General features: G+C 47.6%; 2 long non-coding RNA genes across 2 annotated transcripts; one reads left to right on the forward strand and one right to left on the reverse strand.

Annotated features, from left to right (window-relative positions):
* Positions 1 to 13,832: 13,832 nt before the first annotated feature.
* On the reverse strand, positions 13,833 to 28,667 carry LOC139361036 (uncharacterized). The gene is made up of 3 exons (XR_011618613.1): positions 28,614 to 28,667; positions 17,908 to 17,949; positions 13,833 to 13,901 (listed from the first exon to the last, which is right to left on the reverse strand). It is a non-coding gene; the product is annotated as an uncharacterized lncRNA (long non-coding RNA).
* Positions 28,668 to 30,674: 2,007 nt separating this feature from the next.
* Positions 30,675 to 42,545, forward strand: LOC139361034 (uncharacterized). Its single transcript, XR_011618611.1, has 3 exons — positions 30,675 to 31,251; positions 32,757 to 33,046; positions 36,727 to 42,545. It is a non-coding gene; the product is annotated as an uncharacterized lncRNA (long non-coding RNA).
* Positions 42,546 to 72,089: the final 29,544 nt, after the last annotated feature.

Genomic DNA, 72,089 nt, shown 5'->3' on the forward strand with positions numbered 1-72,089 from the left:
CCTGGGATGGAGAAGATAATACTAGTGGCAATATCGCAGGGATTTTACACACCCACTGTGCTATTGTTCCAAACAACATGATATGACTCCTAGTATCACAGGGGGAGTACATCCTCCTGTGATATTGTTTCTTATATTCAAGGGGAGAGAATGATATTACTCCCAATATCACAGGGTTTGCACACACCTCCTGCGATATTGTTCCTAATATCCCAAAGAGGAGAGCATAATATTACTCTCAATATCTCAGCAGGTGTACACCTCGTTTCTAATATTTTTCATAATATCCAAGATGGGAGAGGATGATAAGACTCCCAATATGCCAAGAAGTGTATAGCCGCCTGTGATATAGTTCCTAACATCCAGGTGGGGATAGCATGATATTACTGCCCATATCGCACGAGTGGTAAAACCCCTTCGATATTTAGCCTACGATCCTGTGGGGAGGGGATGATATTACTCCCAATATCGAAGAAGGTGTACACCCCCCTGAGACACTGCACCCAATATCCATGTTGGGTGATGATGACAATATACTCAATATCGCAAGGGATGTACACAAACCCTGGGATATTTTTCCTTATATCTAGAGTGGGAGAAGACACTATTACTCCCAATAACACAGGGACTGTGGCTGTATACCCCTCCTGTGATATTATTCTTAATATCCTAGGGAAGAGAGGATGATACTACACCCAATATCGCAGGGGGAGTACACCCACCCAGTGATGTTGTTCTTAATGTACTCCATCTCCCTCCACCAGGGATATCGTTTCTAATATCCAGGGGAAGAGAGGATAATATTATGCCCAATATTGCAGTGGAGTGTACACACCTTCCATGATGTTGTTCCTAGTATCCAAAGGTAGAGACGATGATGTTACTGGCCATATCGCAGGGGGTGTACACCTTTATGTGATATCGTTTTTGACATTCAGTGGGGGAGAGGGTAACATGAATCCCAATATCGTTGAAGGTGTACAGACCCCTGTGATGTAGTTTCTAATGTACAGGGGTAAGACCAGAATATTGCTCTCAATATCACAGGGGGTGTAACCACCCTGCCCCCTGTATGTTGTTCCTAATATGCAGCAGTGTGGAGGCTGATAGTACTCCCAATATCCCAGAAGGTGCGCCCACACCTGAGATAGAGTTCCTAATATCCAGCGGGAAAGAGGCTGATTTTACTTTCGATATCGCAGTGGGTGTACACCGCCCCCAACCTCGGGGTATAGTTCCTAATATCCAGGCGGGAAGAATATGAAATGGGTGATAATATCGAAGGGGGTGGACACCTCTTCTGTGATATGGTTCCTGATATCCAGGGGGTGAATGGATGATATTACTCCCAATAAAGTAGGAACCGTACAGCCGCCCTGGGATTTTGTCCTTAATAACCACAGGGGAGAGATGATATTACTACCAACATTGCAAGGGGTGTACACACCTCCTGTGATATTGTTTCTTATATCCAGGAAAGGAGAAGATGGTATTACTAACAATATTGAAGAGATATACAACCCCCATGGGATATTGTTCTAAAGATACAGGTTGAAAGAGGATGAGACTCCATCCAATATAACAAGGGGTGTACACCCCACCTGTGATATGAATCGTAAAACCTAGAAGAAGAGAGAATGACATTGCTTCCAAAAACACACGGGGTGTACACCCACCTGTGATATTGTTTCTGTCATCTAAAGGAAGAGATGATGATACTACTCCCACTACCTGAGAAGGTACACACCCCCCTATGATATTGTTCCTCATAACTTGTGGGGGAGAGCATGATATTACTTCCAGTATGACAGTAGCTTGACACCCAGTCTGTGATATGGTTCTGCACACCAACTCTGTGCCCCTCGTTTCCCATGCATTCTCTCCACACTTTTGGAACCTCGTGGGAGGCTTTGTCTTTGGTTACAGATGAAGAGACGAAGGGTCTGAGAGCTTAAGCAAGTTTGTTACTGGAAAGCGGTTCCGATCCAGACCTCAAGAGAGGTTTCCTGGATCTCACAGAAGAAAGAATTCGGGGCGAGTCCATAAAGTGAAATCAAGTTTATTAGGAAAGAAAAGGAATAAAAGAATGGCTACTCTGGCTGGGCGCAGCGGCTCACTCCTGTAATCCTATAACTTTGGGATGCCGAGGAAGGTGGATCACCTGAGGTGAGAAGTTCGAGACCAGCCTGGTCCAACATGGCAAAACCCTGTCCCCATTAAAATACAAAAAATTAACTGGGCGTGGTGGCAGGTGCCTGTAATCCCAGCTACTAGGAAGACTGAGGCAGGAAAATCGCTTGAACCCAAGAGGTGGAGGTTGTAGTGAGCCAAGATCATGTCACTGCATTCTAGTTCGGCCAACAGAGCAAGACTCCATCTCAAAAAAAAAAAAAAGAAAAGAAAGAATGGCTGCTCCATAGGCAGAGTGGTGCCAAAGGCTGCTGGTTGCCCATTTTCATGGTTATTTCTTGATCATATGCTAAACAAGTTTTGGACTATTCATGAGTGTTCCAGGAAAGGGGTGCGCAATTCACAGAACTGAGAGTTTCTGCCCTCCCTTCTGAGACCACGTAGGGTAACCTCCAGATGTTGCCATGGCATCTGTAAACTGTCGTGGCGCTGGTGGGAGTGTCTTGTAGCAGCAAATGCATTATAATTAGCATATAATAAGCCGTGAGGACAATCAGAGGTCACTCTCGTGGCCATCTTGGGTTTGGTGGGCTTTGGCCGACTTTACTGCAAACTGCTTTATCAGCAAGGTCTTTATGACCTGTATCTTGTGCCGACTTCCTATCTCATCCTGTGACTAAGAATGCCTAGCCTCCTGGGAATGCAGCCTAGTAAGTCTCAGCATCCCTTTACCCAGCCCCCATTCAAGATGGAGTCGCTCTGGTTCACGTGCCTCTGACAAGTTGGCCTGGGTAGAGTGTTCTCTAGTGTGGTTGTTGGAGCTGTTCCTAGAAGTAAGAGGTATTTTCAGTAGGAAACAGGTCTCTGTTAGCCCGGGGACTGGCACTCTGCCCCAGTATGTCGGCCTCATTTTAGTGGAGACAAAACTGGGGCTCAGAGACATCAACTCCCTCATCCCGAACCCCCAGACTGTCAGTGGTGGGCTGGGGTTTGAATGTGGGGCTTGAAGACCCATCATCTCCTCTGGTCCCCCAGTCTCTGCTGCCCAAGAGGAACAGGATCCCAGGATCCAGGCCCCTCATGGCACCAGTCAGGGTGGGTGGAGATGGGGAGGCACAGTTCCAAAGCTCCCCAGACTCTGAGGCAGGTCGGGGACCAAGAGCAACCCGGACCTGGGGGCCCCACCCCGAGAAGAATGGCTGCAGGCCCGGCCCAGTAGGCAGGAGGTCTGTGTCCTCAGTCAACGTGACGGCGCTTCCAGCTGCTCCAGCCAGGCCGTGCTGTCTTCACGTTTCCAATCATGCGGCCTCCTCTCCAATTCCCAAGCCCAACCCACAGAGACGGCGATCTGGGGTCTACATGAGGTTTGTCAGCAGCTCTGAGCTGCTGCTTCCCGCCAGCCCCGCGGCTGGTTCTGGAAAGCTCTCTGCTGCCCCCTGGTGGGGAGGCTCAGTGTAGGGCTCTGGCTGCAAGCATGGGGTCCCAGAACCTCTTGATTCTGTCACTTCTGCTGGGTGGAAAACCAACCCAGGACTGAACCAGCAGATGGGTGCCCGATTCCTTATTATCAGAGCTCCGCCCACTGGCAAGTCTCTCTCCGGACCTCAGTTTCCCCTTCCGTTAAACGAGGGGCTTGGGGGATACCAAGGAGGGGTAACTGCTTAGTGAGGATGGGAGGTTTCTTTTGGGGAGATGAATACATTTCGAAACTAGATGGCGAGAGTGGTTGCACAAGACTGTGAATGCACAAATGCCACCACATTAATTGCGTTGAAATAGTTAATTGCATGCGATGTGAAAGTCACCTCATTTAAAGTGTGTAAAAAAGGGGCCTGGGAGAGTGCAGTGTATGTGAGAATCACGTGGGACACCCATAGTCTCTGAACCTCGGTTTTCTTGCGTAAACTGGCAGAGAGACCGTGTGAGCCGTGTTCCCTGGGGCCAAGAGATTCCAAGAAGGAAAACCTGGGATTCCTGGGACTAGGATGAGGGCAAGGGGCCGGAAGGGGAGGGGCATGTGGGGATGGCTGGGGTCAGCCCAGATAAGGCTTTCAATACTGGGTAGCAGCGTCTACACAGGCGGAGATCCCTGCATCTCACTTCCTGCAGGGCTGACCAGTGGCCAGAGGTGGGACTGGCCAGGCTCGGCCCAACCAAATCTGAGAGCAGAGGACACTGAGTGAGGGATCCCCGTCACCACCCTCACTGGCCTGTGGCTCTCCTGACACCACAAGAGAGGTCCAGGAGCTGACTTTGGGTCCCAATGGGGGACACCATCCAGGCTACAGGCTGGCAGGGTGGTGTGGTGGTCAGTGTACTGGGCTCTGCGTCTCTGCCCCTACCTGCTGTGTGATGGTGGGCCAGACACCTAACCTCTCTGTGCCTCTATTTCTTCAATGGTGAACAGGGACACTAGCAGTCCCCACATCCGATCACAGTGGCCTGAAGGTTAAAGGCAACGGCGGCACGAGACGTACAGTAAGAGCTCTGAGCAGGGAGAGCAGAGAGCTGTCACCAGGGAAGGAGCTGGCCCCTAGACACAGCCCAGGAAGCACACAGAGAAGGATGCCCTGGGGACTTCGGTATGTTATTGCAAAAAAAACATTTATTGCTATTTGAACCCTGCTTTCATGCCTCCATTTCCCAGAAAATGAGCCACGGAGACACCAGGAGAGGCAGGAGACCATCCTCCTTGCACAAAACCCATTCCCTTGGATGCTGTCCTCAGCGAGGGTGGCTGAGGGCCAACCAGGGGGCCCACCCGCAGAGTGGCAGAGGAGGTAGGTTGACCCTGCAGATGTTGAGCTCTGTGGTGAAGGTCCTGGCCTTCTGGTAGAAGAGGATAAACTTCTCACGGTCCAGGAGGAAGTTGTGGGAGATGGTGGCCGGCTGCGTGTAGGTCTTCAGCTGTGCCCTTCTTGTTGCCCAGGTCCATGGCGGCTGCCAGGGCCAGCTGGTAGTACCCGGCTGCATCAAACGGGTCCTGAAGGGGACAGGCCATGCTCAGCAAAAGGGGGACTCGGAGCCCGTCTTCCCAGAGGCCGTTCCTGTCTCCAGGTCATTCCACATGTCCAGCCAATGCTGGCTCACCCCATGAGCCCCAAAGCCTGTGACACTGCTGTGGTGTCAGCTGCAGGAGGTGGGGATGACCCTGACACCCCTGGAAGCCTTCCTGAGTGTCCCTACGCCCCACTCACCCCAAGCCTCCTGCCCCATTCCCACCCTCTCTGTAGGCAGTGGCTGCTTTCCCCATGGGCTGAGGTCAGGGCAGATCCTACCTGCTCTGACAGTTCCATGCAGGACTCGTGGCTCCAAGCCACAGCAGGGGCACAGCGTTGAGTGACCCAGGCTCCCCTCTGGCCCCTGTCCATGCTGACCATTTCCAGGCCCTCCACGGGCCAGGCCAGGTACAAAACCATCTCACAGGTGTCCTCTCTGGCAATGTTCCCTGAAATATTGATGGAGTGTGACTCCCCAGACATCCACTCCTGTTTTCAATGCATCTTTGGCTCAAACTCACCATCCCTGGGTTGGGATGCCGTCTCCCAGACCTCCTCCTTGACCCTCCCATCCCCCACCCGGCACCTCTTCCACATGGGGGTCACCCAAGGGACCTCTCTAAGACCCATGCCTGGCCTGTTCCTCTTTGCCATCTCAAGATGGCTCCCAGGGCCAATGAGAAAGTCCAAGATGCAGCAGTCCATTCCCTCACTGTCCCGCCCCACACACAGAGCAGGGGCGTGAGAAGGTCCCGACTCACCGCCACTGCTCATCCAATGGCCCCCGCCCAGCCGAACACTGGACTCTGTGCTGGGTGTGTGGCTGAGCCTAACGTCCTTGATCCCAGTCTGAGGGACCTGGGAGTGAACACTGACCACACAGGGTGGCCCGGGCTGTGGCAGAGGGAAGCCCAGGAGACCCCAGACTCAGCCAGGGATGGAAGGCAAAGGCTTCCTGAAGGGGTGGGGGCTTCCCAACTAAACAGGAAGGAGCCAGCCAAAGCATATGTCTCTGCGTGTGCTTGTGTGTGTGCCTGTGTGTGTGCACGTGTCTGTGTGTGGGCGCCTGTGTGTGCATGTGCATTTGCATGTGCATTTCCATGTGCCTGTAGTGTGTGAAGCAGCTAATGAGCAGCAGGCTGAGCCAGGACACATCTAATCCACCCTATTCCAGCGCTCACTCTCACGTGTAGACTAAAGGGGACCCCATTTTAGAGGCAATCGGCAAAGATGCCCATTTACCTCTGCTTCTCTGCCAGCCTTCCAGGCCCCATGCAGCCCGGCTTTTTCTCCCACTCCTCTGGGCCCTGGGTCCAGGGTCTCCTATACAAGGAGGAGGGTGTAGCCTTGGAAAGACAGCCGCCCTTGGGGAATTCTGAGGGGGCCTCCCTGTGGGAAGCTGGCCTGCGCTGACAGCATAGTCACGATGAGGCTCAGAGGGCTGTGCATGGGAAGGAGGCGAAGGAAGGTTGTGCATGGGAAGGAGGTGAAGGAGGCATCTGCCCCTCGACCTCAACCGTGGACTTTGGCCTCTCAGGTACTACTTGGCCCTTTCCTTTCTCCTGGACAGGGGGAGTGGGTGGCAGGCTTGACCAAGTGAGATAAAGGCCTCTTCTGGGAGGTCGGTCCCCTTGGGTCCCAGGAGAGACCCTGGGCAGTGAGCAGTGTCCCTCTGGGTCTGACACTTGGCACCTCCCTGTCTGGCTGGGACTTGGGAGGCCACAGGGACCACTTCTGATCACCAGGTGTCGCCAGCACTGGGCAAGGGCCTCCCGGGCAGCCCCAAGCCTGCGGTGGGGGATACGGGGCGGGGTCTTAGGGCTGCCCCAGCTCCTCATGTTGTTCTAAGGCCCCCAAGATTTTGGCCCCTGGACTGGAGTGCCCTGGCCTCTCAGCCCCTAAGGAGCACTGACGAGGTGCCGGTGCGATGCTGAGGAGGGGTGGTGCCTGCTGGGCAGAGGGGTGGAGACACCCCAGGTCTGAGTCTGCCAGTCCCAGCTCTCTACCCCTGCAGGGCTGGGGGCAGAGGGAGCACAGCACCTCCCCTCAAGACAGACCCGACCCAGCAAGGTCTCAGCCTGGCTGGCTGGGCCCCCGCCCCACTACACCTGCCCTAAGCTGGGGTTTCTCTGTCTGTGAATCCAATGGTAAGACACTGGGGTCCCACCCAACCCTTCCTGGGTGGTGTGAAGATTCAAGGTGTCTCGGGACTCCAGGAAGGAGTTACTCAGTGCAGGCTGGCACCCTGGGCAGGCTTCCTAGAGGAGGCGCCAGGATTTGGGTTGGATCTTGCAACGTGGATTCAGTGTGAGGATGATGCCATCCTCTGAAATGTCCTTCTCCTGACCCTGTTTTCTTTGTTAAATGCAACTTGACACTTGACTGTCAAGACTCAGTTTGGTGTCACCTCCTCCAGGAGGGCCCCCCTGACTACAATCCTCCTTCTTTACCCAGAGGCCACCATTGCCCACTCATGTGTCAGCCTCCCTGGCTGAGACTGAGTTCTTGAGGGTGGGGCCTGGCCATCTTGGGAGCTTGGTTGTATCTGCTAACCTTGCCGGCTCCTCCAGCTGGGTGCAGAGCTCCAGGGAGGCCACTGGGCCATTCCTAAGGAAGGCTGGAACCCAGGCCTCTGGGGTGTGGGTGGAGATCCCACTCCAAGGGGTCTGGGAACACCCCGTGCCCTACCCCTGCCACCCACCTTCAGGTCATAGAAGATGGTGTCACCGAGCACCAGATACATGTTCACGTAGTAGACGGTCTCCTCGTCGAACTCCAGCAGCGAGTTGCAGAGCTACAGGGCCTTGAGGTATAAGTGCTCCACCAGCTTGCCATGGCCCAGCCGGTGGTGCAGGGCGGCCAGCCGTGGTAGGCCATGCGCTCGTTCACTGGTCCCCTGGGTGCAGGCCAAAGGTGCAGGTGTGAGGACGTGGCTCCCTGGGGCAGGGAGGGCTCAGGCCCCTCAGGAGCAGGTATGCAGACCCCGGGCTGCATGCCTGGCTTGCCTCCAGGCACCTGTGGTCACCTGGGCAGCTCTGGCCAGTCCCTTCCAGGTTCCCAGACTCACTTTCCCATGTGCAAAGCAGAACTAATAAGGCCTGCCCCTGTCTACTGTGAGGCTTTGGAAAGTTGGACTTGGATGGCCCAGTTCTGTGTCTACACAGAGCCACCTGCCTTTGCTCACTGGTTTTAACCAGGAGAACCCAAAAGCCATGCAGTCCAGGTGCTCCTGGGCTCCCCGGCTCCAGGCAACCCACAGACGTGACATCCGACTCCTCCTGGGTGTGGCACGATCAGAGCCCCCTACCTTGGGGAGTCAGCTGCACACCTACTGTGTAATGGGCCACGGGGCACAAGGCGCTGGGGCATGTGGCCTGCCTAGGGTTCCCTGTCTCTGGAGGGTGACAGACGACCCTGGCACAGCACCAGGGGATGCCCGGCCTTAAGGGGCAGACTGCTGGAAGGGGAACTGGGATTTTATCAGCCAGAGAGCTGTGTGGTTGATGATGGTGGGAAGGGCACAAGAGAAAGGGAATGTGCCACTCAGCCTGGCACAGGGACCAATGAGATGCCTGGCATGTCTGGAAGGCAGAGGGCACACTGGGCGGCCCTTGTGGTCAGCAGCAGGAACAGGCAGAGGAAGCAGAGCTCAGGCAGGCAGGGAGCTCTGCACTGCGTGAGAGACCTTGGGCTGTGCCCCACAGCCGGACGGGGAAGCCCGTTGGGCAGATCTGCCTGCCTGGACAGGAGACCAGGAAAATCCAGCAGCTGTTTCAGCTCCTGGCCTGCAGACCTGGAGGCTGGGCTCTGGCAAAGTGTGGGTCCTGGCAGGGTGGGGGCTCAGGGGACTTACCCAGAGTGATGCTGAGTGCTAGGGCCATGTAGGCAAACTCCAAGCCCTCCTGGGGCTTCTCCAGTGTGGCCAGGAGTGCCACCAGCTTGTTGCACAGCTGAAGCTGCAGCTCCACCTTGCGGTTGCCCGTAGTCACTCCAGGGGCAGGGCCTGGTCCTACCACACAGGCAGGTGGGGTCAGGTTTCCCACAGCACCCACCTTGCCCAGCGCCCTCCTCAGAGCTCAAACATGTACTTGGAGCTTCCCATGCCCCAGCTACCCCTGCACCTCGACACAGCTCTGTGCTCTGGGATAACACACAGTTCAGACACCAAGTTGGGGGCTGAAGAGTCACCTGAGGCCCATCCAGCTACACCTGACAGCCTCAGACCAGCCTCTCCCACCTGGGCACCGGGGGTCTGACTGGGGGGAGCCAGCACTCCTCTCTGCTCTAAAAACACCACATTTTTCTGTGCCCAGGGCTGAGCAACACTGTGAGCTCAGAGGAAGGGAGAAGCTGTCCCACTTCGGGGTACATGCAGACCTGGGTCTCCCACTGATGCTGTGTGTCCTTTGACATGTCCCTGTGCCTCTCTGAGCCTCAGTTTCCTCATCTGGAAGATGGGGACAGGACTTCTCACTCATGGTTGCTTGAGGTCATCAGGTACAAGGGTAGAACCATTGTCACGTCCAGGCCCCGAGCGTTTGTCTCGGGCAGGGGCATGGTCAATATCATTCCCGGTGAGACCACTTGGAAACTCATCATGTGCATGGGTGGCCCTGCCTCCAGGTGGGAGACCTCTACCGTGCCACACCTGTACCTCAGCCTCCAGGTGCCCCACTGAGGCCCACCCACATCAGCCCACAGGCCAGCTCACCCGGTAGAAGGACATGCCTTCCTCCCGCTCCCAGGCCCCATTGAAAAAGATGTCTCCAGCTGCCTCAAACAGCTCCAGCCCCAGGTTGGGGTCGCCTGTGTACAGGTCCACATTCTGTGCCACCTGAAAGGAGACAGAAGTTCCCTCAAGACCCACACCTAGCGAGGTGGCCACGCGCACCTTTGCCAGCCTCCTTCCTCTCACACACTACAGGTACACCTGAGCATTTTTCAGACCCTGTGCATGAGGGCTGCCCCCACCACTGGCATGAGGACAATGAACTGATGCACCTGAGTGCCAGGAGGTGACTGAGCAGCTGCAGCCCAGGAGCCCGATACCTCTGAATCCTACCACCAGGGCTAGCCCTAGCCCACTCCCCCTGCACTCAAACCAGTCTCCGTGGCCCCCAGATTGCTGGGAGCCCAGCCCCTGGCTCCTTTCTGCGTTGCCACATCCCTGCCACATCCGCAGTGTTTGTGGGTGGGCCTGGTCCCCTCTTGGCCATGAGCTCTTGATCCTTCTCCTCAGCTCAAGGAGGTATACAGCAGGTGCTCAATAATGAAAACTTCACCAGACTCGTGGGCTTCACAATTTGTTCCAGATCACACTGTGTTTGGGAAAGCCTCTGAAAACAGTCACTATGATAGATTCATTTTGTAAGGAGATGTGCCACGTGTCGCTTGGAGCAAGTTCTGTGTGTTAACTGAGTGGTCGCATTATTTGAGCATGTGCTGTATACCAGCAGATGCTGTGCACTGTGAGGGGCCACGCCTCTGCCCTCAGGGAAAAGATGCTGGCCACTGGGGGAGGATGTGAGGGAACCAGTTGGAGGGAGGGAAAAGGCACACAACAGGTGCTCAGCAGTGGTTTAGGAATGAGTGGATGGATGAATGAATGGATGAGAAGATGTAGACACATGGATGGATGGATGGGCGTGTGGCTAGATTAATGCTTGGATGCATGGATGGATGGATGGATGGAATGATGTGTGTATGTCTGTATGTATGTATGGGTGGGTAGATAATGTATGGATGGGTGGAGGGTAGATGATGTATGTACATGTGGATGGATAGATGGTGGATAGACGAATGTATAGATAAACAAATGGACAGATAGATGAATGGAGGGATGGATTAATAGGTAGATAGGTGGGTGGATGGATGATGGAAGAATGGATGGATGAACAGGTGGATGGATGGATGATAAATGGATGAAGGATGGATGATAAAAGGATGGATGGATGGATGATGGATGGAAGGATGAACAGATGAATGGATGGATGAATGGATAAATGGATGGATGGAAGGATGAACAGGAGATGAGTGGATGGATGGATATATGGTTGAATGGATGGATGGATGGATGAAGGATGGATGGATGGAAGGATGAACAGGTGAATGGATGGATGATGCAAGGATGGACAGATGGATGGAACAATAGGTGAATGGATGGATAAAAGGATGGATAAATGGTGGATGGAGGGATGGACAGATGGATGGATGATGGATGGAAAGATAAACAGATGAATGGATAAATGGACAGATGGATGAATGGTGGATGGATGGAAGGATAGAAAGATGAACAGGTGAATGGATGGTTGATGGAAGGATGAATGGACGGAAGGATGGACGAACAGGTGAATGGATGGATGATAAAAGGATGGATGGATGGATGGAAGGATGAACAGATGAATGGATGGATGATGGAAAGACGGATGGATGGAAGGATGGATGAATGAATGGATAAATGGATGGATGGAAGGATGAACAGGAGATGAGTGGATGGATGGATGGATGGATGGAAGGATGAACAGGTGAATGGATGGATGATGGAAGGATGGATGGATGAATGGATGAACAGGTGGATGGATGGTCGCTGAATGAACGGATGATAAAGGAATGAATGAATGATGGATGCACGGATGGATGGATGGATGATAGAAGGATGGATGGATGGAAGGATGAGCAGGCGAGTGGATGAATGATGGAAAGATGGATGGATGATGGATGGATGGAAGAATGAACAGGTGAATGGATGATGGAAGGATGGAAGGATGGAAGAATGGATGGAGGGATGGATGAACAGGTGAATGGATGGATGGATGATAAAAGGATGGATGATGAATGAATGGATGGATGGACGGACAGGTGAATGGATGGATCATGGATGGATGGAAGATGGTTGGATGGATAACGGAAAGATGGAAGGATGGACGGATGGACGGACCAAGAGGTGAACAGAAGAATGATGGATGGATGATGGAAAGATGGAAGGATGGATGGATGGATGGATGGACGAACAGGTGAATAGATGGATGGAGAGGTGAATGAATGGATGGTTGCATGGAAAGATGAACAGGTGAATGGATGGATGATGGAAGGATGGATGGATGGATGGAAGGACCCACAGGTGTATGGGAAGATGATGGATAGATGATGGATTGATGGATAGAAGGATGAGCAGGTAAACAGATAGATGATGGAAGGATGAATGGATGGGTGGATGGACAGAGAGTGAACAGCACAGGGGTCCTCCTGCATCCCTTGTCACTCACCTGGATGTACAGGTCCACCAGCTCGCTCTGCCGCAGGATGTAATAGATCTTCCCTGCTTGCAGCCAGGCATGCGCCGCCTCCTCTTTCCTCTGGAGGTCAATGGAAATCTCCAGACTTCGTTTGGTGTAGTCCAGAGCGGATTTGTAGGCCCTGGAATCAGACGCAGGTGTCAGAACAAGGGCTCTCATCCTCCTGGAACCAGTCTGCCTCCTCCCGTGGGTCTGGCGACAGATGAACTGGAATGTGCAGATTGGGAACAGCCCTCTTGTGTGTGCAGTGTTCTGCCCTTCCCAGGCTGCTGGGAGGGCCAGGGTGAACACACACGGCATGGAAAAGATGAAGGACATCCTTCTGAGGGAATCAAGCATCATGCTGCCCTGTGGCAGGAGGAGTGTGCTAGTCCATCTCCCCTGCCTCCCAGACATGGCCTGTGTCTTCTCCAGATGCACCAGGAGCCGTTAGTGTTCAGAGGCTATCTGGGCCGATGATTCTCAAGGTGTGCAGGCATCACAGTCACTCGGAGGCCTGTCCTTATAGCTTGCTGGCCCTGCCCCCAGAGCTTCCGGCTCCACAGGCCTGGGGCAGGCCCTAGAACTCCCACTTGCCACAAACTCCTAGGTGACATGGATGCTGCTCTACTGGTCCAGGGACTACACTTTGCGAAGCATAGCTCTAGCACACTGGCCCATTTTCCTTCTGTGAACCTGAGGCCAAGACTGGAGCCAGTCTCCCAGGTCCCCATGGAATCTGGCTCCTTCCCTGCTCTCTCAGTAAGTCCAACACTCGAGGGGGTGTGACTGCAGCAATGTCACTGGGCCCTATGGGTGGGGTGGCCAGGGCCATGGTTACCCCACCAGGTCAGGATGCTTGGGGGAAGGGGAGTAGGCCACATATGGGACGTGAGACCTTGAAACCCTGCCCCAGGGAAGGAGGTGAAACAACTGGCTTTGTCTTCTGTGGGAGAGAAGCCACAGGTGGCTGCTGTGGTCACATTTAAGGGGACAGATGAAGGCCAGGAGTGAAGATTCAGGGCAGGCAAAGATCAGATGACAAAAGCCACCATAATAGGAAGAACAGCCCAGAGTGCACGTACTGCCTCTGCTGGGGTTGAGATGACCTTTGACCCAACAAGGGAGGCTCAAGCTGGGACTCACGGGCCAGCAGCAGCCCTGGGACGACCCCAGGCCCACCAGCTCAAAGCATCTGATGCCAAAGAACCAAATGATCAAAAGGAGAGGGGCTGATGGCGCCCTGAGCCAGCTTCCCTGTGCCCCCCTCCCTGCCCTGCCCGCCCCCACCTCCACCACTGCAAAGCCAGCCCTTACCACTCCGTGCCCAGGGACAGGTAGAGCTGACTGATGGTCTCCAGGATCTGCCCCTCCAGCGCCTTGTCGGCCACTTTGTGGGTCATGGAGAGCTGGAGCTTGTGGTAGAGGACACACTGGGCCTTCCTGGGCATGATGACGCTGTAGAAGTAGCACAGCCACTGGACGGCCCGCAGCTGGCCTGGGCAGAAGACAAAATGGAAGATGTTAGTCTCCCAGCATTGAAGCGAGGCTGGCTGTTCTCGGAGGCCCCTGCGCCATGCTTGCCTCTTTCACCTCTGTGAGCCTGGGTCCCATAGGCGGGGAGCCTGAGCGCAGACAGGCCATGCACCTGTGCAAGGGCAGATGCCAAGCACACCGTGACATGGGCACAGCTTGGTACAGATGCTCATGGTACAGGCCGGCCTTCTTTACAACTCCCAGGGCTGAGATCCTGGCCAGGCTCGGCCCCTGCACCAGGCCATCTATTTCTCCTTCACAAAGTCCCTCTGGTCAGGACCAGGGCCACCTTCAGCCTGAGCTGATGAGGCCAGGGGCACAAGTAGCCCCTGTCACAGATGGAACTCGCAGAGAGCAAAGCCAAGCGTCATGTCTGCCACACACGGCATCATGTTGGGGGAATGGGGTTCAAAGCCGGCCCCTGGCGTTCCCACACATGCTTCTCTCATGCAACCAGGCTCCCAAGCCACAGGCTCACTGGCCTCTCCCAAAGCCAGGGCGCTGGGAACAGTGGAAAGCTTCTGATTTTCTAGTGTGAGAAATGTTCCGGAGATTAATACAGGAAACCAGGTACGCCGAATGGACATCTGTCACACACGCCCCCCCAACAACAGCTGAATACACCGTCCTCTCGAGCACCCATGGGATATTCCCCATGACGGACCATGTGCCAGGCCACAAAATGAGCCTCAGTGAATGGAGAAGGACTGAGACCAAAGCAGAGGTGTTCTTCAGCTGTACTGGCACGAACACTCGAAATCGACAGTGAAGGAAATGTGGGAAATTCAAAAATATGTGGAAATTACACACTCCTAAACAACCAGTGAGTCAAAGAGACCATCAGGGAAACCGAAAACTAATTGGAGAAGAATGCAAACAAATGTACAGCCCGGGCCAGCGCGGTGGCTCATGCCTCTCATCCCAGCACTGTGGGAGTTGAGGCGGGAGGATCGCTTGAGTCCAGGAGTTTGAGATCAGCCTGGGAAACATGGTGAAATCCTGTCTCTATAAAAAAAAAAAAAAAAAAAAAAAAAAAAAAAAAAAAATTAGGCGGGGGGGGGGTGGTGCACAAACATCTGTAATTCCAGCTACTCGGGAGGCTGAGGCATGAGAATGGCTTGAATCTGGGTAAAAGTTGCAGTGAGCCAAGATTGCACCACTGCACCCCAGCCTGGGCAATAGAGCAAAACTCTGTCTTAAAAAAAAAAAAAAAAAAAGCACAGCGTATCAAAAATTCCAAGATGCAGCTAAGGCAGTGCTGAAAGGGAAATTTATAACTGCAAATGTCTACATTCAAAGAAAGAAGAAAAATCTGAAATCAAAAACCTAACCTTCCGCCTTGAGAAACTAGAAAAAGAACTAAACGCAAAGTGAATAAAAGGAAGAAAATAATAAACGTGAGAGTGGAGATGGGAAGTAAAAATACACAGAATGGAAAAACAAGACATAATCAACAGAACCGAAGGTGGGTTTTTTGAAAATAATAACAAAATTGACAAATCTTTCACCAGACTAACCAAGAAAAGAAAGACGGGACACAAATGACTAAAATCAGAGACTGAGCACCATGGCTCATGCCTGTCATCCCAGCACTTTGTGAGGCGGAAGTGGAAGGATCGCTGAGGCCAGCATTCAAGACCAGCCTGGGGGAACATGATGAGACCCCATCTTTAATAAAAATAAATAAATAAATAATTAAAAGCCCAAGTTTCTAAAATCAGAAATGAAAGAGGAAACATTATTGCCGACCTGACAGAAATAAAAGGATTCCATGAAAACACCATGAACAATTGTACACCAAGAAATCAGACCATCCAGACACAACAGCCACACTCCTAGAAGGACACAAACTACCGAAAGTGACTCAAAAATGACCCCAAGTAAGCATGTGGGGTATCAGCACCGCCCTCGGTCTCCTCGACCGTTCAGCGCAGGGTGGGGAGACAGGGAAGCATGATCCCTGTTCCCTGGCCTGCATTTCCGAGTCTGAATCCCCCAGCACCCCGGGGAGGGCCTCGTAGGAGGAGGTGTCACAGGCTGTTGTGCCAGGAGCCACCGGAGGCTGCAGTGGGGGCTGGGGCGCTGGGTTCCTGGAGGGTCTCCTTCCAGTCAGAGAATGCCCCTGGGGAAGAAGCCTGGGTCAGAACCCCCCACCCCTCCTTGGGCAGATATGTGGGACCAGGGCCCCTTCACACGGTCCTTTCCAAAATCTCATCCCTCCTAGGGCCAGGAGTGGGTGCCAGGCCTGTGCTGGGAAATGGGCAGGTTTGGTCACAGCCCCTGGGGCTCTGGTCCAGGCCACAGGAGGCACCTCTGAGTGGTCTCACTATGCCATGACAAAGCGCTGCAAGGCAGAGGGGACCCACAACAGTATCCCTCGACTCAGCCATTTTCCTGGACTCAACTTCCTCATCTATCCTCTGCGGCCTAGATTTCAGACAGCCCTGCCCACCTACTGTCCGTTCACTGCTCAGTCTGCAGTGACTGTTCGATAGCACCCCATGGCTCCCCAGTGCTCTTGGGGAAAAGGCCAAGCCACAGCCTGAGGCCCCAGGCCCTACTTAGCTCTCCAGAAGAGCTTCTCACCATCCAGCACCCAACCCACCCGCTCCCAACTCTGCACCTCCCTGCATAAGCCCTGCTCACTCACCCCCGCTCACACCCCACTCATCCCCGCTCACACTCCCACTCACTCACCCCCACTCACACCCCACTCATCCCCGCTCACATTCCCACTCACTCACCCCACTCACTCATCCCCGCTCACACCCCACTCATCCCCGCTCACACTCCTGTTCACTCACACCCCATTCACTCACCCCCACTCACACCCCACTCACACCCCACTCATCCCCGCTCACACTCTCACTCACCCCATGAAACCTCCGCTCACCAGCACTCACACCCCACTCATCCTCGCTCACTCACCCCCACTCCCTCAACCCTGGGCCTTCACACAGGCTACATCACCAGCCCCTCCTCCACCACCAGCCCCTCATCCACCACCTATTAGTTGACTAAATCCTCTCAACCCTCTGGTTCTAGACTAAAGAGACTTCCCTAACCCGGGGCCAAGTGCTGCCCCACCATCACGTCACTCACCCTTTTGTGGCTTCTGTGGCCTGAAGCTCACATTCCTACGCTCAGTCTCTGCCACCCCAGGACCCTACAAGCCCCATTTGTGGGTGGGGCCTGGCACACTCTGCACACAGCCCCTCCCAGCCACTACCCTGGCCTCCGGGGCAGCTGGAGAGCCCCGTGCCTTTGCTCCAGAGACTTTGGCAGAGGGTGGAACCACCCCCTCCCTGAGGCAAACCTACAACAACCTTCCCTTCCCCACTGGCTTCCCGGGCCTCCTCTGGAACCTTGTGCCTGCATCCCAAATGTACTGAGATGGATCCCATTCCCCGGGAAATTCCAAGAGCCCTTGGTGCGTCCATATCACCAGGCTGTCCACATGTGGACCCTGAGGGGAAGAGACAGAGCTGCAGAGGGGAGACGGGAGGGCCTCCCTGAATCAGCCCCTCAGGAAGGAGCAGACCTTTCAGGGACATCAGTTGAGGCCCCTGCAACCTAAGGCTCTGAATTCTGCTACCCGCTGAGGGCAGTGTGGCCTCCCATCTCTGAGGCAGAGCACAGGGTGAACTGCAGCTTCTCCAGGTCATGAAGAAGGAACCCACAACTACATGTGGGCCCCAGCACTGGAAAGGATGCCCCACCTTGTTCGGGGACCAGGCAGGGGTCAGCATGTTCATTGGAAGAAGTGTGGGACCCCACGGCCTCCAGTGCCAGAGTAGACGGGAGGTTCAGGCCCACCTCAGGCGACATCCTCCAAGCCCCCAGCCCACACCACAGAGGGGTGACTGTCGCATCCAATGCCCACCGTACTCAGCTCTGTCACCACCCCCCGCGTTACCCCAAGGCCCAGCTCATAACCAGAGGAAGCCTGAGCCACGCGCAAAACCCACCTTGTTCCTGCGGCTGCTCGGTCTCAGCTTCCTCTACTGAGTCTGGCAAGGGAGAAAAGAGAAGCAATGAACACCCCCAGCCAGCACCTCTGGTTCCATGTCAGGTTCAGCTGGGTGTCGGTGTTGCAGGGTGAGAGCATTGCAGGGTGCAGGGGTTGAAAGTAATATCATCCGAGGGCCGGGCGCGGTGGCTCAAGCCTGTAATCCCAGCACTTTGGGAGGCTGAGACGGGTGGATCACGACGTCAGGAGATCGAGACCATCCTGGCTAACACGGTGAAATCCCGTCTCTACTAAAACATACAAAAAACTAGCCGGGCGAGGTGGCGGGCGCCTGTAGTCCCAGCTACTTGGGAGGCTGAGGCAGGAGAATGGCGTAAACCTGGGAGGCAGAGCTTGCAGTGAGCTGAGATCCAGCCACTGCACTCCAGCTTGGGCGACAGAGCGAGACTCCATCTCAAAAAAAAAAAAAAAAAAAAGTAATATCATCCTCTTCCCTCCTGGATCATGGGAACAACATCACTGGGGGGTATATACTTTCTGTGATATGGGGAGTAATATCGTCTTCTGTGCCTTGGAATATTAAGAACAATATCATGGGGGGGCGTGTACATCTTCTGCAATATTGGGAATAATATTATCCTCTCTCCCCCTGCATACTAGGAAAGATATCAGAGTGGGTGTTCACCTCCCGTGATATGGGGATTAATACCATCTTCTCCCCTTCCGGATAGCAGGAAGAGTATCACACGGGGGTCTACAGTGTCTGCGATACTGGGAGTAATATCAACCTCTCAGCCTTGGAATATTAAGAAGAATATCACAGGATGGATGTACACCCACGGCCATATTGGGAGTAATATCAGCCTCTCCTCTCCATGGATATTAGGAATAATATCCCAGGATGTACGACTCCTGCTCTATGGGGAGTCATATCATCCTCTCCCTTCCAGGATATTAATAACAATATCACAGGGCGGGTGAACACTGCCTACGATACTGGAATTATTATCATCCTCTCCCCCTCCAGATACTAGGAACCATATCACAGAAGAGCTGTACCCTCCCTGCGATATTGGGAGTAATATCATACGCTTCTTCCATGAGTATTAGGAGCAATATCACCGGGTGACTGTCCATTCATTGCTATGTTGGGAATCATGTCATACTTTACTCCCTGGATATTAGGATCAGTGTCACAGTGTGAGTGTACACCTACTGCGATATTAAAACTAAGATCATGCTCTCTGTCCCTGGATATTAGGAACAACATCACAGGTAGGTGTACACTCCCTCGATATTAGGAGCAATAATATGATTAATTAGTAAACATCAATGATCAATTTTAATAATTATCAGGCTGGTCTCGAACTCTTGACCTCAGGTGATCTGCCCGCCTCAGCCTCCCAAAATGCTGGAATTACAGGGGTGAGCCATCGCGTCCAGCCAACACTTCTTTACATCTCTTTTTGGACCTCAAATTTAGCATGCCCAAAATGCACTTTTGATTCCTCCTGCTATAACCCACTCCTCCCATAGTCTTCCCGATCCCAATAACAGCATCTCTAGCCTTCCAGTTACTCAGGCCAAAATCCTTGACATCATCCTTAAAACTTCTTTTTCTCTCTCTTGTCATCCAAGAGGGAGACTCTCCTTTCAAAATAAATGCCAGACCTAACCCCTTCACACCTTCCTCATCATTTCCAACCACGTCCAGCCCTCATCATAGCGCTCTGGGTTACTGTAAAAGCCTCCCAATCGCCAGGCAGAGTGGCTCACACCTGTAATCCCAAGCACTTTGATAGGCCAAGGCAGGTGGATCATCAGAGGTCAGGAGTTCAAGACCAGCCTGGCCAACATGGTGAAACCCCTCTACTAAAAATACAAAAAAATTAGCCGAGCATGGTGGTGGGTGCCTGTAATCCCAGCTATTCGGAAGGCTGAAGCAGGAGAATCACTTGAACTCAGAAGGCAGAGGTTAGAGTGAGCCGAGATCGTGCCATTGCACTGCAGCCTGGATGACAAGAGCGAAACTCCATCTCAGAAGGTTAAAAAAAAAAACAGCCTCCCAACCCAACTCTCTCCTTCCGCCTTTCACCCTGCCCTGCATTCTACTTTCCACTCTCAAACATTTCAGAAAAAAAAAAAATTATATCCACAGAAAGAGAAAAAGAAAGTGCAAATGGGGTGAAATGTTTGGGGAATCTGAGGGAAGACCATACGGGAATTCTCTGTACTATTTTTGCAACTGTTCAATAAGTCTGGATTATTTCGAATTCAAGAGTTAAAGAAAGAGGCCGGGCGCGGTGGCTCAAGCCTGTAATCCCAGCACTTTGGGAGGCCGAGACGGGCGGATCACGAGGTCAGGAGATCGAGACCATCCTGGCTAACACGGTGAAACCCCATCTCTACTAAAAAATACAAAAAAACTAGCCGGGCGAAGTGGCGGGCGCCTGTGGTCCCAGCTACTCGGGAGGCTGAGGCAGGAGAATGGCGTAAACCCGGGAGGTGGAGCTTGCAGTGAGCTGAGATCCGGCCACTGCACTCCAGCCTGGGCAACAGAGCCAGACTCAGTCTCAAAAAAAAAAAAAAAAAAGAGTTAAAGAAAGAAAGAAAAAAATCTCCCTTTGTGAATCCATCCTGTATTTCCCCTGGCAACTTAAGGACGCTCTTAACTAAGCACATCTATTTTTTCATGAACACTTAAAGAACCCTTGCCTAGTTTTGACTTTCTGTGCTTGGCAGAAGTGTGTGTGTGTGTGTGTGTGTATTTCATATATATGTGTGTGTGTATATATGTGTGTGTGTGTGTTTTGTGTATATATAGAGAGGGAGAAATATATACGTGTGTGTATATATAAATCTATATTGTATATTTACTATGGTAATATATATATCTGTGTGTGTGTGTGTACATATATTACGTACCCCATAGCCTGTCCTTAACCAGTTCTAAACTTAGTGGGAAAAATACATACCTAAGCAGAGAATTTCAAAATAATATGACGAATGTTTTGATAGAGGGATGGGTTGCTATGGAACACGCTGCTAAGACACAAAACCTCCTAGATGGGACAATGAATGAACGAAATATTGCACCTATAGGCACCCCCTCTGATATCCCCACAAATGTTTATAGTTATATGCATTTGCTTCCCCCAGGACCCCCGTTTCATAAGGGTTAGTCCTAGAGCCTAGCAAGTTCCTACTATGGTTGGCATACATATGCCATTCAAGAAAGAATGACTGAGTGAATGACGAGTTAAGAACCATTTGTCAGCCAGTGCTCAGTAACACAACATGCACTGGTATGCAAATTATATTTTTGTTGAAAGCAAGGGCAGGATCACAAATTATCCTTCCAGAGAAAGCAAACCTCAAAAGCTTCTTTACCCTACTAAAGCACATTATAAGAAGCTCCCCTTATATAAAAGAAAACCTCCTCGTTCATTATCAATGGCATGTAAACCAATAAGCCTTCACCTCTGATGACATCTCTTCCGTCACCAGGGCTAGATAAAGGAGGTTCCGGAAACCCTGGTAGTTGTGAAGGCGGCTCCCAGCTCTGACACTCTTGAACCCTGCGGGGGCGGAGGTCACACAGCAGAACAACCGAGGGAAGCATCATCAGGTTTCGAATATGTTTGAACCAGAGACGGCAAATAGGCTTCAACCAGCTGAAAACACCAGAGATTCATGGTGGCCACCTGAGGGGTTGTGCTCTTAAAAAAGAAAAATTAAAAATAAAATTAAAAAATTAAGAAAGGAAGGGGTCAAGAATCCATCAGGTCTGACTGAGATGTGTATCAGTGACTAACACCCCGTAAGGCAAAAGTGCTCCGGTGCGCTTTGGGTTCTCTTCAGCAGTATTTAAAGGCGTGTGCTTCCCTAAGACTAAGCCACGGGAATACCCCTAGCAACACTGCCAGGAGAAATGTCTACCATGGATTTGGCTAGAAATACAGTTGTCTTTAACAAATTAACACTGAATAAATCCTGCCTTATTAGAGCCTGAGAGGATGACATTCTCAATGATAACAGTTATCACTACAATCTCCAAACATCTGCGATCCTGCAAGGAGGAACTGTGACAGCGCAGGTCACGTGTCCAGAATGCTTCCCAGACTGCCTGTTACAGAATAAAAGAAATGAAACCCCCCCCCCAAGAATGTCTTCTCTCACATTTAGCCAGTTGTTCCTTTGTGTGCATCTCTGTGCTAAAATGGCCATTCTTCCCCACAGCCTGAAGTCATATGCTAAAATAAATGAGACTCACATGAAGCCAGAAACGTGCAGATGCGAGGAAACCAACACAACTGAAATGGGCTGGAGAGTGTGGCCAGGAGGATGGTACTTCCCAGGAAGCAATTACTTCATCTCTGCCCATGAAGCAGGCAGCTGTCACTGTCCCCCAGGCCCACACCAGCCACTCGAAGTACGTTCTAACCAAACTACCTCCAACAATCAACATCAATACACCACCCAATTGGCTTCTGAAAGGACACCTTGCAACCAACAAGAAACTGTTAGCACAACTTTGAAAACCTGTGCAACTAAAAACCTTGGAAAGGGATAAACACTGCCACATTTTGACTCAAATACTGTCATGGGGTAGCACTGCAATAATTCACTGAAACAAAAGAATGAATGAGGAATACGTTTATATAGGAATCAGAGGAAGCATGACTAATCATTTAAAGAAATAGGTCAAGAAACTGCTAGGTTCAAATGCTACCGTGAGACACTGTCAGGGCCTTAGGCAAATTCACTTCTCTTGGTCCTGTTTCTAGGTTCATCAAAAACCAGCTTTGGACTAGGGAATCTGTTGCTTCCCAAAGCCTTCCTTCTGTGATTCCAGCCCAGATTTTAGGACTGCTCTCCCACTTGGTATATGAAAGTGCTTTCTGTGTAGAATAGCAAGAGTACATTTCTGTGTTGAATGAGGTTTGGGACCTACTCTATGAGGCAGAATATCATCATGTAACTTTAAGCATGACGACAAGGCACACTCTAGAATAAGGATAACACATAAGATGTGGCCATACACCTGTGCGTGCCTGGCAGGGAGATGGAGAAGTCTCATTTAATGAAGCCGCGGTGCCTGTTGCACCTGAATATCCTCAGTCCACATCAAGTTCACAACGTCCTTCTGACATCAAACCACAGGTATCACACACTTTTCCATACTTTCTACCCAAGATTAAAATATGCAGAGCACCGTGATAAAGACGCCTCCATCCCCAGCATGTTGGCTCTCGTTCTGTAGAATTACATACTTGAGGTACAAAATGATCACCAGGCTGCAGCGGCAAGCAAGACTGGGCTCCGTGGGGACAGCAGGCCCTGCAGCAGCCACCACTCCTGTCCCCACAGTCTGATGCAGCTGCAGAGAAGCTGTGGTTGAGGCCATTCACTTTGTGAGAGAACCACACAGGAGGGAAAAGGTAGGGGAGGTAGGGAAGAGGGCAATGTCAAGCCTCTGAGCCCAATCCAAGCCACCGCATCCCCTGTGACTTGCAAGTATACACCCAGATGGCCTGAAGTAACTGAAGAATCACAAAAGAAGTGCAAATGCCCTGTCCCACCTTAACTGATGACATTCTACCACAAAAGAAGTGAAAATGGCCGGTCCTTGCCTTAAGGGATGATATTATCTTGTGAAATTCCTTTTCCTGGCTCATCCTGGCTCAAAAAGCTCCCCCACTGAGCACTTTGTGACCCCCACTCCTGCCCACCAGAGCCAGAGAACAACCCCCCTTTGACTGTAATTTTCCTTTACCTACCCAAAGCCTATAAAAGGGCCCCACCCTTATCTCCCTTCACTGACTCTCTTTTTCGGACTCAGCCCGCCTGCACCCAGGTGATTAAAAAGCTTTATTGCTCACACAAAGCCTGTTTGGTGGTCTCTTCACAGGGACACGCATGACAGGCAGGTGCAGAGCCAGGGAAGGACCTGTCATGAGAACAGAAAGGAATGTGCCTCCCTGTATGCACACTCGGATTTTATGACAATGTGGGCAGGGGGCTGAACAGGATGCCTGAGAACATTCCTCCAAGTTCTTTGGCTGATTTTCTAAATATTGGTGTAAAATCTGAACTCAGACAAATTTCTTTTTAAATCGTTTCAATCAACATCTTTGGTGCTCAGCATCATGTCTACATGATCATCTAGAAAACCAACTTCTGTTCTAAGGCTCACATCTTCCTATTAAGTCCCAGGGATTTTACAAGGGAATGCACCTCTCTCATTCGCATCAAGCACACACACAACTACCATTAAAGAAATGCTTAATTTGCCTACATAATTTTTTAAACACCCAGATTTGAAATACAATAGAGAAGACAACTTTTTGATAGCTCTGCTTTCCAACTGCGAACTGCGGGTCGAGAAAATAACCTGCCATGATTTCTAACCAGTCAACAACCTGTCTTCCCTGGCTGCAGTAGGAGCAATCTTTCTGAGCTCAGGATGAAAAAGAACCCAGCTGTTCAGGGGACAGATAGTCATCAGTTCTCAGCGGGCTTCCTGGGTCCCAAATCCCCATGTGATACGTGGAAGTAAAAAGCTATCAATGACCAAGCATCTGAACTCTTATCCCACCTCGACATCTGCTTCTCCTGCCATGTAAATTTAAAATTAATAAGCCTGCTATTAGAGAACAGAGTTGGTGCTGCATCTGTCTTCCTAAAATTATGGATAATTACCAGCCCACAATGGCTTCTAATCAGATTTGAGTAGTCCCTTAGACAGGAAGCTAAAGTGCCTCAGCCCTAAACTGAGAAGAAAACAGAAACTGGAATGCTCTAGGTTTGATTTTTTCCCCCTTGTTCTAAAGTTGATGTTCCCGAATCTCCTTCTACTGTCTTGCTTATAAAATGTATGAGAAACAGGGAAATTTAAAGACATGATAGAAATGGCCACTTTTTCTAGGTACAAACTTTGTGAACATTATTTTCAGCTGCTGGGCTTTTTCTCCACAAACTGTGAGCCTGGAGGACATTTTCTCCCTCGTGGTTACACATTCAGAGTCAGGGAAGGTGGCTTTAGCAGTAAAGAGGGGAGTGCAGTGAGAAGTGACCGGACACTGAGAAGGGCAGACAGGTACTCTACCTCGGTGGCCTGCAGCACTCCTGAGCTTCGGCCTTTACTTTTCTATCTGTACAAAGGATCTAAAGGCCTGTGATTCTAGGCCACGACAGCTCTTCATACACACATACACAAACATCACACGCCTATGTGAAAAGCTGTGACACTTGGCTGATTTCCTGAAGAGGTTATCTTGTATCATTTCTACTCATGTACTCCACCTCCTTCCAGACAAGTATCTGAGGATGATGGGCTATCCCACAGCCATGTGTGTAACCTCTCCTGCTTACGATCCCTGTTCACATAGCATTTTCCAAAAGCATTTGGTGTGAAGTGACAGAAGAAAGAAGAATAAGGTTCTTTCAGCCCATTCATTCATTCATTCATTCAACAAATATTGACTGACTATCTACGTGCCAGACACTGGTGATATAAGAGCGAACATATATTTTTGTAGGTAGAGACAGACAACCAAAAAGTATGTTAAAGAGTGATCGATGCTGTAGAGGAAAATACACCAGGAAACAGGAAAGAAGAATACCCCTATTCTAAACAGGAAAGAAGAAGCCACCCTACACTGGGGTGACGCTAGTGTTACAAAATGGAAACAGCGGCCGGGCACGGTGGCTCACACCTGTATTCTCAGCTCTTTGGGAGACTGAGGCAGGCAGATCACCTGAGTTCAGGAGTTCAAGATCAGCCTGACCAATATGGCAAAACTCTGTGTCTACTAAAAACATAAAAATTAGCTGGACGTGGTGGCACACGCCTGTAATCCCAGTTACTCAGGAAGCTGAGGCACAAGAATCACTTGAACCTGGGAGGCAGAGGTTGGAGTCAGCCGAGATCACACAACTGCACTCCTGCCTGGGTGACAGAGGAAGACTCTGTCTCAAAAAACATAAATAAATAAAAATAAAAATAAAAATAAAATGTAAACAGAGAATAAGATACCAAAAGAAAGAACATGAACAACTAATTGTAACAAAAGCCTTTGTAAGCCGATACTTTCCTTCCTGGATCCTTGTCCCTTACAAATGGAAAAAAAGGGTGGGTAGGGGGTAGCATCAAAATGATGTTTTAAGACGGCTTGGGGTTTCACATGTCTGACAGCCATACTCACGTACTTCAAGGAAAAAGCTCTAGCTCTATAAGCCATCTGGGCAATGGTTTAATGTCTTTTCCTTTTTTTTTCCCCAGAGTTTTTAAAATACAGGAAAACATGTCTGTTTATTTGGCTGCTCTGTGCCCGCACACGTGCAAACTGTGCTAACAGTTTTTTCCATGTTTTGCTGAATTTGCCAGCTTGCCATAAACAGGCTTCCATGTCGTAATTGTCTATAAATAGCACAAACACACGAAAATGCAAATCAAGACAAGCTGTCCCTTCCACTCCTGTTGCCATGATGACAGGAGAGAGACCATTGGCCAAATCAATACGCGGAGACTGCAGCTGTCTGGCAGAGAGCACAAGGTCGACTGCTTTTCCCATAGCATTTAAAGAAACAAGCGGAAACGGCTCTCCACACAGGACAGACACGTCCTTTGTTCTTTGAATCAATACTGCCAATGCCCAAAATACTTTCTCCATCACACTATCTATATGGAATTCAAGTTCCTTCCAATGCCATGAGTAACGCCAGTGATAGACTATGTTTAGTCATAATGACCCATTAGCATTCTTTTTCCTCTAAAATGTTGAAATAATAACATTGAGTGTGCACTCACGAGGTGCCAGGCTCTGAGTTTGATCTCGTTTGGTTCTCGTTGAAATCCTGTAAGATCAGTACCATATTCTCTCATTTTTCATAGATGAGGAAACTGAGGCATAGAAAGGCTAAGTAAGTTGTCCATGGTCACAGGTTATTTACGAACTTTTCTCCAAACTTTCAAAACTTAACCACTGCCACTATTACAAATGCGTTTTTGTTTGTTTGTTTTTGTTTTTTTTTTGAGACAAGGTCTTGCTCTGACCAGGCTGGAGTGCAGTGGCATGATGATGGTTCACTGCAGCCTCGACTTCCCAGGCTCAAGTGATTCTCGCACCTCAGCCTCTCCAGTAGCTGGGATTACAGGCATGAGCCACCACATCTGGCTAATTTTTTAATTTTTATTTTTTCTAGGGATGGGGTTTCATCATGTTGCCCAGACTGGATCCAAACTCTGGGCTCAAGAGATCCTCCCAGGTCGGCCTCCCAAAGTCCTGGGATTACAGGTGTAAGCCGCTGTGCACAGCCCTACAAATGTGACTTATACAAAGTCAGAGCAGTGAGCAGGAAGAGAACAGAGACTTCAGTGAGTCTCCTGGCTGTGGCAACACCATATCCCTCCTCCATACCGTAATGTGTCTACACCCACCAAGCTCCTAGACGTTGAAGGCAGGCCAAATCAGAGACGAAACAGCAGTCAAGAAAGAGAAGATGCAGACATGTGTCTTGATTTCAGCTCAAGCGTGCCTCTCTGCCTTGCAGCTGCACAGGCAGAAACCAGGGGCGGTGAGTCTGAGACAGTGTGTTTGGTTCCTGGCAGGTAATCTTTTGGGAGACCATCCCATACAATTAGTGTTACACTTCTCAAAAAGGAAGTGTGACTTTTATAGAAAAATCATTTCCATTTGGGAGAAAGGCCTAATAAAACCACAAAAGGATAATACATTCATACAACAGCAAATTCAATTCATCTGTCACAAACTGAAATCCCAAAGCCCTCTGGGCACACAGCTGCTTTTCTGAGCTGAAATTCAACTCCAGTTGAGAAACAGGTCAATTTTTCTAAAAAATTTTCTTTTTCACATGCCTTAAATAAAAATTCCTTCCCCTCACTTGTCATTTTCCAGATTTAATGGCTCTGTTGGTCTTCCTCTCATTTAGGCCATGAGCACTGGCTGCATGTCTGCTACGGCCCGGACTCCAAGGGAGGCACCCTAGGGAACACAGATGACCTCAGCACAGCGACACCCTCAAGGAGCACACACGGAGAAGGCAAGATGATACAATCGCAGACTTCACACAGAAAAGAATGTGGCATCCATACCCCATCCCATTTCTAGAAAACAACGATGCTGAGTCAGTAACATTTACCGAACAGCCTGCAGTGTGGAGGCAGGCACGAGGGGGCTCCATACAGGGAAGAGCACCTTCAGAAGGGGGCATGCAAACAACGTGGAGGCAGGAGACGCCCCCACGCACAAGGGCCAGCCTGGGGGCCTGCAGAAATGCCCATGCATCTGGGAAGAGGGAGAGAGGACAAGATACTTAAATGCTCCAAAATGAATAGAAGCCTCCCAAGAACTTCCCCCGAAATGGGGCAGGGATTTACAAAAGACCAAACCGAGCATGCGCAGTTACCTGAGCATAGCGCCAGGAGAGCAAGCTATTCCAGGAAGAAACAGGGTCCCTAGAAGCCTGAGCCTCTACTCCCAGCTCTGCGACTCATTCACCCTATGACCTTGGTGAAGGCTCTTAGCTTCTGTGAGCCACAAGAGAATCACGCAAAAACAGAAGATATGAAAACTGCTCTGCCTTTTTCACAGAACTGCTGAGGGAATAAAATCAGATCATGGATTTTAAAATTCTCTGTGAATTATGAAGTAAAATACAAAAATATGAAATCATTCTTACCATTAGTAACAGCTCTGTAAAATTAAGAGCAGAGGTAAGATCACAGCATTTTCCACCTCCCGACTCCCGAGAGAAATAGTGAGTCCAGCCGATGTATTTGTGCAACCCCAGTATCTAGGCTTTGAGAGCCTCAAACCGCTCATGAACTCTGACAGTATCACTGCAGCCCACTGCTCATTAAGTTCTCCAAGACAGTCAACTGACATAAAATACTACAGCTTTTTCAGCTGGGCTTGAAGCCCAGCACACAGCACAGCTAAACAGTGAAGAGGTTTTCTGCAACTAGACTCAAAACCTGGCTTTTGTAGATTCCCATAGAAAGAACATTCAAGGCCAGGCATCGCGGCACATGCCTGTAATCCCAGCAATTTGGGAAGCCGAGGCAGGAGGATCACCTGAGGTCAGAAGTTCAAGAACAGCCTGGCCAATATGGCAAAGTCCCATCTGTACTAAAAATACAAAAATTAGCCGGGCATGCTGGTGGGCACCTGTAATCCCAGCTACTCGGGAGGCTGAGGCAGGAAAATCGCTTGAACTTAGGAGGCCGAGGTTGCAGTGAGCTGAGATCATGCCACTGCACTCCAGCCTGGGCGACAAGAGTGAAACTCCATCTCAAAGAAAAAAAAAAAAAAAAAAAAGAAAGAGAATTCTTTTTTGCTGATGTTAAATTTCCTGTGCTTAACACAGAGAAATCATACAACACTGAAATCCTGAAAACATATCATAAAAAGCATTTAGCGACTGAAAAGACATTCAATATAACCTGTAACAGTGAGTTCCCCTCCTCTTTCCAGCCAGCTCCACTAACGCTGTGACCCTTAACAATGCTTTCACTAACACAGAGGAAAATTAATAGGACCGCTTACCCCTCTCAGCTGATAGCTAAACCAGTGCTTCTCCCTGGGCTCACTAAAGATGACCTTTACCCAAAACCAGGCTGCAACGACCCTGTAGATGTTGACTAACGATTTCAAAATTCCCATATTCTTTGTCCATTCCTAAGGAAGATGAACTGAAGCCAGGGGTCTCCAAGTCAGAACTAACAGAGGCCTTAAACATCAGATGGCCCGTTCCCTTCTTTGACAACTGGGGTATCTAAAGCTGAGCTTATGGAAGAAAACAGCCTGTTTAGTAACAAAGCGAAAACCAAAGCCTAGTCACCCAACCTCTGGTCTGGAACTTCTTCGACAATCCAGCACCCATACAGGATGAGTCTCCCTAACCAGAAGCTCTGAAATCCGCAACTTTTGAGTGCCAACGTGATGGTCAACGAAATGTTCATTGGAACAGCACAGACTCTGGATTTTTGAATTCAGGATGCTCAACCAGCAAGTATAATACAAATATTCAAAAATCCAAAAATGTAAAAACATCTGAGACACTTCTGGTTCCAAGCAGTTTGGATGAGGGATATTCAACCTGCATTTTTTGTTTTTTCCTCTAATGAAGGAAATTAGAAACGAGACCCGAGCAAAGTCATTCAATCCATACTAAAGTCATTCAATAGTTTAATGAGTACCCATTTAGAGTTAAGTGCTACCCGCAGATATTTAAAAGGATGAATACATACATGCCTATAATCCCAGAACTTCGGAAGGCCGAGGTGGGAGGATCACCTGATGTCGGGAGTCCAAGACCAGCCCGGCCAGCATGGTGAAACTCCATCTCTACTATAAATGCAAAAATTAGCCTGGCGTGGTGGCTCACACCTGTTATCCCAGCTACTCTGGAGGCTGAGGCACAAGAATCGTTTGAACCTGGGGGGAGCACGTTGCAGTGAGCCGAGATCACACCACTGTACTCCAGCCTGGACCACAGAGCAAGACTCTGTCTCAAAAAAAAAAAAAAGAAAAAAGAAAATTTAAATTGTGTTTTCACATGGAGCCCATGTTCCCAGAACACAAGCCCTGCTCTATGCTCCAAAGGCACACAGGGTGCCCCTTTATCTTAATACTCACCATATTCCATGGCAGCCACTGGCACGTGTCTGTCCATCGCACTAGACTTCCTGCGCATGAGGCAGGGATCATATATTATTACCTTTCTGTCCCCAGTGTCTGGCCTAGAAGACACTCAGTAAATGATTACTGAACTAAGTCAGTTACTAAGACATTTTAAACTTGTATTAACAAAATTGATTTAATAAGTTTGCCAATGCAGCCTTCATACCACACAGCTTAAATCTCAACCTGCGGATTTATCTTGTGTTCTGCTAGATTATCACCTATTAACATTCAGGAGGCACCTAGTATGTGCTAGTCATTACTAATTGCTGGGAACCTAGCAGTGACAAGACAACATTCCTTGTTCAAAGAGAAGTTCTAGTATAAAGAGGAATAGAAGGAACAGGCTAGATTGATGAGAGAGATAAGAAAAGGACAGGCTGCCATGGGAAGCACCTGGTCTTATCTGGATGGTACACAGTTAACGAAGACTGAGTGCTTCATATAGCATAAGATGATCTCCTCCAAAGAAGTGAATGAAGCTTTGATTCCCCAGTACCAGAAGTCATCATAAAGTTGCGTACAGCCCCATGCTTAGTGTAGGAAGTGAAACCAAACAAACAAACAAAGCTCCAACTTCCAGAGGAAACGGTCCAATTATGAAATCCTCTGGCTACGTTCCATTGAAATTCAAGGTATTCAAGAGGCCAATATTTAAGTGATAAATTTACCCAACCACTTAAAACTAAAGTAGTCTTTGGTTCAAGGGGTAAAGGTATAGTACCTTTTACAAATTTATTAGCTCTTAATATTTACATTTAAATATGATGATGATGGTGTAATAATTTTACTGAGTAGTTACTATGTGTTAGGCACCAAACTAAGCACGTTACACACACATTTGCACGATCCTGTGAGATGATCATGACCCCTTGTCATACCATTTCATAGATGAAAGTCATGTTTATATAAGCTTAAAAACTTATCCCAAATAACACAGCTAGTTAGCAAAACTCAGGCAGCCTGACTCCATAGGCCTTGTTTAAAGAAGTAATATTTATAAACTGTCCAGCACAGCAGTGGTACAAACAAGAGTTCAATAAATGCCTAAAGGGTACTTCATACCCAAAATTGTTTCCCGCCAATCAAACTAGACTTACCCTGGTTCTGCATAACCAACTGTCAAATTATTGTTCCACGAAGAAAAGGTGGAATGGGTAGAGATCAGAATAGAGTGAATAACTGGTAAATATACTTCATGACAGGTAGTAACAGGATGTGGCATTTAGGGTATTTCCAGGTTTGTTTGCATAACACTTTTTCACAGTTCTAAAGCACAAGAACCATTCTAAGCTGGTGAAAGCATAAGGCATGTCTATGATCCAGGACTCCAATTCACTGTGGATCACGGCATCTCAACCTTTACAGTATATCAGAACCACCTGTGGGTTTTTAACAACACTAGAGCTGCCCAGGCTCCATTCCTGCAGATTCTATTTCAACTGGTCGGGAGTAAGCACGCATGCTTTTTTCACAGCCCCCCAGATGCAGCTAGATTTGCAAACCACTGTCCAAGATGCTCTCACACTTCCGCTCAGTTCACTCACTGAGATTCTAAGCACTACGAATCGGGCTAAGTTAACAAGTCAGGCTCCACTCCCTAATAATATTGGCAAAGAAACCAAGATCAGAGATTTATTCCAGTCCAAACCAAACAAATTGCCGGGTGAAAAAAACGCCCTGGCATAGTTTGCCATACAAAACAACTTCCTGCATCTTCCCAGTCAGTAGCCTAGAGACTGACTCTGAGCCATGAGAATTCAGAGTCAGGGGAATATGCCAATCTGAGGCATCTGCCACACTCCTAGCACACCCTCAAAAGCGCCCAGCTACATTTCACATCCACTGTCCTAACAGGGGTCGAAATAGGGAAGAGCAGTGCATTACAGAAAACAGAGCCTGCTGGGCATCAAAAGGCTGGAGAATTCCAGTCCTAGCCCTGCTACCAATCGGTCTGGTCACTTCTCTCTGGTCCTGGTGTGGCCAACAGTTATGCGAGAGGGTGAGGCATAAAAACACAGATGTCAGGCAAGCTCCAGCATGCAAAATACATAGAAATTAAAAAGCATTAAGGTGATATCAAGGAATGTATGCCATCAACCAGAAAAGTAACTGAAGTGTTCCTTTTCCCATTCTTAAGAAATCAAAAGTGGAAGCAGAAAATTGAGCAATCAGCCTACCAAGTTGACTGGGGCAACAGAATACACTCCCGGATTCTGCTCACAACAGCGGGGGTGGCAGACCAAAAGGAGAAATGCAGAGCGTCCCTCTCTCCTCTGTCCACCTATGCCACCAGCACATGAATGCGTCCACACGCAGCGCCCAGTCTCCTGTTCCACTGACGCCAGCGTCCACTCACCACAAGCCTACTAAGTGCCACATGTGCTAGGATGCTCCCTCATCTCATCACCATAGACATCCCTGCTGGAGGTGAGTATGTGACAGACGAAAATCACGGAGGACTAGGGAGGTTGAGACCCACATTCCCACTGCCGTGAGAGTGAGCTTGAGAGGGACCCCAAGGCTGGGCCCTCCATGCCGCTCTCCTCAGTCATCACTCCCAGACCAGAGCAACGAGGGTGAATTTTCTTCCTCTCACTATTTTCAGCCCCTTGGCTGACCCACGATTCCCCAGAAAGCTATCGAGTTCTGGCAGCTCTGAGGCCACAAACCCATAAACGCACGGGACACACAGCCCATCTGTCTCTAATGGGTCTTTTACTTGTCATGCTGGTCATTTCTAAGAGCAGATGGGTTAAGAAAGACTTGGCAAGTTACCACGAAATGACCCCTCCATTCCTCCCTGGGAGAAGGCTGACTAGCGAGCAGTCAGGCTGGCTTTCTTCCCCCACTCCCTGCATTCCTGTCCCTAAGGAGCCACAGACAATCCCACCAAATATAAGCAGGAGACAGCCACCTCCTTCCTACAGCTGGAGGGGGGAAGGGTCCTCTCGGGCCTTTCTAACTGCATGAAAACCAAACTGTGAGCTGTACTGACCCGGGCCTCACCCATGTTGCAGGCATGTACAACACAGGTGCCCAGTGGTATCATCAGGCAGAACTACGAATGTGCTTTCCATCGTTTTCATACACTGATTCCAGAACCGCTATCCACACAGCTCCACTTCTCACACATACGACGTGCTTCACGGATTACACAGCATGTTCACCATGCCCCTCATCCGCTCCTCCCAATAGCCTTGTGTGATCCCTTGAAGATGCTTCCTCATACTGAGGTTTGAAACCAAAACTTTCCCAAGAACATCCAGCTAGTGTTAGAAGCAGGATATGAGGGCTTCTGATTCTAGAACGAGTATTTGTGCCACTATTCCCCATGGGACCCTCCAGGGATTTCTGCCTGATCTTAAAATGCAGACAGCAAATCCGTCTCTCTACAGTCCTGGGGTTCCCTATAGACAAGAAGTCAAACTTCTAAGAGAAAACTTATACTTATTTGGAAGGTTACCTGGGATTTTTTTTTAAGTTAGTTTGTTCACGTTTTGGAAAGATTGTTCCAGTGGCAATGCGGGGCATGAAGTGTAGAAACGATTCCATGATGAGACAGAGAAACAATTCGGGGGCTCTTACAACTGTTCAAATGAGGCATGAGGCGCAACCAGAAAGGACAGAGGGGAAATGCATTGGAAAGAAATGAAAAATGAAATCCACTCAGACCCAGGATGGAAAAAAAGGGAGTAAGCATGATGGTGGTTTGTAGTTTGAAAGACTGATGAATCATTAACTACTGTAGAGTGGTATCTGGGGCCTGGGTGCACCAGTTTGTTTAACCATTCACCTGCTGAGCAGTCTCTGGGCTGTGTCCAGTTTCTAGCCTTTATAAATAATGCTGCTATGAACAGATACATAAAGGCTTTTGTGTGAACATAAGTCTTCATTTCTCTGGGATAACTGCCCATGAATGTGAGTGCTGCCTCCTACGGCAATTGCAAGTTTAGTTTTTTAAGAAACTGTCAAGCTATTTTCCAGAATGGCTGTACCATCTTCCATTCCCACCAGCCAAGTGTGAGTGATCCCGTTTCCCCGCATCCTCACCAGCATTGGTCTTGTTACTACTTTTTATTTTAGGCATTCTGATAGGTGTATAGTGACGTGGCTTCAGTGTGCATTTTTCTGATGGCTCATGATGTTGAATATCTTTTCATGTGCTTATATGTTATCTGAAATGTCCCTTCAGGACTTTTATTCATTTTCAAAGTAGATGATTTGGTTTCACTGCTGAATTTGGATAGTTCTTTATATATTATAGATATGAGTCCTTTATCAGACATGTGGTTTGCAAATAGTTTCTCCCAGTCTCTAGCTTCTCTTTTAATCTTTATTTTGCATTTTACATTTTAGTCCATGATCCATTTTGAGTTAATTTTTGTATGAGGTATGAGGTTTAGATCAGAGTTCAGGTTTTTTTCCTATGACTAATCAGGTAGCCAGTAATTTCTTTTAAGAGACAAGGTCTCACTGTGTCACCCAGGCTGGAATGCAATGACAAGATCAGAGTTCACTGCAGCCTCGACTCCTGGACTCAAGTTATCCTCCTACCTCAGCCTCCTGGAGTAGCTGGGACCACAGGCAGGTGACACCACGACCAGTTAATTTTTTTAGTTTTTGTAAAGACAGGGTCTTGTGCCATGTTACCCAGGCTAGTGTTGAACTCCTAGGCTCAAGTCATCATCCCACTTATATGGGGCCAGGCAGTGGCACATGCCTGTAATCACAGCACTTTGGGAGGATGAAACAGGAGAATCACTTGAACCCAGGAATTCCAGACCAGCCTGAGCAACAGAGGGAGGCCCTGTCTCTGCAAAAAATTTTAAACATTACCTGGGCATGCTGTTGTACACCTGTGGTCCCAGCTACTTGGGAGGCTGAGGTGGGAGGATCTCTTGAGCCTATGAGGCTGAGGCTGCAGGGAGCCATGATCGCACCACTACACTCCAGCCTGGGAGAAAGTGAGACTTTGTCTCCAAAAAAAAAAAAAAAAAAAAAAAATGCTAGAGCATCACCCATATTAAAGACACACATTGTCTTTTTGAAAATTTAATTACAGTTATATAATGGACATGTAAAATGTCCAGTTTGAAAGTTTGAAAAATACATAACTCTAAGTATTCTTACCTTAAAATTCTGATTCCTACCTAAGATATCACATACTGTTTACATAAGTATCATAATGCCTGGACAACAACTAAAAATGTGTAAGAGGGAGAAAAATAAGCGTATATACCTACTAATTAAAGGATATTTCCCCCTTATTACTTAAAAAAGTCATCACGGCAAACCCCGTGACTGTATCTAAAGCAAACCTACAGTTTTACTTCTCTGTATTCCAAAATGCAAGGCTAAAATTCAAATACTACACATTTCCTGAAGCCAAGGGCAGTTTACTTAAAATAAATGCTTAGGGTCTATATCAAAAATATGAAAAAGCTAGTTACTTCATAGCCATTCCAATCTAAGTTCAGCTTTTTCTTTTTTAATTGACACATAATTGTGTACTCTACATATGTATGGAGTACACAGAGTGATGTTATAATACATGTAATGTATGTGATCAGCATAATTAGCATATCCACCATCTCAAACATTTATCATTTCTTTGTGTTGGTAACGTTCAATACCCTTCCTCCAATTATCTGGAACTATATATTCTATTTTTTTTTTTTTTTTTGAGACAAAGTCACGTTCTGTTGCCCAGTCTGGAGTGCAGTGTTGCCATCTCGGCTCACTGCAACATCTGCTTCGCTTGCCAGGTTCAAGCTATTCTCCCGCTTCGACCTCCCTGGTAGCTGGGGTTACAGGCACCCAGCACCATGCCCGGCTAATTTTTTTATTTTTAGTAGAGACGGGCTTTCACCACGTTGGCCAGGCTGGTCTGAAACTCCTGACTTCTGGTGATCCACCCACCTCAGCCTCCCAAAGTGCTAGGATTACAGGCATGAGCCACCGATCCCAGCCCGAAACTATATATTCTTGTTAACTATAGTCATCCTATGTTATAGAACACTAGAATTTATTCTTATCCAGCTATAATTTTGTATCCTTTAACAAATTTCTCCCTATCTCCCTCTTCCCCCACCCTTCTCACCCTCTAGGATCCTCTGTCTACTTTCAACTTCCATGAGATCCACTCCTTTTTGCCTTCCACATAAGAGAACATGTGCTGTGTAACTTTCTGTCCCTGGCTTATTTCATAATATCTTCCAGTCCCATCCACGTTGCTGAGAATAACAGGACTTCATCCTGTGTTATGGCTGAATAGTACTCCACTGTGTATAAAGACCACATCTGCTGTTGGACACCGAGGCTGATTCCATATCTTGACTATGGTGAACAGTGCTGTAGGAAACATAGAGGTGCGGATGCCCCTCCGACACTGATTTCCTTTTCTTTGGGTATCTACACTGTAGTGGGACTGCTGGATCACACTGTAATTTCATTTGCAGTTTTCTGAGGAACCTCCATACTGTTTGCCATAGTGGGTGCCCTAGCTTACTCTTACTCTTTTTCTTTTTTCTCTTTTAGACAGAGTCTCATTGTTGCCCAGGCTGGAGTACAGTGGTGCAATCTTGGCTTGCTTACTGTAGCATCCGCCTCCCGGGTTCCAGTGGTTCTCATGCCTCAGTCTCCAGAGTAGCTGGGATTATAGGCACCTGCCACTGCACCCGGCAAATTTTTGTATTTTTTAGTAGAGATGGGGTTTCACCATGTTGGCCAGGCTGGTCTGGAACTCCTGGGCTCAAGTGACCCGCCCACCTCAGCCGCCCAACTGTGCTGGAATTACAGGTGTGATCCACCGCTCCCAGCTAATTTTTGTGTTTTTAGTAGAGACGGGGTTTCACCATGTTGGCCAGGCTGGTTTCAAACTCCTGACCTCAGGTGATCTGCCCGCCTCGGCCTCCCAAAGTGCTGAGATGTCAGCGTGCACCCCGCGCCCAGCCAGCTGCTCTAGTGTACAGCCCCCTACAATGTGTAAGAGCTCCTTTGTCTCCATATCCTCACCAGTACTGGTTATTTTTTGTCTTTTTAATAATACCCATCCTAACAGGTGAGATGATACCTCAGTGTGGTTTTGCGTTTCTCTGATTATAAGTGATACTGAGTATTTTTTCCACATATTTTTTGGCCATTTGTATGTCTTCTTTAAAGAAATGTCTGTTCAGTTGGGTGTGATGACACAGACCTGTAAGCCCAGCACTCAGAACGCTAAGGCAGGAGGACAACTTGAGCCTAGACCAGCCTAGGTAGCATAGCAAAACCCTAGCTCAAAAAAAAAAAAAAAAAAAAAAAAAAAGAGAAGAAGAAAAAAGAAATATCTGTGTCTGTTCAGCTTTTTAACCTCCAAAAATTAAGAGCCCATTTTGGAATCTGACGACCTGCCTGATTCAGAGACAATCTGTGTTGGGTTCTACTCTGCTACTTCCTATGTGACTTGGGAAGTTCCCTTGGCCACTTTGAGCTCAACTTCCCCAACATTAACCAGGAATAAGTACCGCCTGCCTCTGCTGGTTAATGCTGAGGACTGAAAGGAGAACCTCCACAACGCCACTTGACAATGCTGCCTGGCGGAAGCCCTTCAATGCGGGGCTGGTAGGATCATCTGAAGCTAAGTACAACTTTCCTTTCCACTGTCCCAGGCTCACTCTGCATATGATTAGCAAGGAATAGAGAATAAAGGAAACCAAAATGCTTGCTTAATTTTTAATAAGAAATGTTTAAAAAGTGGGGGTGGTGGAAAAATAGGAGTGAGAGGAGGGGAAGAAAAAGCAGCCGATCAGAAGTTCTAGTCCAGGGCTCATCCCCGGCCTCTTCACTCAGGCAATCACCAGTCCCCACCTCCTGGGGAGGGATACTTTCTCGGCTGGCTTCACCCACATGGAAGGCACTGCCACAGGTGTTCAGAAACCAGGAGCACCTTGAAATGGGCAATGTGTTTTGGGTAGGAGACCTACAATTTCCCCCAAGGAAATCACGGCACAAAAGTGACCCACTTAGGAGGTACCAATGGCTGTAAATACTTGGTGGCAAAAACTGATGTCACACCTTCTGTACAGGAGACACACACACAAATAAAACTTGTCAAAATAGCAGAGAAAAAAATACAGCAGACATCCAGTGCCATTCTGTTAGAGAAATATTTATATCCCAAAGCCAGGGACTTCTCTGGAACACTGTGTTTATTTCCACGTTTCATGGAAGATGTCTGAGTGCTCTCACCTATGTCTCAACAAACTTCCAGTCCCTGCTCTAAACTCTGTGGCTCCTCAGCAAAACCCAAAAACAAGTATCAGTTTTCCTTCCAAATGGGAAATTTCCCGACCTAGCGAAAGCAGCATCAAATCCACTTATTATGAGATAGCTGATTACAGGCGAAGCCCTCTAGTCCCAGGATGACTCCCCTCCTGCAGGAGCGGGAGGGATGGGCATAGCACTGGCCTGCCAGACCACATCTTGAGGCAGTTTGAAACCATGGCTGCTCAGGTGAGCCATGATAAAAATCAAAATCAAGTATCTCTGAAAAGTGTACATGTGAAGAACCAGACCTCGGACCAGACTCAGCAGAAATGGATGTTGCAAAGTTTGTTCAGAGACCTCCTCTCCATGCCCCCTCTCCCCGGGACCTCCCTCCTTGCACTAGGGGCCCAGGGACAATGGACCACTCCCTTACCTCTAGCCCAGTGCATTTTCAGGAACAGTTCCCAGACTGTACCAGACCCTGAAATGTATTCACTGAATGCACTATTTCTTGAAAAGATCGTAAATCACCTACTATAACAAGAATTGTTTTAAAAGTGTTGTCTCTCTCTCGGGAATCATGCCATGAGTTTGAGCAAGCAGCTTTGCTTATCTCTACTGCAATTCTATCATTTGCAAAATGTTAACAATTACTGTGTTCACCCATAGCATTGTTGTAAAAAGCCTTAAGACCCACTTCATGTAGCCTGCCTGGAGCACAGACCCTGTCACGTGGTAAATGCCCACTGAAGGTGAGTTATCTGTAGCTATTATAACCTGCCACTCCAGCGAACAAAAGGAGTCAATCAGGACTCATCATATCACCATGAAAGGATGTCCATGTAGACTGCGCAGTGGGAGTAGGGGGACTCAATGTTGATCAGGTACTATTTTGTTTTTTACAATGTGTACATATATATTTGTAGGTACACTGGAAAAGATCTGGAAGGAAATACACCCAGTGTTAATAGTGACTACCCCAAAGACACATTCATCCAAACACACAACAGAAAAACACTCACTATCTTTCTGTCTTAGATATCATTTGAACTATTTTCAATAAGCATCTATGGCTTTTGTAAAGTTTTTGAAAGGAATCTATTGCATTTTTTTCTGGAGAAACAAGCACGAGCATGAAAAAGGTGGAAACAGAAGGTAAAATGGAATGGGACTCAAAGGAATTGAGTCCAAGCCAGGCTCAGCAGGCACACGAACCATGCACCTCTCACTACAACTCAACACCAGCTCTCTCTTCTCTTGGTCCAATGGCCCAGGACTTAGAGATAAAATCTTTATTGTGATCACATCAATCACACCAAGGAGCTTGGAACCACCCTTCCAAACTCCTCTGGTTCTGTGTACCTGTCCGGGGCTGTTAGCTTTCCTCCTGTGTCTTTGGCTGACCTGTAATCCCCTAGTGGTGGAAATGCACCCTGACACTTAGCCATCATCCCCACAACACTCAGCACCACAGAGAGACCAGGGCAGTGATGCCCACTCGGACTGTGATTCTACTTATAAAGCAAAGGATCAGGGGTCAGATGCGACATGTCTTTGGTAACTCACCAGCTATTGTTTGAACCAGAACAAAGCCAGGTCTCCTGATGCCCAGAAAAGAGCTAGTGCCTGTCCCACTAGAAACGTGGTGAAGATTTTTTGCTTGCTGTGAAAAGATGCACTACTGGAGAAGATGGGTGCAACTTCTCATGGAGGCACTCAGCCCAGATCACGAGGACACAGGGCTGCCAGATGAGACACTCGGCCCAGGTCACCAGGAAACAGGGCTGCAGAATGAGACACTCGGCCCAGGTGACTAGGAAACAGGGCTTCCGGATGAGACACTAACCCGCCCACCGGAAAGGAAATCTGGCTGGGCAGCGGAGGGAAATTTCACACAGCCCAACGACAGCAACAGCATGAACAAAACAAAAAATACCTGACTGGAAAGTCATAGCCTGGCTAGCAAATTCGAAACAAAGCCACAATCCTAGCAGCACACATCACTGCAACACAGAGCTTCAGTCAGTGTGCGCACACTTTAAGTAGAAATGTAAAATGTCCATGTTTTTGGAACAAGGAGGCTATTTGTGTGTGTGTGATGTCAAAGAAAACAGATGAGAAGAAACTGTTGGCAAGGAAATAGAAATAGGCGCCCTTACACATTGACAGTGAGATAACGGTATGGCCCTAATGGAAGGGAATCCGGCAACACCCATCAACATTTAAAATGTGCAGAACCCTGGATCCCACAATTCCATTTCTAGCAATGCATCCTATGAACATATTCACGCAAATATGCAAGAATTATGTACAACTCAGCAGTGATTAATCGAAAAGGTTGGGAACAACCTAAATACTTACCACTGGACAACCATGTTTATCTTATGCCAACATCTGTGTTTTTAAAAACAAGACACATAGGCTGGGCGCAGTGGCTCACGTGTGTAATCCCAGCACTTTGAGAGGCTGAGGCAGGTGGATCGCGAGGCCAAGATATCCAGACCATCCTGGCCAACATGATGAAATCCCGTCTCTACTAAAAATACAAAACTTATCTGGGCGTGGTGGCGCACACCTGCAGTCCCAGCTACTCAGGAGGTTGAGGCAGGAGAACCGCTTGAACCTGGGAGGCGAAGGTTGCAGTGAGCTGAGATCACGCCAGCCTGGTGACAGAGCAAGACTCTGCCTTTGAAAAACAAACAAACAAACAAACAAACAAAAACTGGCAACAGTGGTCACAGGGCAGTGATGGGAGTAGGACTGTCTTTCACTCTCCAGGACCTTTTGAATGTCACTCATATTACATATTCAAAATATATGACTACAGCAAATATTTTCAAAGTAACTATGAAAAACTGGGAGAATAATAATATCTAACACACAGGACTGCTGTATAATAAAAGGATGAAAAACATTAAGCACTATCAGAGTTCAAAGGAAGAAAGATTAATTCTAGCTTGGATGTCAGAGCGGGGATGATGGAAAGGAAGTATTTCAAGTCTTGAAGGATGGAGAAGATTTAAAGAGGCAGAAGTGTGGAGATGATATCCCAGATGGAGATAAGAACATAGGCGAAGACGATGAAGAGATGAGAAGGTATAAATTCTAAGTGCAGCTCTCAGGCTAGGCTTCAGAACAGGGCTTAGACAAGAAGCTGGAGTGCAAGGCTGATGGCGGGAATGGAAACACTGAAACCCAAACTTGCATATTACGCCTTGATCATGAGCATTGATGCCAAGCCAGGGAACCCATCCTTGATCTTAACAATGAAAAATCACTGGGCCGGGTGTGGCGGCTTATGCCTGTAATCCAGTGCTTTGAGAGGCTGAGGCGAGAGGACTGCTTGAGGTCAGGAGTTTGAAACCACTCTGGACAACACAGCAAGACTCTGTTCTTACAAAAAATTTAAAAATTAGCTAGGCAGGATAGCACACCTGTAGTCCCAGCTACTCAGGAGGCTGAGGCGGGAGGATCACTTGAGCCCAGGAATTTAGGGTTACAGTGAGCTGTCATGGCATGCCTGCATTCCAGCCTGAGCAACAGAGCAAGGGCATGTCTCAAAAATCAAATCAAATGAAATAAAATCACTAAAAGTTTGTATAGACATGAAGTATAAAATCATACCATATATGATTTAATCCAGATATATAATATAAATTAGAGGGGGAAAAGAGAAATTAGGAAGCTATTATAAGAAAACAAGTCTCAACTAAGACATGAGCAAAGGCCCTGGGATCACAGTGCTATCTTTATATAAAGGAATGAACTATCACATTTATTTTCATGGCATCACCAACTTAGATACAGGCTACAGTATTCTGGAACCATCTCTGTATCAGTCAAATCAGATGGCCATAATACCATAGGCAAATACCATAAAAAATACCATAGGCTGTGTGGTTTAAACATTAGTTTATTTCTCACAGCTCTGGAGGCTGGAAGTCCAAGATCAAAGTGTTGGCCAACTCAGTTCCAGGACAGGAACCTCTTCCTGGCTTGCAGACAGCCACTTTTCTTCTTGTTTCCTCACACCAGGGCAGTGGGAGCTCTCTGCTTTCTCTGTTTTTTTTGAGACAGAGTCTCATTCTGTCACCAGGCTGGAGTGCAGTGGCACAATCTCAGCTCACTGCAACCTCTGACTCTCTGGTTCAAGCAACCCTCCTGCCTCAGCCTCCCGAGTAGCTGGGATTACAGGCACGTGTCACCACACCCAACTAATTTTTGTATTTTTAGTAGAAACAGGGTTTCAGGATGGTCTCAATCTCCTGACCCCGTGATCTCCCCAACTTGGCCTCCCAAAGTGCTGGGATTACAGGTGTGAGCCACCACACCCGGCCTGGTTTCTCTTCTTCTAAGGGCACTAATCCTGTCAGACCAGGGCCCACACTCATGACCTCATCTAACCCTAATCACTTCCCAAAGGTCCTACCCCCTAATACCATCACACTGGCAGTTAGGGCTGCAGTACAAGAATCTGGGGGAGACATAAACATTCAGTTTAGAACAATGTCTTTTCAATCCTGTTGAAAAAAACAACCAAATGAGGAGGCTACAAACTACCTTATATGTAAACAATTCAGGACTTTTCATATTTCTGCTAACACACTAAGGTTAATTCAAAATGTCTGATAACAAGAGTCAGAAGCAGAGATAAATGAAAGTTAGTTACTCTGCATTTTAGGCCCACATTGAGCTGTCTTTCAATGACATTGTGGCACAAAGAACACTGCTTTCTATTCCTGGTTTTGCCACCAAAAAAGCTGGAACATTTCCCTGTATTTCTGTTTATCTCTAAAATCACTGGGATGACCTAGCAGACCTCCAAGGTCCCTTCCATTCACAAATTCCACAAATAACTTCCTACCAACAGAGGCTACACAAATAAACTACACTGACGAAGGGGAAAGCTAACACTAGCAAACAATGAGATGCACACAAGACAAGACGTATAGAGAACTGGATCAACCACAAACTGGTGGACGATGAGCCGGCGGTGGATAAAAACACATTCCCTAACGATGGACAGAGAGGCAATGGCGCCGAGGTAGTATTGTTGAAGATTTCCTATTTTAAACTTTCAAGATAAATGGCTCAATTGTTTATATTCATTCTGATTAAATGTGAACGTGAAAACTTCTTCCAGCGGACACAGACATCTAAAAAGTTCACAATGTATCCAATTTGTCATTTGATATTTTTACTGACAAGAAAAATGAGGGACTGAATATACAAACAGTCCATGCCTGATCATATGTATAAAGACAGAACTCAGACCACAACCTGTAGCTGCCCACCCAGGAAACCAATCCCCTATCTACAGTCAACAGCCAGGAGGCCAGCCAGGCTAGCACATCAGACAGGAAGCCAGACTGCTCTCTCTCCACAACCCAGAAACTAAACCACAACTCTGTCCCACGTGGCCAGGACTTGACTCAAAACTGACAGCCACCCTAATTTTGGCCCCTGTTTCCAGTTAGGATCATTCAGAGAAAGCCAAATACGTCCCTAAAGAACCAAGGACACCCCGCTTCTGCACAGCCGCCTCCAGCCCCCACAACAGCCTCCACTGGGAGCCGTTCTTTTCCATCCTGAAGCTTCCCCACTCCTCATCCGCCACTCACTTGCATGTCAGTCTCTGCCACACGCAAGTGATGGTGCTGACTTTCTTGCCACAGCAGCTGTGAGAAAGTCGCCTCTGCCTGTCTCATGTGGGCGGCCTTCATTTATTTCCCCCCAAAAATAAGTCTTAAATGAGGGGCTTCTCTCTATATGGCCAAGCTATACAATTCAGAAGCCCAGCATGGCAGATTCCAAGCCTGGAAAGACCATACACCCCTCAGGTCCTCTTTCTACAAAACACAGCTTCCTTGAGTTTTTCAGTCACTCCCCACCAACCAGGAAATGAACCACGTGTTATGGAAAGATCAAGGGCCTTGAAGTCAAACTTCTGGGTTCATCAAGTACTTCATCTTTGCACTTAAGAAATTACATGGCCTTGGCCAGATGTGGTGGCTCACACCTGTAATCCCAGCACTTGGGGAGGCCGAGTGGGGCGGATCAACCGAGGTTGGGAGTTCAAGACCAACCTAACCAACATAGAAAAACTCCGTCCCTACAAAAATACAAAATCAGCCTGGCGTGGTGGCGCATGCCTGTCATCCCAGCTACTCGGGAGGCTGAGGCAGGAGAATTACTTGAACCTGGGAAGCAGAGGTTGTGGTGAGCTGAGATCGCACCATTGCACTCCAGCCTGGGCAAGAAGAGCAAAACTCTGTCTCAAAACAAAACAAAACAAAACAAAGCAAAACAAAACAAATGACGTGATCTTGAACAAATTTCTTAATTTCTCTAAGCCTCTATCTTCATCTTCAATAAAATAATTTTACCTCCAAGATTACATTAAATGGAATCCCACATGTAAACCAGCTGACAAATATCAGGGGCCCAACAGCTGTGCGCTCCTACTGCCGCCCCACTTTACCCCAAGGGAGAAGCGCAAGATGTCCTGAAAAAGCCTGTTGATCCCTACACCTCAGCATCCTGTGTTCACACAAGGCGCAGTGGCATCCAAAATTACCAGGGTCACCCAAATACAAGACATGTTTTGATTTTTCAACTTAGGTACACATGGCTTTTAAAGTTCACCATATATGATCCATAATTTAGAAGAGATTCTCCTACACTACCCCGTGGTTCTATTTTAGCAGACTTAGATGTGCCATAATAGCTCACTCTCTTAAGCCCTCTTCAGTATCAAAAACAAAACTTTAATCTGTAACACAGTTATCAGTAGTGAAAGTGGAAAAGGTACCTATGAGTCAAAATCACCCTCTGCTCCGCCCCGCCCCACCCTACAAAAAGCTGTTCAGGAGTATTTGGGCTGCTTATGAGAATGCTGTCTGTATTCCCAGGGACAGACAAACGCCTACCCTGGTTAGAAGCTGAGCTGCTCAGCCTCCAGGGTAGAAAGCTCACCACATCCTCTACCCAAGGAGAAGAGAAGCAAATGGGGTGGCCAGGCTACAGGATGTGGATGTTTAGTGTGGTTTCTGCAGTCCAGGTCACCGCCATGGGTGAAGCTCTTCCTTCCTTCCTTTCCACCCAAGTGGCCAAGGTCCTACGGCTGCTGTAAGGCCTCTTCCCTATGAGGCAGCGCAGCCATTCGCCTTCCCCCTTCTTCTTCTTCTTGTTTTTTGAGATGGAGTCTCGCTCTGTCACCGAAGCTGGAGTGCAGTGGTGTAATCTTAGCTCACTGCCACCTCTGCCTCCCGGGTTTAAGTAATTCTCCTGCCTCAGCCTTCCAAGAACCTGGGATTACAGGCACCTGCCACCACGCCCAGCTAATTTTTATATTTTCAGTAGAGAGGGAATTTCAACTTCTTGGCCAGGCTGCTCTTGAACTCCTGACCTCAGGTGATCCACCTGCCTCGGCCTCCCAGAGTGCTGGGATTACAGGCATGAGCCACTGCGTCTGGCCGAGTCAGCCCAGCCATCCTGACATTTTGTTCTGGCAAAATTACTCTCTTCCACGTCTACCTTCCAAGTAGCTAAATCAGAGATCTGGCCCCTGGGGCAGGCTTGAAGAATCCCTGTTTTTGGTCCTCAAGAGGTCCTACCAGGGTCTGGGACAATTCCAAGACTTGTGTTCTTAAAGAGGAAAGAAACCTCACATACACGGCTCTCGCAGAGCTCAGGCGAGCCCGTATCGGAGACAAGGCTTGGGAGGCGGCCCTAAGGTTTGGGTGTGCCATCTATGATAACATCTAAGAGATCTGAAGCCAGCTGTCTGGGTTCAAACCTCAATTCCAACGGCACTGACTGTGTGATGTTAGACAACGTCCCCAGCCTCTCTGTGGTTCAGTTTCCTCACTGTAAAAGGGCCACAATAATAGAGCTGCTCTAAAAATTAAGTGAATTGGTGCATATAAGGTTTTCAGAACAATGCTTGGCACATGAGGAGTTCAATAGACACGTATTGAACAGAGTAACTTAGCAATTACTAAATATACTCATGCAGGCCAGGCGTGGTGGCTCATGCCTGTAATTCCAAAACTTTGGGATGCTGAGGTGAGAGGGTCACTTGAGCCCAGGAGTTTGAGAGTAGCATGGGCAACAGAGCAATATTCCATCTCTAAAAATGTGTGTAACATACATGTCTATATACACTCAAATGTTCACAGTGTATTTATAGTATACAAAATAGCTGGAACACAGACTTAACTATTCACAATGGTTACTTCTAGAGAAGGGGGAATGCAAATTTCAGCTTTTTACACCACACATATATTCTTGTATCATCTGAAATATTTAAGCAAATTGTATGTATAAATTTGCCCCAAAACACATAGCAGAACAATGTAGTTTTGACTCAAAAATCTTCAAATCGTGATGGAATTGTCCTGTGAAAGTAAAGTTATAGAGATGAAAATTCTCCCTCTAGCCTAAATGCTCTTTCATATGACCTATATTACACAAACCAATGCAGAGGCCCAATCCTTTCCCCACTGTCATAAGAATTTTTCAGTGAACTGCATTCCCCTTTACAAACTAGATGATAGTTAGAGTTACCAGGCAAGAACGTGGATCCAGTTCTGCTTTTTCAAAGCCCAATGTTCCTCACATAATAGCAATGCATTCTTCAACCGGTCAACTGCCCCCAACACCTGAGCTCTCTGTTGTACACAACTCAGCGAGGCCTAGGAGAAAGCAGGTGCAAATTTCACTTACTCAGTAACAACACATCCTGCCTGATTCTTCTGCTGGGCTAGTTCTCAAGTCATCTTTTTCTAAGCTTTCATTTGGCTCTGCCACACGTACCTAGGCTGGGTAAAACACTTTATGATTCTCCTGCTTCAACCTCCCAAGTAGCTGGGACTACAGGTGTGCCACCACACCTAGCTAATTTTTGTATTCTTAGTAAAGATGGGGTTTCACCATTGGCCAGGCTGGTCTCAACCTCCTGACCTCATGATCCGCCCGCCTCGGCCTCCCAAAGTGCTGGGATTACAGGTGTGAGTCGCCGCACCTGGCCTACTTTACCAGTTTTGTTCCTGAATTAAACCTGTTATTACTATCAATAATGTCAATCAGTGCCATTTCATTCACCGTATGACACACACACACAAAGCACTTCATACTCGCTCCACCTATCTGCTTTTCTGCAATGGCCTCAGTGTTCCCCATCTTACATGAGAGACACAGAGAAAGATAATGACTTCTCCAAGGTTTTGTAATTCACAATCAGTGGCAGAACCAACTAGCCCAACCAGGTCTGGCCAAGGCTTGTGTTTCAGCCACACCACCTGGTTGCTGCCCCTAAGGTTCAATGGGCAAGTAACAGATCACTCCGATTGCAGAGGCTTCAGAAATGCCTTCCGCCATAGTACAATGGACGGTTCGCTCTCAGGAGGGGAGGCAGGGGTGGGAATCAGCACACAGTTCTGCTCGGTTTCTCATGCAGGGCACAGACTATGTATTTTGTGCCTTGCTTTGGAGGTGAAATGTCTCCTGCTCCCTGTACAACATCTTTCTTTGTCCTCTCCACATAAAAGTACAACTGAGTTCCTCAGGGGCAGGCAGTGATCACTGCCCTGTGCCACACCTGACTGATGTACCAACAGGTGGACACACAGGCTCTTCTCTTATGGCCCAGGCTGCCCCCATCTCCTAAGCATCGAAAACTACACACAGGATTTGCAGAACATTAATGACATGGAGGTGACTGCTTCATCTCTGTTGAAAACTTACTGCAGTGTTGTAAAGAAGAGAATTCAGGAAAAGCTGAACATTTGAGGCTGGCTGGCTGTAATCTTCAGCTGCTGAGAAAGCCTCAGCTGCTCGGTTCCACGGTGGAAATCCAACTCCTCCCTCAAAGTCCAACTCAAGTACACCTCCTCTGCGGTGCCTGCCCCTTCCTCCCTTTCACAAGCACGTGCTCCCTCTGCAGTCCCAGAACATTCTATCGCCACCTGTGGAGCCACACTGTCCCAGCCGACAGCCAGCTCAGTGCACAGCTGCCTCTCCCTGTGTGTACCTGCAGGCCCCACCTGGGCTGGAAGGCTGCCTCCTTCTCCTCCACACGGAGGCGGCACTCAGGACCTACTGAATGAGGGAGGGAGTGGATGAGCAAGATCAGCCAAGGGCCACAGGGAGTGGCCTGCAGCTCCCAGCAGGAAGAGCCCCTGCCCTGCCAATCCGGAGGTGCTGGCTCTGTTCTCAGCAGGGCTGCTAAAAGCTCCCTTATAACAGCTCTAGGCCACAACGACCAACTTGGTGTCAGGCCCTAGAGACACCAAAAATTGTAACAAATAAAGAGGCCGGGTATGCAGCATGCTGGTTAAAAGCACAGACTTCAGAGTCAGAGCTTGAATTCCACTTATTAGGTGACCTTGAGCAAGTTACTCAATGCATCGATCTCATTTTGTCACCGGCAGAATGAGGACATTATCTGCCACGTGGTGTTGCTGAAAAAGTAAGAGAGGTGACAGACGCAAAGTGCTTGGCACTTACTCTTACTGGTTTATTACAAAGAAAAGAACACAGGAACAGCCAAATGCAAGAGATGCACAGGCACACCACGGGGCAGAGAGGTCGGGTCTCCCATGCCGTCCCTGGAAGTGCCACCTCCCCAGCACCAAATGAGTTCACCAAACCAGAAGCTCTCCAAACCCAGTATTTAGAGGGTTTTATGGAGTTTTCATAACATAGACATGATGAAGTCATTGGCCACCCGTGACTAGCTCAATCTCCAGCCTATCTCGTCTCCCCTCCCAGAGATAGGGGTGGTGCTGATATGTCCAACTCTTTACTCATGACTCATCTTTCTGGCAACCAGCCCTAATCCTGAACCTGTCCAGGGGCCCAAAGCCACCTGTCATCTCATTATCATACAAAAGACACTCCTATCACCCCAGAGATTCCAAAAGTCTGAGAAGCTCTTGTGTCAGGTATTGAAACCCCACAATATTGTACTATGTATCCCACTATCACAATACATTTTTTCTGAGACAGAGTCTACCTCTGTTGCCCAAGTTGGAGTGCCGTGGTGCGATCTCAGCTTATGGTGCGATCTCAGCTCACTGCAACCTCCACCTCCCAAGTTCAAGCAATTCTTGTGTCTCACCCTCCTGAGTAGCTGGGACTACAGGTGTGCGACACTACAACTAATTTTTGTATTTTTTAGCAGAGACGGGGTTTCACTGTGTTGGCCAGGCTGGCCTCAACTCCTGGCCTCAAGTGATCTGCCTGCCTCGGCCTCCCAAAAAGCTGGGATAAGTCATGAGCCACCATGCCTTGCCTCACTATCACAATAATTATACTGAGAGGATGGGGGAGAAAAACGTGGGCAACAAGAGGAGGGGGGAGGGTAAGCAACCTGAATCCTTGTCTTCCACAGTAGGACATCTCCCTGTCTTCCACACAATCTAGAAGAACCAGCTAAAACATAAACACAGTAACCTCCAAGGAGCAGGGATCAGGGTGGAGAAGGGTAAGGTAGGGGTTTGCTGGGTTTTGTTCTAAGCCTTGTTAATTTCTGACTCTTAGAGCTGCATGCCTGTACAACTTTGCTAAAAATGAATATTTACCTGCAATCCCAGCACTTTGGGAAGCCAAGGTGGGCGGATCACGAGGTCAGGAGATCGAGACCATCCTGGCTAACACGGTGAAACCCCATCTCTACTAAAAATACAAATATTATCCAGGCGTGGTGGCGGGCACCTGTAGTCCCAGCTACTCAGGAGGTTCTGGCAGGAGAATGGTGTGAACTCAGGAGGCAGAGCTTGCAGTGATCTGAGACCATGCCACTGCACTACAGCCTGGGTGACAGAGCGAGACTCCATCTCAAAAAAAAAAAAAAAAGAGTATTTAATTTTTAAACAAAATCTGATACTTGACCAACAACAATAATATATTAAGTGATACGGTTTTTTGGGGTTTTTTTTGGAGAGAGGGTCTTGCTCTGTTGCCCAGGCTGGAGTGCTGTGGTACAATTCTAACTCACCACAGCCTCAGATTATTGGGATCAGGTGATCAACCTCCCGAGCAGCTAGAACCACAGGTGTGCACCACCACGCCCAGCATTTTTTTTTTTTTTTGGTAGAGGTGGAGGTCTCGCTATGTTGGTGGTCTTAAACTGCTGATCTCAGTGGATCCTACTGCCTCAGCCTCCCTAAGTGCTGGGATTACAGGTGTGAGCCACCACACCAGGCCCAAGTGGCGTATTCTAAAATTTTTTGGAATCCAACCACTTTGAAAATGTATGGAGAGCTATAAATCGTCTCCCCATAAACACACATGGATGCATATACAGAAAATTGTTGCACAGGATTTTGGGGACTTCATAAATTTCTGAAAGCCAGGTTAAAAACCTTAGGATTATAGATTCTGGTTTCTTTTTTTTTTTTTCTTTTTTTTTTTTTTTTTTTTTTTTTTTTTTGAGACAGAGTCTCGCTTTGTCGTCCAGGCTGGAGTGCAGTGACGTGATCTCGGCTCACTGCAAGCTCCGCCTCCCAGGTTCATGACATTCTCCTGCCTCAGCCTCCCGAGTAGTTGGGATTACAGGTGCCCGCCACCATGCCTGGCTAATTTTTTGTGTTTTTAGTAGAGGCAGGGTTTCACCATAGCCAGGATGGTCTCAATCTCCTGACCTCGTGATCTGCCCTCCTCGGCCTCCCAAAGTCTGGGATTACAGGTGTAGCCACCGCGCCCGGCCCTAGATTCTGGTTTATTAAAGGAAATGTATTTCAAGTCAGAGCTTGTCATTTATTGCACAGGAAAATGAAAACTTCATTTAAAAAATCAAAAACACCCACATGATAAAATGAGGTCCTGCGTGGTTTTAAACTACTTGGTGACCACCATCAGTTGTTTTCTTGACCACGGGATGCACCTAATTCCTAACTATGAATAAAGGTGCAAACATTGTTTATTGTGCTTTTGGCTTCAGCCTTGAAATAATCAGATTCTCTCAAACTCAGGAATGTGAATCGCTGTTTGGTTGATGCAGCTATTTCCATTCTAGAAATAGATCTGGAATCATGTACTTTTGCCCATGAAGAGTCCTTTCTGTAAAACTTGAAAAGGCAAGGTCCCAAATTCCCCATATGGGTGTTTCTTCCAGTAGAAGAATGACTCTAATGACTTCTTAGCAAAACTTACATAATCAGGGCAGGCCATCAAAATACTCCAAAACACAAAGTTTAGCTCCGTTTCTTGTGGACCTGTCTCCACTGCTATCAATCTCACCAACAGCCTCACATCAAGTCAGAGGAACAGTTTTTTCATTTAATAAGGATCTTCATTGCTGGGTGTGGTGGCTCACACCTGTAATCCCAGCACTTTGGGAGGCCAAGGCAGGCGGATCATGAGGTCAGGAGTTTGTGACAAGCCTGGTCAACATACTGAAACCCCGTCTGTAGTAAAAATACAAAAATTAACCAGGCTTGGTGGCATGTGCCTGTAGTCCCAGCTACTCAGGAGGCTGAGGCAGGAGGACTGCTTGAACCCGGGAAGTGGAAGTTGTGGTGAGCCAAGATTGCACCACTGCCCTGCAGCCTGGGCAAGAGAATGAGACTAGGTCTCAAAAAAAAAAAAAAAAAAAAAAAAAAAAAAGGGATCTTCATGTTCCTGCCAATTTGCAAAAAAGAAAAAAAAAATTGGTATCTGTTAACCAGAGGCAATGAAAAGCACTTCCCAGGCTGCTGTAGTAAGTGGATCAGTAACTGTGGTGGGAGATTCCAACCCCCGAGACCTGTGACTATGTCACACAGCAAAAGGGCTTTGCCACAGGCCTTAGGAGGAGTATCCTGGGCTACCCAGGGAGGTCCAGTCTAATCCCATGAGCCTCTAAGAGCATAGAACTGGCCAGGCATGGTGGATCACGCCTGTAATCTCCACACTTTGGGAGGCTAAGGCAGGCGGATCACGAGATCAAGAGATGGAGACCATCCTGGCTAAAATGGTGAAACCCCATCTCTACTAAAAATACAAAAATTAGTCGGGCATCGTGGCGGGCACCTGTAGTCCCAGCTACTCAGGAGGCTGAAGCAGGAGAATCACTTGAACCTGGGAGGTAGAGGTTGCAGTGAGCTGAGATCACGCCACTGCACTGCAGCCTGGGTAACAGTGCGAGACTCCATCTCAAAAAAAATTTTAAAGTAGGGCATAGAACTTTCTCTGAGTGGAAGAACAGAAATGCACACAGGGGAACTGGAGAGCCTGACCAGGTCCCTGGCCTAGCTAGTCCTGAGCTGATGGGACCACGTGCAAAGACCAGATAGAGGCCTCAGGAGCTGAGGGCAGCCCCCAACAGATGACCAGCAAGGGAACAGACACCTCAGTCCTGCAACCACAAGGAACTATATTTGGCCAAAAGCGCTTGGAAACAATTCTCCAGTGAGGAATGCAGCCCAGCCCACACGGTGATTTTTGTCCAGTGACACCCACGTCAGACTTCTGCCCCACAGAACTGTGAGATGATACAATTTCCATTGTTTTAAGCCATTAAATTTATGGAAATGTGGTAAAGCAGCAACAGAAATGAATACAGTGATTTATGTGGAAACCACTAGAAGAGTGTCTGGCACCGTGTTGATACCTGACAAGCGTTTCCTGATTTCCTTACATCGCAAGGCAGGGCTGGCCACACTCCATCCACAACAATACATGATAGACTTGTTCTGACAAAACAGATTCAGTGAATTATAAATGGCCCAGAACACCTACAAATTTCAGGTTTCAGGTAAGTGATTGCCTTTCCTTTCACTTAGAAACCTCACAATGCTCATCTTACTGAGAAACTCTAAGTACCAGGCAGGAGACTGAACACCAGACAAACCCCGCCCCAGATGCCCCGAGGGAGCCCATCCCAGCACTCACTCCGCTGCACTGAAATGATGTCCAGGTCAGTTTATCCCACTAGACCAAGAACTCCGGCTCTCCATGTGTGAGTCACCAGTGCTGCCTCTGCATCGCTGCTTCTAGGATGGTGCTTCTGCACTTCACAGGAAATCTGTATCAATGTTTGTCAACACTATATATGACAGTGTAACTTAATGTCTGCACAGAAAACATCAATTCTTTGAGGACCAGGGCCGGGTTTATTAGCCTTTGTCCTCCCACTGCCACTGTCTGGGACATCAGAGGCACTCGGTAGAAGTTGCTGAAGAGAAAGTAAAGGCAGAGGAGAGACAGGAAAGCAGGACCAACACTGCAGACACAGATTCTGACGTGGCTGGAGGAGAGGCAAGCCAGAGAAACTTCCTGGATGCTGGAATGGGGTTCACTGTGATACCTGCTGCTGAATTTCAAATGTCAAAGGTGGTGCTTTGCTGACCTTGACCTCTGACTGCCCTTTAGCTTTCCCAACCTCAACACAGGGCACTTAGAAACTGCTATGTCAAGAAATTATGCTTCATTAAGGCATGGGAATGTTATTTACATGGACATTCGTTACTGCATTTTTTACATGCGAATGTAAATAATTGAAGAGATTGTTAAAGACTAAATCATGTGCATTCAATAACTTTGTAAAATATTAATGAGAACTGAAACACAAATTTTGATATTCCCCCAAAATGCTAAAATATAAAAAATACTGGCCAATTAAAGATAGAAAACAATCCTAATGAAGCTCCCCAACAGACACATAAAAACTTCTCTGTACATTAAACATTTGGGATTTCAAAGGAAAACCCAGATTCATTCCATTCTTAATATGGCATTTAAAAAAAAATCTTAGGTAATACAGTATTTCATTTAAAATTTACAAAATTCCATTACATTCATGATTTCATTTGATCCTCAAAACAATCTCCTGAGTTAGGCAGAACAGGTATTACTAACAACTAACTCCATTCTACAGGTAAGGGAACTGAAGTTCAGAAAGCACTTGGACTTAACAAAAGCTTTAATAGGGCCACATATCGAAACCAAATCTTCTGCTCAAAAGAACTAGAAGAAGTTATCTTTTACATATTATTCATACTTACATCCTGTCAATATCCAACAATGTTTTGAAGTCACCTGCAATAATAGACAGCTATCCAATAAAAACATTAAAATGAAAAACGGGGGGGGGAACAGCAGGTGACATGGGAGACAGAAGAAGGTACATAGCAAAGACTGAGACTTATAATCTAAGAAAACTTCATCTCTGACCTTCCAGTTCCAGGCAGATAATACTAAAGGAAACAACATGGTTCATAGACTCATCAACTGACAAAAGAGAGGTTGCATCAGTTCTTAACTATGAAACACTCCTAGCAGCCATAGCAAATCTCTAGGACAACATATCAATGGCATCAAAGCAAGAGTATACTTCAGTGATAGAGTGAATTAAGTTCCCTGTTTGGGACCCAGGCCAGGGCTAGAGAAAAGAACTCTGAAATGTAGAGCTCAAAAATGTATCCTCTGTCAGCCAGGTGCAGTGGCTCACACCTGTAATCCCCAGCACTCTGGAAGGCCGAGGCGGGCAGATCACGAAGTCAGGAGATGGAGACCATCCTGGCTAGCACAGAGAAATCCTGTTTCCACTAAAAATACAAAAAATTAGCCGGGCGTGGTGGCAGGCGCCTATAGTCCCAGCTGCTTGGGAGGCTGAGTTGGAGAATGGAGTGAACCCAGGAGGCGGAGCTTGCAGTGAGCCTAGATCCTGCCACTGCACTCCAGCCTGGGCAACAGAGCAAAACTCCGTCTCAAAAAAAAAAAAAAAAAAAAAAAAATACATTATATATGTGTGTGTGTGTGTGTGTGTGTGTATCCTCTGTCTTCTCCATACCCATGTGTTCCCTTCTGTGAGAGACTTCCTTACACCACTGCTGGGAAGAGAATTTTTCTCTGCTATATTTGCTTGGAAGAATTAAAGGTGTAGGGCAAAAATTCTTGGAAATTATGTACTTTACGATCCTCAAAAGTGAGAAAAATGAAACCCAGAAGAGAAGGCCTTCCAGGAAAATTCCAGAGCCGAAGGTAGACCCAGTACATTGTTTTTGTTTTGAGAGGAAGTCTCACTCTATGGCCCAGGCTGGAGTGCAGTGGAGCCATTTCACTCACTGCAACCTCCGCCTCCTGGGTTCAAGCTATTCTCCTGCCTCAGCCTCCTGAGTAGCTGCGATTACAGGCACCCACCACCACGCCGAATCAATTTTTGGATTTTTAGTAGAGATAGGGTTTCATCATGTTGGCCAGGTTGCTCTTGAACTCCTGACCTCAAGTGATCAGCCTGCCTAGACCTCCCAAAGTCCTCGGATTACAGGCATGAGCCACCGCGCCTGGCCGACCTGGAAAGTTTTAATCAATTACTCTGAACCATGAAACAAACATTAGGAAGTAATAGAAAAAAAAAATTAATCTAAAAACCCTCTGGACAGTCAAAGAATTGCAGATTTAAAATAGTATGAATACTTGGATTCATGGTTTTGAAAAAGGACCTCGCATTTACCCGCATGTACAAACTGCCTGCCCACCTCTATCAGAGCATTTTTCAAGCTGTGCTACAGTTAACTATGTACTGCCCAAAGTTAATCTGTCCCTGCAGATCATAAGCTCTTCAAGACCAGGACTTCAGGAGAACAAGCAAAACTTCAGAGAGAAAGGAGCCACCGAAACAGAGTTCATAACAATGGGTCGGCAGGAGCTGATGACTGGAGGTGCGCTGTAGCTTTGGGGTCTGGGACAGCGGAGGGCAGAGAAGGCAAAAGGGCCTGCATGACACGCTACAGGGCTGGGAGCATCAGCTGCGGTGATTAGTTCAGTTTTGTCTCGTATGCCTGTTACTTATACACCATCTCTTGTTCAGAAAGAACTTCAGGTTGAGTATTTGGACTCCTTGAGTCTTCTGCTGTTTGTCTCCGGGACGTTTAACAGTCTTAAAAGGGGAAAACTGTCCAGTTCGATTTTCCTTCCTGGGACATTACAGGTTTTTCAAAAGTTTGATGAAAGCATTCACTAAGGAGTGATTCCACCTTCTCTGGTGGCTGAGAAATACGCGTCTGAGGGGCAGCATCAGGTCTTCTCATCAAGCTGAGGTCGGAGTCTCCCCACCTACGGACCTCACCCTTGCTCTCCCCTCATAAATCTGACTTCTAACTGTAACTGCCTTGGCTTCATTCCGTGGGTGTGGATGCTCCTGCTTGAAACGCATTTTCCAGCCCGCCAAATTTTTGGGAGAGTTTCTTCCACTCTCCAAGCGCCGAGAGTTACAAAGTTCAATCTACCTTTCCAGATTTTTTTTTTCTTCCCATTACTAACGGAAGAAATCAAGAAACGCCAGGCAGAAGGGCCCTGCTCCCTCCAATCAGAACCCAGCCCGGGGCCAGAGCAGGAAGTGCGGCGGTGGAACGCGCAGTGATAGCCCCTCGCCCCCCTGGACCCGCCGGCCAGGGCAGAGGTCCGTGCGGCCGCTGTGCGACAGCTCCGGGCCCGCGCCTCTCGCTTCCTCCCGCCGGGCAAGTGAGAGGATAAACCATGGGGCGGGGTCAGCGCGCCCCCACCAACCGCGACCCTCGCGCACGGACCCCCACTATACGCGCGTCCCAGGCGGAGTCGACCCAGAGGAGCCACGGGGCAGCGCACAGCCCCACTAGCAGGGCGGCCAGGACCCACGCGCGCGGGTCCACGAAGCCACCTATATAGGTGACAAAACACTCAGGAAGCCGTCATGCGGGGCCAGGAAAGAGCCCCCACCCAGAGTCACGGACTCCCTCGTCCGAGGGTCCGCGCAGTCCCCTCGGTGAGTCTAGCGAAGCAGTCTCGCTGCGAGGGAGGTCGGGGAGGGCGGCGGAGTCTCCCACTCGCGGTGACCCAGACCCCGCCCCACGAGTGGGTCCTCGCAGGGCCCCCTCTACCGCACGCGGGGACCAGCCACGCCTCGGAAGACCGGGCAGAAGCCAGCGCCCGGGTCCATGCAGTGCACTCCGCGGCAGACGCGGGGAGCCGGGGAGCAGTGGGGACCTGCCGCCACCCGCAGGGCGACCAGGATCCCCGCGCAGGCCCATGCGGTATCGTAGCAGGCGCGAAGCCCCCGGTGCCACCCGAGGCCGAGACAAAGTCCAGGAGCAAGGACCCCGGATCCCGACCTCGGACCCTGAGGAGTCCAGCTCGGAGCTGCCACGCCCGGGGCAGAGACCCCGCTCGCTTTGGAGACCCCGTTGCCCGTCGCGCCGTCTCACCTCAGGCCGCCGCCTGGCAGCGCTCGCTCCTCGCCGCGGCGCCTGGGCCGACTGGAGCGCAGCTGAGCAGCCAACAGAGCCGGCAGCCTCAACAATGGAGCCCCGGGGCGGGGCCGCCGCCGCCGCTTCAGCCCGTGTTCCCCGCTCAGGATCCGGCTCGGATCAAGGAGCTGCAGCTGGCGCGGGGCTGCGGCCGGGACACACACCGTGCAGGTGCACACGGACCCGCCCGCCTCCCGCCGCCCCGCCCCCAGCGGAGCCGGGCGCCAAGGGCCCGCCCCCCGGTCAATGGGGAACGAGCCGTGTGGAGAGGGCGGGGTCTGGGGGAACAAATGGAGGTTGGGCGGGGCGGCGCTGGGACTGGGCGTGCAGGGTCCCGCGGGAGGACCGGACCCAAGAGCTGGTAGGATCCTGGCCTCCTAGAAGACCCAGCTCAACGTCCACCTGGAGTCTGCTCTACAGGACGCGCTCATCTCAAGCCCAGAACTCAGGCTTTTAGGGCAGAGAGCGAGAGACAGGCTTGCTTTACAAAAAGTGAAACTGAGGTCCAAGGAATAGGATTGCCTGCTGCCCGAAGTCATGTAGTCCCATTCACTCGTTCACCTTGTCATTCAGCAAACAGTTGGAAGCAGGTATGGTGGGCGTTAGGAGTGAAGTAGGGCCTGTAATCCCAGCACTGTAATCCAGCACTTTGTGGGGCCGAGGCAGGTGGATCACTTGAGGCCAGGAGTTCGAAACCAGCCTGACCAACAAGATGAAACCCCATCTCTGCTAAAAATACAAAAACTTAGCCGATCGTGGTGGCGCGTACCTGTTGTCCCAGCTACCGGGAAGACTGAGGCAAGATAATCGTTTGAACCCGGGAGCTGGAGGTTGCAGTGAGCTGAGATGGTGCCAACAGCATGGGCTCTGGCCTGGGCGACAGAGTGAGACTCTGTCTCCAAAAAAAAAAAAAAAAAAAAATTAATAGATGGGAAGTAGAAGCGAACTTAGGCCTTCCCTGAAGGAGTTCGGCCAAGGAGTATCTGAAATGTCTCTGCATCTCTTTAAGGTCTGATAAAGGAACCAGGAGCAAGCACTAATCACTTCCCTTTCCTGCCTCATAGCTTTCATGTGTTTGCTGTTCCCCGCCCGAAATGCCAAGTACCAATGGTGTTTATTTATTTATAGAAATAGGGTCTCCCTATATTGCTCAGGCTGGTCTCAACCTTCTGGCCTCAAGCTATCCTCTCGTCTCAGCCTCCCAAATTGTTGGGATTACAGGCATGAACCACTGTCTCCAGCCCTGATCGTCTTTAAAACGTCTTTCCTCATCTTATTTGAGCTTCCTGCTTCATGTGCCCCCACACATTGGTTTCCCTGTACTTCCATAGCTGCTCCTCGGTGGGTTCTGAGGACCCACCCCCTTCTCTGCCCAACTTGTATATGTCTGGACTCAGGCCAAATGCCCTTCCATTTGCAGTGGGCACTGCCACAGGAAATGTCATGCCCTTGCGGGCTTCACAAACCATCCACATGCTCTGCTGCCTGCCAGAGACATCCATCCCAGTCAGATGCCCAGCCCTGACCTTTCCCAAAGCCCCAGCTGGACACAGGGAAACATCTCAAATTGTCCGCGGCCAAAACGGAGTGGTTTATTAATGCCCTAACCTGCTCATCCACATTCTTGTGATTCTCTGTAAACAGCCCCTCCATCCACCCAGCTGCTCAGGTGAAAATCTCAAATCCTCCTCCAGTCCTTCCTCCCCGAACCTCTCATGCAGCCCTCTGCCTTCCTAGGACGCTGAGCACCCCTCACTCCCAGCGCCAGCTGGGGTGCTGTCTGAATGGCTGCCTCCCACGTGACATGAAGTGTGACCTCTCGCCCGATGTGGTGGCTTACACCTGTAGTCACAGCACTTTGGGAGACTGTGGCAGGCAGATCGCTTGAGGCCAGGAGACTGGGACCAGCCTGGCCAATATGGAAACTAAAATACAACAATTAGCCAGGCATGGTAATGTGTGCCTATCATCCCAGCTCCCCTACCCAGGAGGCTGAGGCAGGAAAATTGCTTGAACCTGGGAGGCAGAGGTTGCAGTGAGCCAACATCACACCACTGCACTCAAGCCTGGGCAACAGAGTGAGAATCTGTCACAAATTTAAAAAAAAAAAGAAGAAGAAGAAGGAGAAGAAGTGTGACCTCTCTAAGGCAAGGGAGTGTCCCACTCTGATTCACTTCCATGTGTAAAACAGGACCTGCACCCTGAAGGCATTCACTCAGGGACGCTGCTGGGATGGGTGGATGCACGGTTAAGGTCTTCATGGTAGCTGGGGCTGACCCCATCCCTATCGCTCTTCCCACACACACCTGCACACTCATCACTCCCACGCTCACACCCACCACTGAAAGCCTGGCCCCTAATCTGATTTGCCTAACAAGGTCCCCAGATGAACAACACAGGTACCTCTCCCCTGCTAGGGCCCCACCGTGTTCTGGGATGTACTCAGGGATAAGGAGAACAAAACCTCAGGGAGTGAAAGGACATTCCAGGGTGCAGGCCTCTGCATCCCCCTCCATGCCCTCACCCCTGCCTGACACACCCTCACCCCTGTACCTGGCCAGCTCCTACCAGCCCTTAAAGTCTCACCGAGTTCAGTGGTGGCAGCCACACCCTAAAGTGACTGACCCCCCAATGACCTATGCCCTTGCATAGTCTTCCTGACCTTGGGTACGAGCAAAACCGGTGACTGGCTTCTAACCCATAGAGCCTGGCAAAAGCAATGGTATGTCACTGTCACAGTGCATCACCTTCGCACACTAGAGAGAAAGGTTCCACCTGCAGGCGCTCCAGGAGGGAGATGCTCTGCTGAGAAAGGACCTTTGTAGGAGCCCCGTAGGCAAGGAAGCAAAAAGCTGGGCCCTTGCCAAGCGGGTCCAAGCAAATGAATTCTGCCAATAACCTCGGCGGACCTGGAAATGTATTCTGCCCTGGTGGAGCCTCAGATGAGGATGCAGCCCAGCTGCTTAGCATGAGATCCCAAGCACAGGACCTGCTAAAATGTGCTCAACTCCTAGCTTGCCAAAATTGGCTTAAAGGTGTTTGTTACTTTAAGCTTCTAAGTTTTTAGTTATTGCCTATGAAAGTGTTAAAATATGAGACAATAACTTAGGTCCCCTCCCCATCACACACATTCTTCTTTCCGACATTCATCACAATTCTACTTATTGATTTCAAATCTCCCTCTTGACTGGGTGCAGTGGCTCAGGAGTTCCAGACCAGCCTGGCCAACATGGTGAAACCCCATCTCTACTAAAAATACAAAAATTAGCTAGATGTGGTGGTGCAGTCCTGTAATCCCAGCTACTCGGAAGGCTGAGGCAGGAGAATTGCTTGAATCCAGGAGGCAGAGGTTGCAGTGAGCCGAGATGACACCATTGCACTCCAGCCTGAGTGACAAGAACAAAACTCTGTCTCAAAAAATAAAAGAAAAAAAAAGTCTCTTGCCACTAGCATGAAGGTCCCATGAGAAGAAAAATGGGAACTCTTGCTCATAACAGTGCCCCAAATGCCCAGCACGGTGTAGCTCTAGGGCAGTTGGTCGATGGTGGACACTGCTGGTTGGAGGGCCCAGCTGGCCCTCCCAACTGCCTCCTCCCTGGTCACGTTCCATTATAGAGAACAGAATAGTTTCTTGCCTTTCCAGAGTCCCTCTTAGTGGAGATTGGCCAAGTGACATTGTCCTGCCCCGGGAGATATAAGTGGAAGTTGGCTGAAAGGTTTCTAGCCTTGGTGTGCTGGGAGGATTTGAACCAGGACATGACAGCTGACCGTCCATTGTTCGGGAATTCTGCAACTTGGTTGTTCAACACATTCAGTACTTCAAAATATTAAATAATGTAAACTTGCAAATTAAAAAATGCATTAGACCAGATGCAGTGGCCCACGTCTAACACATTGGAAGCCTGAGGCAGGAAGATCACTTGAGCCTAGGAGTTCAATACCAGCTTAGGCAAAAAAGGAAGACCCTGTCTCTACAAAAAATTTTAAAATTAGCTATGCATGGTGGTGTGTGCATGCAATCCTAGCCACTCAGGAGGCTGAGGTGGGAGGATCGCTTGAGCCATCTGTTCAAGGCCCCAATGAGCTATGATAGTGCCACTGCACTCCAGCCTGGGTAACAGAGCCAGACCCTGTCTCAGAAATAAATATATTTCATATATTAATAAATTTATAATAAATGTATGTATATACACATTTAAGTATAATAATTATATATTTAGATATAAATATATATTTCTTGTTTTATTTATTTATTTATTTATTTATTTATTTATTTATTTTGCGATGGAGTTTAACCCTTGTCACCCAGGCTGCAGTGCAATGACACAATCTGGGCTCACCGCAACCTCCACCTCCTGGGTTCAAGTGATTTTCCTGCTTCAGTCTCCTGAGTACCTGGGATTACAGACATGCACCACCACGCCTGGCTAATTTTTGTATCTTTAGTAGAGATGGGATTTCTCCATGTTGGTCAGGCTAGTCTCGAACTCCTGACCTCAGGTGATCTGCCCACCTTGGCCTCCCAAATTGCTGGGATTACAGGTGTAAGCCACTGTGCACAGCCTATATGATACATTTATATATTATAATTATGTATATTAATTTTATATAATTATATATAAATATAAATATAAAAACTTTCCTTGCCTTCTCTTGTTTCTACCTTCAGTCAGTCCCATGACTTCAAATACTATCTACAGGTAGTAATTTTAAATGTGTATTTTATATTATATATATATATATTTGTTGTTGTTGTTGAGACAGAGTCTCGCCCTGTCGCCAGGCTGGAGTGCAATGGTGTAGTCTCAGCTCACTGCAACCTCTGACTCCTGGGTTCAGGCAATTCTCCTGCCTCAGCCTCCCAAGTAGCTGGGCTTATAAGCGTCCACCACCACGTCCAGCTATTTTTTTTTTTTTTAGTAGAGACAGGGTTTTGCCATGTTGGTTAGTTTGGTTTTGAACTCCTGACCTTAACTGATCGTCCACCTCGGCCTCCTAAAGTGCTGGGAATACATGCGTGAGCCACCTTGGCCAAAATATTTTTCTGTTTCCAAACATTTTACATGAGAGGAAAGTGGAGAAGAAATCATCTGACACTCTACTGTAAAAAAAAAAAATTATTGTGCCTCTCTTCTTTTCATCTTTCCTAAGTGTACATATTACCAAAATGTCTTTAGGTTGAGGTCCCCACGTGAAAACTTTACAGGGTGCTGTGTCCTCAGCCACCCTCCTGTCTTTTCCTAGTCCTGGCATTTTAGAACTGTCTGGGGATGACCCAGGATACCCACAGTGGACATGTCTATTGGAGGGTCTAGTGAGTATCAGCCCCGGGGCCATCTCATCGCCAACGACAGCCTGAGGTAGGGAGTAGAGTCTCTCAGGGGAGCAGTTGGATGCTCCTGGCCTTAGAGGAATCTCCTGGTATAGTTTCATCTAAAATGGTGACCCCTTAGGGTTATTAAAATTTTAGGACATTAAAATGAATGGACAATACAACGTAATGTCTTTAAAGATAGGTCATTAAAACTGTTCCTCCAGGCCGGGCACGGTGGCTCAAGCCTGTAATCCCAGCACTTTCGGAGGCCGAGACGGGCGTATCACGAAGTCAGGAGATCGAGACCATCCTGGCTAACCCGGTGAAACCCCGTCTCTACTAAAAATATACAAAAAAAAAACAAACTAGCCGGGCGAGGTGGCGGGCGCCTGTAGTCCCAGCTACTCGGGAGGCTGAGGCAGGAGAATGGCGTGAACCCGGGAGGCGGAGCTTGCAGTGAGCTGAGATCCGGCCACTGCGCTCCAGCCTGGGCGACAGAGCGAGACTCCGTCTCAAAAAACAAAAAACAAAAAACAAAACAAAACAAAACAAAAAAAAAACTGTTCCTCCAGCCGGAGCTTTTATTCCTCGGACACACATTGACGGTCTGCAAATGGGATGCTGATATTGAGAGGAAAAGGCAGAAACGATTTCTGCTCTCTAGATTGTCTCAGACTTGTGAAGAGAGAAAAACTGTCCCAAAGGTCAAGGAAAACCCACCCCAGAGAGGATATGCAAGAACCTGAATATGAAAATGCACTGAAGGCACACAGGAGGACAAAGAGCAGTGCCAGTGCCTCCTAGGTGGTCACTGAGGACTTTACTGAACAGGATGGGTGTCCCGAGGGATAGAAGGGCCTGCCGTGACACTTAGAAAGGTCTGTGTTGGAGTCAGCACTGCCTCTCCCTGAGTTTGTTACCTTGATAAAGCTTGTCCGCTTATTTGAGTTTCAGTTTTTCATTGACTGTAAGATACATATTGTCAGTACAGCTTGAAAGATAAAGGTACTATTTCTAAAGTAGCAAGGTAAAATGACATATTTTATTTGCTAAAAGTTCATATTTCTTTCTTCCCCAGAGTGAGTGTAGTAAGTTTTAAAGGTCTGTTCTTTTCAAGGGTAATGTCAAATGGAATTGTAACACTCAGCTTTGTCAATGCTACTAGTGAAATAAAAGTGTGATAGATAAATTGATGATTTACAAAGATTCACCAAAATGTCAGTTTCCCTCTTGTAGCATGGTGAAGAATTTATGACAGTGGACACATCTGTATCCTCTTATCTGGATATCTGAGGGGTTTTTTGGTGTTGTTTTATGGTTTTTTTTGGAGACACTGTCTTGCTTTGTAGCCCGGCTGGAGTGCAGTGGCACCATCTCTACTTACTGCAACCTCTGCCTCCTGGGTTCAAGTGATTCTCCTGTGTCAGCCTCCCGAGTGGGATTATAGGCACCCACCATCACACATATCTAATTTTTGTATTTTTAGTAAACATAGGGTTTTAGGCCTGGCGCGGTGGCTTATGCCTGTAATCCCAGCACTTTGGGAGGCCAAGGTGGGCGGATCACGAGGTCAGGAGTTCCAGAGCAGCCTGGCCAACATGGCGAAAAACTGTCTCTACCACAAATACAAAAAAATTAGCTGAGTCTGGTGGCAGGCACTTGTAATCCTAGCTACTCGGGAGGCTGAGGCAAGAGAATTGCTTGAACCCGGGAGGTGAAGTTTGCAGTGAGCCAACATCTTGCCACTGCATCCCAGCCCAAGCGACAATGCAAGACTCCGTCTCAAAAAACAAACAAACAAACAAACAGCAAAAAGGCGGGGTTTTGCCATGTTGGCCAGGCTGATCTCCACCTCCTGACATCAGGTGATTGCCCGCCTCAGCCTCCCAAGGTGCTGGGATTACAGGCGTGGGCCAGCACACCCGGCCCACTCTATTTTCTTTTAATTCCCTAAATTTTAACATGTTAGAGTTTGTCTGTTCCTTTATTACTGTTTTCTTACATAAAAGAAATTCTGTCTAATACTTCGTAAAAAAAAAAAAAATAATCCTGTGACTTCTGAAAGTGTTCTGGTTTTATCTTTCGTATTTGAATATCTAATACATTGATTATGGTTCATGGAACAGAGAAGAATGCAATGTATTTTCCCAAGTAGACGCCAGCCTGGTTTGCCTCATATTTTAAAGTGCATGTGATTTCTTTTTCTATTCTACGGTGCCTACTCTATCATTCGTCAACTTTCCACATAAATGCTGGGTCATTAAGACTTTTCTTCCCGTTGGTCTGCTTGCTCATCTCTCTGCTAATACTGAGCTGTCCTGAGTATTTTCGTTTGAAAATCTTAGAAGTATGTTAGACAAGCCATCACTCTTTTTTTAGATGACGAAAAAACATTAGTCATTTGTCATTTTTACTACGCATGAAAAAGTAATTTTTCCTGCCTAAAAACAACCTGATTTGGGAATTTATGTGATTTCATAGCAATAGCATCTGGAAGTGGTGACATTAATGTCATTTTAAAATGCCTTGACATTGTGCAATAGAAATTTTAAAAATTATTGTATTAGTATTGTTAAATATCAATTATTGGTTTTATTTACTACTCAATTAAATTTAATAATCCTACTCTCTCTTGGTATAATCACATGGAATGGGCTCAACTCCCCAGTTAATAAGTGACAGCACGTATAAAATATTGTCTACCAGGGAAACTCATTGAACACTTAGTGTTCAGACTGTGTTTTGGTGTCTGGTTTCCTAAGCACCACTGTAGTGAAAATAATAGACCTTCGGCAGAAAAAGTTTTGGTAAATATATTACATAAGCCATTTAAATGCAGTGAGTCATTCTTATTACTTGGTTTGGTGGAATCCCTTTCAAAATGTAAGTTACCAATACAAACAAAGATGGAATTTTGTGAGCAGGCATTTTTAAGAATAAGTAGTCTCAGGACTGATAATATTAACTCCCTTATGCACATCAGGTAGGACTTTATTATGACAGATACTAGAAATGTACAAAGTGAAGTTAAAAGGTAACTCCCAGCAGCACATCTTACTCCCTGGATTCTCTAATGAGATGGGTGTTTCTACTTTGCTGTTGCCTTTTTGAATAGTTCAATTCTAGCAATAGTACTGCTGTGTGGGAGGGAGTATGTGTGAACAGAGTAAGAGTTGTGACAATCAAGTCACAGAATAAATGGTTGGAAATTTTAGAATTATGTAAACAGCTTTTGGATTGAGTATAGATTCCCAGTGCTGTCATTCTCACCCGTCCTTCTATCCACAAGTGTGGAATGTTCTAGGACTCCATGGCTTTTGAGGATGTGGCTCTGAACTTTACCCAGGAGGAATGGATTTTGATAGATTCTTCTCAAAGAACCTCTACAGAGAAGTGATGCAGGAAGCCTGCAGGAATCTGGCTTCTGTAGGTAAGAATGACAACACATTTCACTTAATTACAGAAGTATTTCCCTATCATCAGTGCTATTTGTGATTTGGAATGTGGCAAGGGAATGATTTGGTGAAGAAATCAGGCATGGGCACTGTGTATAATGAACATGAAATCTAGTAATGTTTCTGTAGTTTGTAATAATTCATGATAATTTTGTGGGTCTGCATTTTAGGAAACAAATGGAAAGACCAGAATATTGAAGATCACTTTGAAAAACCTGGGAAAGAGATAAAATAATTTGCACTGAGAAGAGGAAATAAAGTCCTCTGAAGGAATCTTAGCTTGTCATGAACTTAGAAACAAGCAACCAAAACAAATAAGAGTCACTTGAAATTTATTTTTTTTAGAAAAATTTCACCCAAAATGTAATATACTTCAGTGTAGCAGTCAGTGTTTGGAAAACAGTTTAATTGAAAGTAGCACTACAAAAGTGTGTATATGAATGTTACTAATTTGGTCATAGCCATGCAGGTGGTAGCTGTGTTTTCAATAGTAACCCATTTACTTTCAAATAATTCAATCATGGCAAAAAAAATATAATAATAACAATGCATTTTCCTTGATATTGGGAGCAGTGTAAGCCCAAGACCTATTAATAAGTAGAAAGTTATTAAACCAACCAATAATAATGTGCTTTTCATATTTTTTACAGAAATCATGTGATACAGAGACTGTGTGAAAGCAAAGAAGGTAGACAGTATGGACAAGTTGTCAGCCAAGTTCCAAATCTTGATCTGAATGAGAACATTTCTACTGGATTAAAAAAAATGTGAATGCAGTGTTTGTGGAAAAGTCTTTGTACATCATTCCCTCCTTAATAGGCATATCCTGGCTCACTCAGGATACAAACTATATGGAGAGAAGCAATATAAATGTGAACAATGTGGGAAATTCTTCGTTTCTGTTCCAGGTATTAGAAGACACATGATAATGCACAGTGGAAATCCAGTTATAAATGTACGATATATGGGAAAGTGTTTTATTTTCTCAATTCATTTGAAAGACATCAGAGAACTCACAGAGGAGAAAAACCCTATAAATGTAAACAGTGTGGTAAAGCGTTCACTGTTTCCGGTTGTTGTGTAATACATGAACGAACTGACACTGGAGAGAAACCCTAGGAATGTAAGGAATGTGGGAAAGCATTCAGATTTTCTTGTTATTTTAAGATGCGTGAAAGGACTCACGCTGGAGAAAGACCCTATACATCTACCAAATGTGATAAAACCTTCAGCTGTTCCACTTCCCTTCGTTACCATGGAAGCATTCATACTGGAGAGAGACCCTTTGAAGGTAAACAATGTGGCAAAGCCTTTAGTCATTTGAGTTCCCTTTGTAACCATAGAAGTACTCATACTGGAGAGAAAGCCTATGAATGTAAACAATGTGACCAAGCCTTCAGTCGTCTCAGTTCCCTTCACCTCCACGAAAGAATTCATACTGGAGAAAAACCCTATGAATGTAAGAGATGCGGTAAAGCCTACATTCGTTCCAGCCATCTTACTCGCTATGAAAGAAGTCGTGATATAGAGGCTGGGTGTAGTGACTCAGCCTATAATCCCAGCACTTTGGGAGGCCAAGGTGTGTGTATTGCTTGAGCCCAGGAGTTCATAACCAGCCGGGATTAAAACAATGTGAAACAACCTGGGCAACATGGTGAAACCCTGTCTCTAGAAAAAATAAAATAATGCCGGGCATGCTGGCTCAAGCCAGCTACTCAGGAGGTGGAGACAGGAGAAGGGTGTGAACCTGGGAGGCGGAGCTTGCAGTGAGCCGAGATCGCACCACTGCATGCCAGCCTGGGCGACAGAGCAAGACTCCATCTCAAAAAAAAAAAAAAAAAAAAAAAAATTAACTGGGCATGGTGGCACATTTCAGTTGTCTTAGTTCTTTTTCAAGGACATAAAAAGCCATGGGGTGTTGGGGGAAAGCCCTGTGCATGCAGATCACGAGGTCAGGAGATCGAGACCATCCTGGCCAACATGGTGAAACCCCGTCTCTACTAAAAATACAAAAATTAGCTGGGTGTGGTAGCATATGGTTGTAATCCCAGCTACTCAGGAGGCTGAGACAGGAGAATCGCTTGAACCCAGGAGGCAGAGGTTGCAGGGAGCCGAGATTGTGCCACTGTGCTGCAGCCTGGTGGCAGAGTGAGACTCCATCTCAAAATTAGAGAAAATAACTAACTAACTAAATAAATAAATAAATAAAGACCCTTGAATGTAAAAAATGTGGTAAAACACATACTCTTTCCCATTCCCTCATAAACATGAAAAGGCTCACATTGCACAGAAACCTTAAGAATGTAGGAAATGTGGTCAAGCCTTCAGATTTTCCTGTTTTTGAAGATTTGGGAGGACTCAGAGTGGAGAAAAGCCTTTTGAATCTAAATTTGTGGTAAGGCCTTCAGTTGTTTTAGTTCCATTTGAAGACATCAGCTCATTCCTGAGAAAAACCCTATGAATGTCCAGAATGTGGGAATGTTTCATTTCTCTCATGCCCACTCAAGAACATATGAAAATGCACACTGTAGCTGGCTGGACCTTGTAAATACAAGAACGTACACAGGATTAAAACTCTAATAGTTTGGAAACTGCAAGAATATTTTCAGTTTTCACATTTACTTGAAAAGTCATGTGAAAACTCCCATGGGAAAGAAGTTCTATAAGTGAAGCTTTTCTAATTTGGAAAGCCTGATGTAAATTAATTATGGTGCAGTGTTTGAAAAAATGTATGAAATGTTACACAAGTTACAAGTATATTGCTTTTATCAGTGGCTCGTTCTTAAAGAGTCTTGAGTAGGCATTTCATCTTGTTTTGCAGGGAAAGCTTGAGGTGAGAGTTCTGTAAATGCTCTTTAAGCAGTAGTACTTGAGTTTCATAGATAATGATATTAAGTTTGTTGGTAGAATTTTTGTCTATTCATTTGATAATGTGCTGGATTCACGGTTGAATTTTAATGTTTTCTAATATGAAGGTAAGTTTAATTTTTTAATTTCATTATTATCTTTTTTGGAGATGGAGTCTCACTCTGTTGGGCCCAGGCTGGAGTGCAGTGGTGAATCTCGGCTCACTGCAACCTCCGCCTCCTGGGTTTAAGTGATTCTCCTGCCTCAGCCTCCCGAGTAGCTGGGACTACAGGTTCCCGCCACTACGTCCAGCTAATTCTTTGTATTTTTAGTAGAGACAGGGTTTCACCATGTTGGCTAGGCTGTTCTTGAACTCCTGGCCTCATGATTTGCCCACCTTGGCCTCCCAACGTGCTGGGATTACAGACATGAGCCACTGCACCCGGTCAGGTAAGTTTCATTTGTGTGTATTGTCCTGTGATTAATGGACAAGTGAATAATGATTGTGAATTTTTGGGATTGTCTTACTAGCCTCATTTGGCAAATTTCGATTATCCCTTGTTCATTATACACATTCCACCTTTCTTTATTAAAGGAAAAAGTACTCTTGATGTAAAGATGTTTATTTTTTCCTAATAATGAGTTGGTATTAATTCCTAAGTAAATAAATTTTACCATAGAGTATCATCTCATGAGTTCTTTGCATTTGTTGCCCTTTATTCTTTATTATTTCTGTCTATTATTTGGATCATTCACTTTGAATGAAGGAGAGAGGACTGTGATGGGACAATATGTTGTAACCAATCTGAGGGAGGAAGCATTCAATCTCTCAGTCACATATGATAGCGTTGGGCTTTTCATCGATGCCTTTCTTATTGTAGTAGATAGTATTGCACCATTATGATATGATAGTTTATATATTGTATTTTAGAGTATTACAGTCTTACCAGTCAGTGTGACATGATTCAGTTCTCTACCAGCCAATAGACAAACCAATCACATACTCCTGTATGAACAAAGGAACATCCTCGGCTGGGTGCAATGGATCACACCTGTAATCCCAGCACTTAGGGAGGCCGAGGCCAGTGAATCATGAGATCAGGAGATCAAGACCATCCTGGCTAACACAGTGAAACCCCGTCTCTACGAAAAATACAAAAAATTAGCCATGTGTGGTGGTGTGTGCCTGTAGTCCCAGCTTCTAGAGAGGTTGAGGCAGGAGAATGGCGTAAACCCGGGAGACGGAGCTTGCAGTGAGCTGAGATCAAACCACTGCGCTCCAGCAAGGGTGACAGAGAGAGATTCTGTCTCAAAAAAAAAAAAAAAAAAAAAAAGGAACATCCTCACTTTTTTCATGCTATACCACTCTCTGCTCCTAAGTTAATCCGTGTTTGGGCCTGTGGGAGCTTACACCATCCTCCTAAATGTAATTAATAACTGATGTCTGGCTTATCTGTTCAGTAATAGATGTTATGTGTTTAACGGTGCCAGTAAACGTAGGGTGCTCATTCCTTCCTCACCAGTGGGGTGCATGAGACGCTATTGAAACAATTGGCAACACAAACGAAATGGACCAGCCCTCATGCAGGACACCTGCTCAACTTGACCTACCTGCTGTCGGCTGACGGTTCCGTAACACATCATCAGTCACCTGAGTCAGACCGTGAGCTGACGATGGGCCTTCCCTTTGGTCTGCACAGCATTTTGTGGTCTTCAGGTGTTGTCATCTTCTCCCACACTAAAATGCTCTCATCTCCTAGACACGAATGTTTAATTACACCCCAGCATGACATTTGGCCTGTTCTTAGCAGGCAGTTTTGAGGCCCTGGCTTGTTAATGCACAAAAGCGCAGCACATAAGCTGACACTTAAGTCGTAATTAGCAAGGATCAGGCTGTATCTCTGTAGTCCCTGCATCTACTCTGGTCACCATCTCTGTATGCTGAGGGCAGCCATGTGGACATTATTAATTATTGTATACTCCAAGACAATAGTTATTATGTAGGGAGAAGTAGTGGCCTTGTTTGTTTCTTGTGCTGCTGCTCCCCTTACCGCTGTCCCCTACACCCTCCTGATGAGGTGTATATCTAAGGTGCCTCATGGTTCAGTCACTGATGAGTAAAGAAAATGGGAAGAAAGAGTTTGATATTAGCCCCTATCGAAGCATATGAAGAAGAGTCTCAGCTGCTTTCATTGAAAAATTCCTAGCAAGTGTGTGGGCTTTTCTTATCACTGCTGCTTATCAGCATGCCAAAAGTTGAATCTTCGGACTGCAAGTCTTGCCGGCCTTAGACATAATGGCCTTACTGCATGTGGAGCTAACCCCAGGAAGATGGAGTGACAGTCTCTGGAGGATTAGGTGGTCTCCTCCAATATGGATTGATGGGCTCCTGAACT

This window comes from Macaca nemestrina, assembly GCF_043159975.1.
Source record: "Macaca nemestrina isolate mMacNem1 chromosome 4 unlocalized genomic scaffold, mMacNem.hap1 SUPER_4_unloc_10, whole genome shotgun sequence".
Lineage (NCBI taxonomy): Eukaryota > Metazoa > Chordata > Mammalia > Primates > Cercopithecidae > Macaca > Macaca nemestrina.